The sequence below is a fragment of the Podarcis erhardii genome, assembly GCF_964252035.2.
Source record: "Podarcis erhardii genome assembly, chromosome: 2".
Classification (NCBI taxonomy): Eukaryota; Metazoa; Chordata; class Lepidosauria; order Squamata; family Lacertidae; genus Podarcis; species Podarcis erhardii.
Window position 1 is genome coordinate 60,032,548 of NC_138498.1, and position 72,089 is coordinate 60,104,636.

The following is a 72,089-nucleotide window of genomic DNA, read 5'->3' on the forward strand; positions in this document are numbered from 1 at the left end:
CAGAGTCTGGCTTAAGATCAGATTTGTATAGCTAACACATCTATGTGACATCCACACACACATCTATTATCAGCGGAGACGAATGGTGAAAAAGTTGGGGAGATGCTATGAATAAGACACCATGTGCCAACAACAGCACTATCAGAAATGGCATTTGATGGCACTGCTTGGTTTAAGAAGTATTCGCATGATCCTCTGTGCCTTGCTCCTTGATTTATGAGTTCATATCTTGAAAGATGAAGATTAAGAGAGGTTTTGTTTTGGGTTTTTTTACAATAAATGATTGTAAAAGTTGTTCAATCTCCCAAATCGGCTTAAAAGCAAGTTGTTGTTGTTTTTAAATAGGGCTGGTAGTTCTCCACTGGGTAACAAGATCAGCTGACTGCCCTCAATGTGTGAAGTTAGCTCATAAGATTCAGGCTATTCCTGCAGCCCAGAAAATGCCACTGGCCTATGGAGCCTAGTCTGACTGGCTGGTCAAAGATTCAGGGCACAGAGGTAAAGCTCTGAAGGTTGGCTTACGGAAGCCCCAGTTCAAGACCTCCTTTGGAGTCTTACAGATCTAACACAGAAGATTTGTGTCACTTTCTGCCTCCTTGAAGCTTGAATAGTACAGAAGGTGGTTTTCCATAAATTTGAAAGTGAGTTCTGTCACACTCCACCTGTCTTATTCTCTGGCATGCAACAAAGCCCAATCAACAGAATAATTTGCTTTATGTATTATGAATAATCAATGACATGCTGAAAAAGGATGTGAAGAAGATGGGTCTCATGGAAAAAGTGTCCAGCTGCACAAATTCTATCTCAGTCTCATGACATTATTATTTTTTTGAAAAATTTAAGCACACGCAGTGCTACTTACACCCTATCATACCCAGAGCCATACAAAAACCCCACAACATAAATACCATACATTTTTTTCTATTTTCCCCTTTTGTCTTTCTAATATTTTTTTATTGATTACAAGAAAACAAAATAGAACAACTACATAATGGAATCCAGTTAGAGACATAAAATACCCAGGACGGAGTCAGACTAGATCACAGCAAATGACTTAATAGAATCACAGAATTGTAGAGTTGAAAAGAACCATGAGGGTCATCTAGTCCAACCCTCTGCATTGCATCTTCCGCCCAATGTGGGGCTCAAACCCACAACCCTGAGATTAAGAGTCTCATGCTCTTCCAACTGAGCCATCCCATTACCAGTTTTGTGTGTTCAGTATGCACCAAATAAAGGGGGGGGGGAATAAAGTCCAGAATCCGTCAGACCAATCTTTCACCACTTCACTTCTCATCACCTGTCTGTGTCATCTAAGAGACAGTGATGTATCCCAGACATTACTGAACCACGATTCCTTAGGTAGCATTAAACATGACTTCCATAATTGACCAATGATAATCTGAGTCACCACCAGTAAAAACAAGAGCTGATCTTCATGCTTAACTGTCTGTTTAAGGTCACTTTCCAGAGATAACAATGCCAAGGTGATTGGTTTATGGCAGATTAGTAGTTTAATTAAGCAAAAGGTCTTTACCAAGTGGCGTTCCAAACTCTAATGAGTTTTTCATTTTAAAACTTTTGGTTCCCGGTATGTGCTGTGGTTTGGCAAAAGATGTGTAAACTTCAAACAACTTTGCAGTTTTCCTTCAAAATGTTGGTTTTGCACATCCCAGGTAAGCATGCATAGGATTGCAGGATGATGGGGTCAAAACCCCAAGCCCATTCTTTTGTTGATTGTCAGTGTTGAGACCATTTAGCCAACCATTTGCCCCCAACAAACATTTTGCTCCTGTACTTTAAAATACGTTTAGATGTAACTCTGCTCTTTCTCAAATATGCTTTGTCATGTTCCTAAAACAAGGACAAGGGTGAAAAGGGTGCAAGATTAATTTTCTATTTTATTTATATTTGGGGGAAGGTTTGACTTCTCTGATGGAAGCTCATAATAGTATAATCTGGGTGATTTATGCTGCAGTGCTGGAGAGTAAGCCCCACTGAATTTAGTGGGGCTTACTTTTAAGTAGATGTGTACAGGATTGTGTTGTTATTCACTTGTTCCCCTGGTAAGGTTCAAAGACCTCTTTTTGCAATAGCAATCAGGGGTTCTGATAATTAAAATGTCACCTTCAGGGATTGGTGACAAATGCCAATAGACTCATCTATTTTACCCTAAAGTTATGAAGAGGTAGCTTTTTGGAGGATGCATTCTGGCTGTAAAATCTATTACCTGTCATCCTCACATTCGTGCCCTTTTCAAGCTGAAAATATTATCTGGAGTTACAGCTGACTTTACAGAGTTACGCTAGCCAGGTATTTTTACTGGCAAAACACAGAGGGGGAAAAGACATCAATGAATGCAGTCAACTAGGACAGAAAACAGAAAAAAGTATTAGAGTTCTATTTTCTCTTCCTGTGCTTTGTTTCTTGAAGATAGCCTTCAATAACAGACATATGGCCACAATCATGATGAGATGCAGTTTCCCCAAATGGCTGATTTCTGATCTTATAAGAAAAATATTCCAGAATAAAAAAAATATATTAGGAGGCAAACTTCAAAAGGTGATAAACAAAATTATACGCAGGTGCACTTAGATGTCTTCCACATTCCATTTCAAGGAAGTTATAAGTTGCTTCTAAACTTTACTATTTTGCAGGAGAGATTCAATTGCATGCTGGAAAATTAGGTTTGCACAACTGAAGTGAATTAAAGTGCTTTAACAAAAACAAAACTTTTTGCAGTTAGGAAAGTGACAAGGAAATGTGCTTAAATGTGGGATTGCGGTAAACTGATAGAGAGAACTATAAGCTCATTGCAAACAGATCAGAATGAATGTGCAGTAAAGAGCAGATATCGTATAACCAAATCAGGATGAATTCTCAATAGGCAGATTATTTGGGGGAGACCCTGGCTAGGGTTGCCATGTGTTCTCTTTTCCCCGGACACGTCCTCTTTTCCAGGGATAAACTTTGGGACAAATTGCATTTATTTGCTTTGATTGGCCGTCATAGCGTCCGCATTTTTGCTCTTCAAAATATGGCAACCCTATGGCCTATGCATCACCATAAGCAGTAACCTCTTCTGACTAAGATGCTTCTTCCTCGAGATAAGCACCAGTCAGGGAGTGACTGGTGACAAGCCGACACGGAGCAATGGTTCCAAACTACAAGAAAAAAGATTCCACCTAAACATTAGGAAGAACTTCCTGACAGTAAGAGCTGTTCAACAGTGGAATTTGCTGCAAAGGAGTGTGGTGGAGTCTCCTTCTTTGGAGGTCTTTAAGCAGAGGCTTGACAACCATATGTCAGGAGTGCTCTGATGGTGTTTCCTGCTTGGCAGGGGGTTGGACTCGATGGCCCTTGTGGTCTCTTCCAACTCTATGATTCTATGATTCTATGATTCTATGGTTTGATCTCTGCACAGCTGACATTCTTTACAATCTTAAAAAGGAAAAGTTAAAGGGACCCCTGACCATTAGGTCCAGTTGTGACCGACTCTGGGGTTGCGGCACTCATCTCACTTTATTGGCCGAGGGAGCCGGCATACAGCTTCCGGGTCATGTGGCCAGCATGACTAAGCCGCTTCTGGCGAACCAGAGCAGCACATGGAAACACCGTTTATCTTCCTGCTGGAGAGGTACCTATTTATCTACTTGCACTTTTGACGTGCTTTCGAACTGCTAGGTTGGCAGGAGCAGGGACCGAGCAACGGGAGCTCACCCCATGCAGGGATTCGAACCACTGACCTTCTGATTGGCAAGTCCTAGGCTCTGTGGTTTAACCCACAGCGCCTTTATGTGTCCAATAAGCCGACTGGTCTCTGGATTGAGAGCAAAGGGAAAACAACACTACCCTAGAATTGTAGAATCGTAGAGTTGGAAGGGACCCTGAAGGGCATCTAGCCCAATCCCCTGCAATGCAGGAATCTCAACTGAAGCATCCAATACAGATGGCCATCCAACCTCTGCTTACAAACCTCCAAGGAAGGAGAGGCCACCACCTCATGTGGAAGTCTATTTCACAGCTGAATGGCTCTTACTGCCAGAAAATTCTTCCTGATGTTCAGTCAGAGTCTACTTTCTTGTAACTTGTATATCCTTCCTTCCAGTAGCACCTTAAAGACCAACTAAGTTAGTTCTAGGTATGAGCTTTCGTGTGCATGCACACTTCTTCAGATACACTGTATCTTCAGTGTATCTGAAGAAGTGTGCATGCACACGAAAGCTCATACCTAGAACTAACTTAGTTGGTCTTTAAGGTGCTACTGGAAGGAATTTTTTTATTTATTTTGTCTTGACTATGGCAGACCAACACAGCTACCTATCTGTAACTTGTATATCCTTCATTCTTCATTTCTCATTTCTTCCATTGCTTATGCACGACCTTCTTATATCTCAGCTCTTGCATAAGCTCCGTATTCAGTGTAAAACAGCACGCTAGCAATCTGCGCTGCTGGTGAAGATGCTGCAAAATGTGACATTCTTTTGCATCTGAAAACACTCTTTGCAAGCCCATGCTGCAGCAGAAGGATTTGAGATGACTGGCCGAGTCTTTAAAAAGAAGGAAAGAAGGAAAATCACTTCAAGGGGTTGGCTGTCACAGGAGTGTCTGCTCCTCAGAAACCTGTAACAGATAGCCAAAAAGTTCACTGCCTCCATCCTCCCGCCAAAAACGGATCACCTTTTATGTCCCGCTGTACTGATAAAAATCTGTTGCCTGAATTCAGTGAGGTAATTGTATGCATACAGTGGTGTTGTGACATTGAGATTAGGCCCTGGATGCTTTTATGCCTTAGGAAAACCACCTCATGAGCTGTGGTGGGTCTGTTCCCACCCCCACCCCCAGCCCTTGACTGCAGCATCTGGATGGAAGTGTGAAGTCAATCCTATGTGGGGTTTTACTGGTGATATAAGGAAATATTTTGCAACAGTTCAGCTCCCAGCACCTGCATGGGAGCTGCTAATATGCCATAGAGCATTTTGTCCATTTTGTAATTTCATTAACCCTTTCCTCAGCCACGTTACGCAAGCCTCAAGTGAGCAGAGTATCTCTGGTGGCCCTGGACTAAAGACCTTGCACAGCAGCAACAATCACCACGAGGGGCCGTGTGCTAAGCTGAGGCAGGCAGGAGTTCCAGGAAAGCTGTGGTTTCTAGGAATCTAGATCCAGACAGTGGTCACTGTAGCACTGTGGCCTGGCAAGTCTGAGTAGTGATGGCAAAAAAGCAGTGTGTGTGCCTGGATGAGTGAGGTAGGCTGGTGGGGCAAAGCTCTCATATTGCTTCGAAATAACCCCACCAGTTCTTTGGCTGAAAGCTTCTAGTCAGTTTTATGGAGTGACAAGAAGTTCTAGTCAATTTCTCTCTGTCTACTTTCTGCTTCCATTCACAATCTTATAAACATCTTTTGCGGCCCCCTCACACTTTTATTGGCTAATAGGATTTCAGCACCTCCCTCATGTTTAGTCCAATCGTTACAAATGTTTTTTAAAACATGTGTCACTACTGAATTGTCATCTGCCCCATGGTGTGGAGACAACAGCTTTATCTGCAGAAATAGACAGGTGGAGTTTTCATGGCATGGAGAGAAGCTGGAACACCTGCTAAGGCTTGCAGATCAGATTGACAGCACTAAATTGTGAATCAAGGGAACAATTATGAGAATGGTTTTTTTTTTGTCAAATCCATTTTGACAGCTGATGAAAGGAAGTTACATTTTTCTGTCTTATATTCCTTTAAATCTCTGCAAGAATATCATAAAGCATACAAAGAACAGTCATATGTAGTTCTTTTAGCTTTGGTAGTGATTAGATCCAAAATCAACAGTATTAAATCTCAAATGCACACAGTGTATTTATAGTGATTCTATTTACATGTTCTTTTGTGGCTTTGAATCCAGACTCGCCTCTGGTTTTTACATCTGTCTCTGTCTGTATCAATATTTCTCAAAATGGGAGTGGAGCAGGGGGATACATTTATAACACACACTTGCAGGATCTAGTCCAACACAATTGTCCAGGCACAAATATAAGGGTTATTTTAAAAGAAAAGGATGAGTTCCAATTGAAAGGCACTGTGTACATGTAGTACAATTGCTTCAGGCAACTGTCTGCCTGGTGAATTTCAAGAGAGGATGGAACTGATTGTGCAGAGTTCAGTGGAAACCTCTTTTCTGCTTAGAAAGGGTAACTTTCCCCTGCCATTTAGTTTTGGTTTCAAGGCTCTGTGTTCATTATACTGGTCTCAGGAGTGGTGCTTTTAGCTGTCATTTTGAAACTGTGCCTGCCACTTTGAAACCCTATCACACGGCCAAATGACATTGCTTGCCTAAGCCGATGAGCCCTTTAAAACATCAGACAAAATGTATAACTTTTGTGCATGGATTCTGTGCCACCTCCCAGTTTATCTATCGCAGAAGAATGAACATAACATCGGAAAGAAAGTGGGGGGACATAATAAGCTCTAGGTCCACAGCTGAAATCTTAGCTCAGCCTTGAACTCATAGAATGGCCGCTATCCTCAGCTCCTCACCACTTCCCTAGTCGTAGCTGAAAGATAATAATGCTGGTCAACCTCATAAGACAGATTTAGGATAACTGAAATAATTGAAATGCTTTAATCACTTAGAAAAAGCACTAAATAAATCCTATATATGTATGCTTTTGATGTGGACCAATGACTATAAAAATGGACAATGGGGCCTCATCATAGCAGATTATAGAAATTCATCACATTGTTCTGGGAATGAAAAAAAGGAAAAGGAAGGCTTAATAATTGGTATGTTTGAGTGATTGAAAGCAAGAGAGCAAGAGAAAGAAATTCAGTGGTAGAATACAAGCACCTTTACCATCAAAAAACTGAGATGTCTCTTTGAGAATCTCTCTAGAATCTAGTCACTAGAATCCCAAAACTTAGATTTCCTGAGATTTTTCTTTTCATTTCTACTTGGCACGCCACTGTTAGTATGTGGGAGACAGTCTGACGTAGACCAAGGCAGGGAAAACGCCAATGAGATGTAATGTCTGCTTCAGTCTGAGTGTGAAAAGATTTCTCAAGCCATGCAGATGTGTAGACTTTACTGGAGTGTTCACTTTCTTTATACCTAATTACGTTTCCGTCCTGCTCTCCCAGTCTCCTTCCAGCCAGCTCAGGGAGCCCTTAAGCCAGCACAGGTGCATACAGGACTTCCTGCACTAGTGTTACACTCTCTTACTGGGTTTAGTGGCAGCATTACACACATTCTGGTACAGATGCTGAGAAGACTTGACCCCAGGACCAGCGGTTTTTCTCCAGCTCATGTCAGATTTCCTGGAGGTGGGGTTGATCCCTCTTACATGCAGTTCCCCATTGACACAAGATCCTTTTCCTACCAGAAAAAAACCAAAATACTTCCGCGGAGGAAATTGCAGGAATCCCATGTGTGGTTCATCGCAAGTGATGGATGTGTGTGTCTGCTTTGCTGAGTGTGCACACTTGGTGGGAAGCCACAGTTGGCAATGGTTTCCCACCACGCATACATGCTGCGGCAAAAGTGATCTGGCGCATATGTCGAAGTACACTAAAGGTCTGTACTACTTTCCATATGGCAGAGATTTCCCCAGAAGAAATTCTGATTTGCATGAAAGTATTATTTTCATTTATTAATCGTCTCAAAGCAATTTCACAAACACAATAGAAACATACATGAAACAAAATTTCAAATCCAATCCAGATACCAAATGGGATCTGAAATGACCGTCAGGATAATTTATACCAATATAAACAGTTGTGGTTACTCAATCCACGCTAACGCATCCTTCTGCAGCCCATTAGGAGATGTCACAAGACTATGCAACGGAATATGATTCTTCCTCTCTCTGCAGAAGCATTGGTATTGGAAGACTCTGTACCCAAAGCCAATTTTCAATCATCCAACCACCATTTTGAAGTCACTGCAATATACAAATTTACCCTCAATCTCTCTAAAACAGGCTTCCTCAACCTTGGCCCTCCAGATGTTTTGAGACTACAATTCCCATCATCCCTGACCACTGGTCCTGCTAGCTAGGGATCATGGGAGTTGTAGGCCAAAAACATCTGGAGGGCCGAGGCTGAGGAAGCCTGCTCTAAAATAAACAGTGCATTTCATTGTTTTTCTAAGGTCTGGTATCTGTTTATTTCTTTCTGCTAAATGTTGTTTGAGACTGTGAAACCCTAGCCTGTTTGCAGCACAAAAATGAAGTTTTCTCTCAATCTGGATTCATGCTCAATGTGCTGCTTTCAGTCCAGATTGATTCTAGATCCTGCCATGAACAAGCCTGGATGTGGTCACTTGAAACCATTCAAAAGCTCTCCCCTTGATTAGGTTATCTGTGCCTTTTCCTCACTGCACATGCCCCAGATGAATGAAGAAGGAACTGGTGATAGCAATCTTGCCAGAGGGCTGCCTTGGTTTCTGAACATCTCAGAAGTTGAATGTTTCAGTTTTCAAATGCCGAAAACCCAGAAGTAAATACTCCAATTTTCAAATGCACTTCGAAAATCGAATGCCTACATCTGAATATTTGTTAGTTTTCTCAATTACATTTGCAGACCACCTTTTGCACCTTGGTTTTCGAACGTTTCGGAAGTCGAACAGTCTTCCAGAACAGATTACATTTGAAAACCAAGGTGCCACTGTATATGCCCACCACAACACCATTGGACAGCCCTTATTGTTTGGACCACACCATAGGGTAATGGAATTAATCTGCAACAAGCTTTATTTTTGGAATGAAACCTATGTCTCAAGAATCACTTTTCAGCAGCAACAAATATGCAATAGATCTAGATTTGCATGGACTACATAGAAAAAACACCATACTGAGTCTTCACTGATTCTAAAATGGAATATCGTATCTACACAGCCTGAAATGCATTTGTTTCTAAAGCTTCCTTTCAACACCCATATAGGGAAATATTTGCATTTCAAATCCATTTCTTCTAGGAATTCAGGTCTTCTCACTGTATTTTGTTTGGTGTTGTGCATGCAGATATTGTCTTGATCAAACCTGTGTTTCTGTAAACAAGATGTAATGTGAACTACAGTTGAGTAAGCAGAGAGCATTTAGAAAATGAATTTTCACATAGTATGCTCAGTTGTGGGTGTAGGGATTTTACACCAGTGAGCTAGTCACAAATACCAGACAGATCCTTGCCCATAATGCAGAGTACACAGTTTACTTTACAAATCAGTGACTTTTCTGAGATTTGTGCAACTTGCACAATATTTAATTCTAAAGTGGTTCCTGCAGATCTGCAGTTTAGTAATATTTGCCTCTGAAATTACATGAATTGCCTGCATCTATTGTATGTGTGTATCTCTGACACCCAAGGGGTGTGTTTAGCCTAATAACTATAATTTAAATTCTTATTCATTGAGTTAAAGATCATCACAAAGCCATGATCAAGTTTCAAAAGTAAAGCAAATTGCAAATTATGTGATTGTGTAATTGTAACCTGGAAGCAATTCTTCCTTCCTAGTGGCACAGTCAAGGGATCCATGCATTGCAAAGAGTGGTTTCAGATGTGTGATTATTGTGGAATTGGTGCTTCGCATGCATCCAAGGGCTTCACAGTGTCCACACAATGCCATTGACATTTGATCCAGATTTACCCTTTCCATGGAAAATCTGATGAGTTCGCTTATAAAATGTTGCCATTTGTGAAGAACCCATTTGCAGTATTAAGCCCTCATTTGGAAGCACCCAGAATCAGTCGGTCTGTATACAATCTTTCCTTAGATTTGGGGCAATGTGGTGCAATCCTATGCTTGTTTACTGTAAAGTAATTCCCATTGAGCTCAATGGGTCTTACAAGTAAATGTGTATAACGCTGCAGCCTTGGTTACTTTCCTCTTGGAAATTTAAACAAAGCAAAACAAATGGAAATGGTGTCATCTAGCAAAACATATAAAGCCTGGAGTGTGATTCCAAGCCCATTCTGTTTTAAACACAGCATGCAATTATTTTGGGTTGCTAGGAGAATATTGTTGAGCCCTGAGGCTAAAGGCAGTCTTGGTAAAAGCAGGTGCAACTTTGCTGAAATTTTCTAGGAATTGTTCTTTCGTTTTTGTTCATAAATACCAGGTTGTAATTTCAGCAGCAAAGCTCTTGATCATTGATAGGGGGATTCAATAATTCATGCGACTGTTTCCGCTGTTAGATAGTTAGGCATTTGATTTATGAGTTTTAATATCACTTACAATGGAAATATTATTTTCCTTGAATTATGCACTGACTGGTTTCAATCTGTGTTTGCTGGACACTGCGCGGCAAGTTCTGGAATATGCATAGAATTTCATTCCAGTTCACAACTCCCCCCCCCACCCAATGTGTTTCAAATATTGATACATAATTGCAAATAAAGCCAACTGGAGTGATATTGTTCAGCTTGAAATGAGACCAATGTGTCGTTGCAAGACGGAACAAACAAGAACACCCAAAACATTCTAAGAAATCATTGTGTGCATTTGAGGAGGCTTGTTTGAATTAGATTGGGATAGAGAATACAGAATACCATTAGGATTTTAAAATATATATGATAGAAAGTGAACAATCTAGAGAACTACAAACAGAATCACATGCAGTTTTGGTCTATTGCCCCATAAATTTCTTTTTTCTTCCAAAAGACTTGCAAAAGCCTGGAGTTTATCCATTTGAGCACAGTCGCCCTGAAAAGAAACTCTAAGCATGTGTTTTAAAACTTTCTCAATGAAATATTTTTTAAAAAAACTTTTATTCAGTCATGCCTATCATCAATCATCATCATCATCTGCCCTCACCAGAATGTCCTGTGGGATATCTAAGTATATTATTGTAATTAAATAAGCAATTTAAAACATTCGCTCTGTAGTTTTACAATCAAACAATAATATTATTTAAGACTACACAAGAACTTTAAATCATGAGCAACCAGATAGTCTATATGAAAACCATTATGTTCATCAGGAAAATGTGTATTTAATTTTAATGAATAACAAACAAACAAAATTCTGCTGCTAAATAAATAATGGCCAAATTGGGATGGTCGTGGAAAGTGTTTGGTCTCTGAACCAGTTTGGGTTCAGAACTAGTAAAAACACACACACACACACACACACACACACACACACACACTGCAAGACCATAGGTTGGTGGAAAGAGTCTGATATTGCCAGTAGAGTTCAGTGCTCACCAATGCATATTTATGGGTCTAAGAGAATTTAAAAATAAAAAGCCTACCAAGCAGAGCCAGTCTTTGCATAAACAATCTGCCCTAGGACCAGGGGAATAAAAGACAGACTAAAGCACATCTGACAAGGTGTTAGCAACACTGCATAATGCACTGCTCACATACACTAGGGGAGATGGCAAAAGAACCAGCATACCTTATATAATTGTGTACAGTGGTACCTTGTGTTAAGTACTTACCCGATAATTCGTTCTGGAGGTCCTGAAACTGTTCTTAACCTGAAGCACCACTTTAGCTAATGGGGCCTCCTGCTGCTGCCGCGCCACCGCTGCACGATTTCTGTTCTCATCCTGAAGCAAAGTTCTTAACCCGAGGTACTATTTCTGGGTTAGCAGAGTCTGTAACCTGAAGCGTATGTAACCTGAAGCGTATGTAACCCGAGATACTACTGTATATATTCAGATGTTATTGAAATGTAAGCTTCTTTCATGTGAATCAGTTGTCGGGCAACAACACCTGTCATCCCCAGCCATGTGGACAGAACTGGTGAAAGTTGGAGTCCAACAACGCAACTGATGTGCCAGAGGTTCACAATGCCCGATTTAGATTCTCTTGATAGTCAGATAGAAGTCTACCTACATGCAAGGTTACCTGCCAGAGCAATGGTTTTTAATGGCTGCTGAATGTGTATCAGTTGCCATGCACTTCCCTAAGAAAGCCAGGTTTTATGTAAGTCGCCCTTTGCAAAACTCTCCCTAGCCGACAGGTTCTGTGACGTTAATGCTCAGACCAACCTGAAGCAGAGGTCAGGCTAAAGGGGCCTAAAGCAGTTGAACTGACAGGGAGCAAGTGGAATTGGACAGTCAGAGCAACATTTCTTCATTCGCAGTGAAAGTTTGTGCTGTGTTTTTGCTGTTACTAATCCCTCAAGTTAAATTCTGACCACCATGCTAAAAAGGTCTGTTTTTTTAGGGACAGGAAAGATCTGCTGATTCCTTCCTTCCTTCCTTCCTTCCTTCCTTCCTTCCTTCCTTCCTTCCTTCTCCAGAAACAGACCAGTGGTCAGTGTGCTTCTCTTCTGGATTTGAAGCATTTTGTGTGAACCGTGACTGGCAATGAGACACATGGAGTATGTGAAGACCCGCATGTGCCCATTTACCAGGAAAAAAAATTAAGCAGCAAATTATTATTTTAAAAAAGGAACAATCAATAATACACAGCAAAATTTTTGGAGTAGCTATTCTTATTTGCGGGTTGAGAAGGAATTCTACTGAAAATTAAAGTCAGCTGAAAAGAAAATTACTAGCAGTTGCTAAGATGTTGGGAGAAAACATTTGCATAGATGGGGTTTGAAAGTGTTTCAGGAACAGTTAACAAGCTTTATCTTACCAGCATTGAGGCACCCAGCTAACAATGGCTCAATATCATTTATAGGTTGTGTTGCCACTTTGATTTCTGGCATGGCTGATGTGCCTTTGACAGTTGTGTGACAGGCAGCACTTTCAATGGGGCAGGCTTTACTCAGCATGTGAAAACTCTACATTCTGTGCACCCACTCACCTCAAATAGGGAATCTGTGGACCTCTGGATACTGCTGGACTACATTTCCCACCATCCCAGAACATTGTGCAGTCTGCTTAGGGCTGATGGGAGGTGGAATTCAACCAACACATGGAGGGGTTCAATGACTACAGTGGTACCTTGGGTTACAGATGCTTCATTACAGACTCCATTAACCCAGAAATAGTACCTTGGGTTAAGAACTTTGCTTCAGGATGAGAACAGAAATCGCGCAGTGGCAGTGGGAGGCCCCATCAGCTAAAATGGTACCTCAGGTTAAGAACAGTTTCAGGTTAAGAACAGACCTCCAGAATGAATTAAGTTCTTAATCTCAGGTACTACTGTGTTCCCAACAGAATGTCCTAGAATTCACTCCTATAAGATTTAAACTCTTCAAGTTTTCCTTAAAGCCTGCAGAAGAGGAAAACTCCATGTATATTGTGAAAGGTAAAATGATCCAGCTTTCTAGCTAGCACTTCCTGACCTGATTTGAGAAAATAAATCTATGGAACCACTAAACACCTCAAATGAAGGCAGACTTAGCAAAGGCCATGCTGTCTGTCAAGTTAATTTTTAATAAGGAGCGAAACCAGTGCTGACATTTGGAGAAAGTGAGAGTATCCTCTCTCAATCCACTCTTTGAGATAATTGTAAGATTTTCTCAGGTTGCCCTATACTTCTGAAAAGAGAGATATGATAACTGACTGTTCACACATAGAGTGGGGCCTTTTCACTAGTGTCACCAAAACAGAGAAGCAAATGGCCACATTATTGCATTCTGCTTCATACCTCATTGAACCTGCCTTTAAAAGAGCATTTCAAAGAAAGTTGACAGAATTGCTGATCTTTATTTCTGTTTAGTTTGATGTACTTTTTAGTCTGCTGATTTTTAGAATTTTTTTCTCTAAAAATGGTTTTGATGTTGTTGTAGGCAGAGGTTTGTGGCTTTTTCTTTTTGGTATCAGGTTTTTAAAAGACAATTTTAATTCTTAGTATTTCATTTTAAAGTGGGAGCCATTTCAAATAAAAAGAGTTTATGGACACTGAAATGTACAGAGAGCATGGACAGGGACAAATTATTTCCTTCGTCTCTCTCTCTCTCTCTCTCTCTCTCTCTCTCTCTCTCTCAGAATATTGGAACTTGAAGTCATTCACTGAAAGACCAATTGGAAGTAGAGTCAAGAAAAGAAGAAGCATTTATTCACAAGAGGCTTACAGTAATTAACTCATGGAATTCATTGCTGCAAGATGTGGTGGTGATGCCTGCTACCTTAGAAAACTTGAAAAAGCAACCAAATAAACAGACTAGAAAGCAGAATGTTTTTTTTTCCTTGCAGACCAGTGTGATCCTCTATTTAAATGAATCCAGGAACTCCCTCATTTCCTTTTACTTACGATGAGAGATGTGGACTGACTCAGGAAAGCTGTCCTTTCCTTTCCTCTGATTTCTTCCAGCCTCCAACTGACTGAGCGCAGTATAACCTCATTCATTTATCCAAATGGACAGTGGGACAGCCAAAACACAAACCTTTAAAAACATTAACAGCACAATGCTACGCATGTTTACACAGAAACAAGTCTCATTGTGCTTACCAGGACTTCCCCCCTAGTAAAAGTAATTCAGAATGTGTCTACAATTTATTTAATTGTTTAAAGCATTTTTTTATCCCGTGACTCAGCCAAAAAAATATCCCTAGGGTTGTTTACAAATGAGTTAAAAAACCAACAACCAAAAGACACCCCCTGCCTTGAGGCTTACAATTTGGTAAATCTAGTTGAATCAAGAAGACACATATATTGCCAGAGGAGCAGCAATTTCATAAAGAATTTGGAAGTAAGACACATGGCTGTTTTGTCATGGAAGTCAAACATGGTTTTGAGGGGGGAGGAGATAAGAGGAACCCACCACTATAAATAAAATTCAGATTTCACGCCATTAATTGTCCCAAATAGAAAGAAACAAAGGGAAGCCAGTGGGAAATAAACAGTTCCATTAGATCAAAGAGAGTTCTGCTGAAACTTCATCGAGGCAAAAGGATTTCTTCCCCCACCTTCCCTATAGCGAAGCACGAGATCATGAGAAGCCTAGTTGGCATGAAATATTGGCATCATGTTCCTGTAATTAACTACAGCTCAGTCTTCCAAACATAACAAACAGAACCCCAGGAACGGTAAGAGAGATATTATATTTGGAGCAAAGTTTGGCCCTGGTGATATTTCTTTCCTATTGGAGTCACGCCAAGGTTAATCTGCCATAATTGTTCCTATCTCCAGATTCCTTTTTAATAAATAAAGCAGGCAGCCCTGGAGTTGTTGATACAACTCTTGCATTAACAACCGCAGAGCACGACTCTATCAGATCTCATTCTTTCTGGATTAAGCAGTGGGTTACCAAATTACTCCATCACTGTAATTGTATTTTGCAGGAAGCTCGCAAAAAACTCCGTGATCATTTCCCCTTCGAGAACACTTATTACTCATAGCATTTGGAGGATTGAATGGATATAAGCTTACCCGCAGGAACCACCAACAATATAAATCTAGGACAAGGCTGCACAGACAGCAGGTTTTCAAGTTTTGATTTTTACTAGAACCCCAAAGTTCAAAAAGCAGAGTCGGGGCACAATGGTAATGGGCCCGAGGGAAGAGGCAGAAGTAAAATGTTGGGTCTAGGGGTAGAGCCAATTACATTCTATACCCCAGATCAGACATACACTGGCATGTCCTGCATCTTCAAATCCTACTGAGTTATTATTGCTCAGAAAGGCCAATAGTTGTAGCTTGATTATCCAGCCCAGTCATCATTAATTCTAATATGAATGGTAATAATATGCACCTTGATTTTTATTTTTTTGCAGGCATTTTACTGCTGAAAACATGGCATCTCTGAAAAACAGGTGAGCACTGAGTTTACACAATAGTAGGGACACGGGGGGTGCTGTGGTCTAAACCACTGAGCCTCTTGGGCTTGCCTATCAGAAGGTTGGAGGTTCGAATCTCTGCGACAGGGTGAGCTCCCGTTGCTCTGTCCCACCTTCTGCCAACCTAGCAGTTCAAAAGCACACCAGTGCAAATAGATAAATAGGTACTGCTGCGACGGGAAGGTAAATGGCATTTCTGTGTGCTGTGGCTTCTATCACGGTGTTCCATTGCACCAGAAGCAGTTTAGTCATACTGGCCCACATGACCTGGAAAGCTGTCTGTGGACAAATGCTGGCTCCCTCGGCCTGAAGCGTGATGAGCGCTGCAATCCTATAGTCGACTTTGACTGGACTTAACCATCCAGGGGTCCTTTACCTTTACCTTTCTTAACAATAGTAGATTTTGAATAGTATGAGGAGTTAAGTTTCCAGCACATTTTAATTCATTGTGAAAGATCTCCATGCTTACACAATATAAGGCCTAAGAAGACCTTTAGTGTTGCAATGGATTATTAAGGCTGGGACCCCCTTTTCAGGCATATTGCATTGTCCCTCCCACAGATATTCTGTACCAATGCTAGAATCAAACTCTCCCATCATCTGCACCCAGCATAGCTTAAGGCAGGCACCCCCCAAAATCAGCCCTCCAGATGTTTTGGGACTACAGTTCCCATCATCCCTGACCACTGGTCCTGTTAGCTAGGGATGATGGGAGTTGTAGTCGCAAAACATCTGCAGAGCTGAGCTTGGAGGTGTCTGGCTTAAGGTATTCAGGGGTGGTGGCAATTGTAGTCCTGCAACATCTGGCGGGTCACAGGTTCCCCATCCCTGCTGACAAATCTGTCCCTTCCAGAGCTAGCCGCATTTGACAGTTCCTATAATTAAGAACAGACTCGGGACTGAATGTTCAGACTCAAGCGAGTGTGTTGCGCTGACAGGCAAGGAATGGAAAACCCTTTCACTCTTTTGAGCGTCCTAAAGCTCGATACACAGATTCTGTGACTATTTTAATGTCTAAATATTTATAGCAGGGGGTCAAAGGTTCTTTGTTAAATGTCAAAGTTGGTTAGAGTAAGCATTCCTTGACACAATCTATCAGAGCTCTGCACATGTTTTTAATGAATGATGCCTCTACTACCCCTACAGGGGTTTTGGCCTGGAGTCAATGGTCTGAAAATGCTCCTAGAAAAAAAGAAAGAAAAAGAAAGAGAAGAACGAGCACTCTTTCAGTTTCTGCCTTTTCCAAAGAATTTGAGGATTGGATTTCATTTCTTTTTTTCCTGAGGGTGGGGTGGGGGGGGACAGCTGATGCAAAAAATAAACTGATGGAAACTGTTTAATGTTGTTTATACTCCCAGTAGAAAAAGGAATGGATGCACAGCTGAGAGCACTTCACTTCCTGCAGCTCTTTTGCAAAAGGGGTATAATTTTCCTATGCAGTTGCAGACTTCCTTAGAAAAGATTTTTTTTTTTTTAAAAAAAAGCATAGCTCTCAGAACTCACTGGGGCTGCGGCGGGTGGGGAATGAGTCTCCCTGGATATTCTGTAGTGGATCTTAAAAGTCAGCATCCTTGGGGTGGGAGGTGGACTTTCAAAGGTAGAAGAGGATTCCAGTGTGAAGCAATTGGAAAATGTCGGAATTCATCAGCACTCTGGAATTTGACATACTTTCCCAGAAGCCCTCATCAGAGCAATGCTATTCCAAGGTGTGTATGGGGAAATAAAAATGGCCACCACCAGCTGGAAAGAGCCCTGGCAGACAGTGGCAAACTTGCGTCACCACTGCTCCCCCATGTTTTTGTCAGACCCAAGCTTTCATCCACGGAGTGCGACAAAATTTGAGTCCACATGCCTCTACAGATAACATTTATCTATACAATATAGTACTAAATTCTATCAATTTACACAGGATATATATCAGGCAGGTGGCCCTGCTATTTCCTGGCTCCCCTCCCTTTTAAAATTGAGATTATTTTGGTACCTTCCAACCTTCTGGTATAGAGACTGATTTCAGCGTGAGGAGTGTGTGTGTGACATTTGTACTTTTAAGACCTTTCAGATATATGTCATCCACACTCCGTGACCAGTTAATTTCTTTCATTTTGTCATTTGGTCCAAGAATTTCATCTCTTGCCATCTCTGGAGATTTAGTTCTTCAGATGCTATCCCTGGAAAAAGCAGTTCTGGGGTGGGTATCTCTCCAGCATCCTTGGTAGGATAAAAAGGTCATTCAAATTCTCCACCCTTTTCTCCTTTCATAATTGTTATACCTCCTTTGTTTAAAAACCCAAACGTTTCTCTGGATCTTTGGCTGTTTTTGATATATTTACATCACAGCCATCATTCTTTATTGTTGGTTTTAAAAGTACGAGTAATGCACTTCTCAAGCTCTTTTCATTTGATATTTCCAGCTAGCCTTATCAACTTACCGTACCTTTGCAATGATTGAGTTAGGGCTCATTTTTGTTCTCATTTGGGAGACTTCCACATTTTAAAAAGAAGCCTTCTTGACTTTTATTAACTTCTTTAGCAACGCTGTATTAAACCTTTGAGCTGCTCAGTAATTTTCCTTTTCCAATATGTTTTTGCAAACCATCTGTTATAATGGTTTGTCATCATCATTTTTATGGGTTATGACCATTTCAGCTTCCTTTTAACATAACCTGACTCCCCCCCCCCCAAATAAGTTAAGTTCACTCTTTTGAAATTAAATGTGATTACAGCAGACTTTCTGAGCAGTCTTCAACTTAGAGATATCCAACCGATGTTAAAGACTACAACTCCCACAATCCCTGGGCTTTGACCATGCTGCTTGGGGCTGATGGAAGTTAGAGTCCAAAACATCTGGAGGACACACAGTTGGTTACCCCTACAATAGGGTGTCTGCATGTTTAATCCAAAGGAAGGTTTAGGTTGCAGCCCTGTAACAATTTCCTGGGAAAATAATTGCATTGAGCTCAGTGGGGCTAACCTTTGGATAGAAGTGCATAAGGATTGTTTTATTAATCTTGAGTGCTCATTCATTGTTTAGTTTTTGCGATCGCTCACGACTGACAAAAAATTGAGCTGCTTTGGCGAGTTTATTATTCTTGCAAAGTATAGGATCATTTATCAAGGTAGTCAGGGAGCCTTGTTGGTAATGATTCACGGCAGTAAGATATTAAAGAACTAAGGAGATTCATAGGATTTTCTCATGGATTAATAGGGTTTTCTGATCTTTTGTTTCAAAATTACACATGAAGCAGACAAGCTGAGGGGCCAAGACAGGCTGATATATTGCACCATATGTGACAAGAATCATGTGCTTCATTTTCCTGTGACTACAATCCTATTACTACAGCCCTAACTTCTTTGTTCAAATAAATTCCTTTAAACCTCAGAGCGAATGTTCAGGGCTCTTCTTGGTTTTAAAAATTGAAGTTGGTCTGTGACATTTTGTAGGACAAGGAGTTGATTCAGGAACAATTTCTCCAGCAGGTTGAATTTGCTAGAAACTGATACAATTAGAAAATCCATACTTCTCCTTTGCAAAGCCACATATACTGGGTATAACGTAATTTATGTCCATATCCCATGACTTTGTAATAAACTAATTGTGCAGACAAGCTAGAAAGTTGTACTTTAATTTTCTGAGCAGTAAGCTGCTGGAATTAGTTTAATAGGAACCAGGCATTCAGCCTCTGAGAACAGATCCATTCGAGGCAAGGACTTGTGGAGGGCAGTTGGGATGGAAAACCACAAGGACTCTAGTATATTCTATGTCCTTTGTTGGCAATTAATTAAGAGGAGATGTCCTGTTTTCACAGGGGGCAAGTGGTTCCCATTATTAAGTTTAATTTTGGTAACTAAAAGTGCTATTTATTTAGAATAATATTTCTTTAAAAAGGAGAAAGATTTCTACAAGCTGAAGAGAAACCAGAGTACAGAAGAATATTTCTAAGCTGACAGCTCATTAAAAGTATAAGTTTCATGGTTGTGTCCCAAAAAAGCTATGTTATCATCACAAAATTATACAGTCATAAAATGTAGAACAGATGAGCAACACTGAATCACACCAATTCTCCGAAAATGTTCCGACATGCTTTCTCATGTCCATATAGGAAACAGCATAGACCCCACATGGACACCATTACATTGTGATGAACACACACATTTTTGCTCTACCTACACAAGATCAGAAGCCCCAACCAATCACGTTTAAAAATATGCTCTGACTTCTATGGGACTTAGCATAATTAAACATCCACATAGCAATCATGCACTATAGCTGGTTGTAACCTGCTAAGTTCCACTGAGAGAGGACCGATTGAAATTAAGGAACTTAAGTCAGTCATGCTTATTAACAGTAAAGAGTCTACTCGGAATACGACTAGCATTGGATCCTACCCAATAATTAAAAAAACTTTAAACCTAGTGTCTTTGAAAAAAGAAGCAGCTCTTGGGGTTTTCTTTAACTGTTATTTCTATTTTTTTTTTTAAAAAAATATTTATTACTTTTAAAGCTTACAAAAAAGAAAGAAAAGAAAAAAGACAGGAGAAAGAAAACAAAAAAGAGAAAAAACAATACAGTACAATATATAAACAATAAAAAACACAACCTTAACACATTAAACTAAACACAATAAACTAAACTAAACAAAACAAAAACAATTTAAAAGCATACATCATACCTTTTCCATCTTTCATTCCCTTGTTTCATCGACCTCCTCTCACCTCCCTTTTTGTATTCCACTTCTATTAATTGTTTTAGCAATTCCTTTTCATCTTTCTCTATTTTCTGTCATATAAATGTCTTAACATATTTTTAATCTTATTTCCATTAAAACTAATATACATATTTAAGCTTAACTCCTTATAACATTTCTACTAAGGCCATAAAATTTCATTCCAACATTTTTCTATCACTCATTAATTTTACAGTATTTCTATATACAGACTTTAAATTTTCCAATTCTCTTCCACCATCTCCTCTCCCCGGTCTCGGACTCTGCCAGTCACTTCCGTCAACTCCATACAGTCCATCAACCTGGAGATCTTATGTCCGAGGCTCTTAACTCTTTTCCAAGTCCCTTCTGCAGGTCTTCTTCATATTCTTTGATGCTATAGAGCAGATCTCGGGAAAACTCCGACCCAACAATATTTTTATTCCTCCTCGACAGGTCAGCCAGATTTCCATAGTTAAAGCTAAGATCCATAAAGTATTTGAGGACATGTTTCAAGATTCCTCCAAATCCAAAGGCCCCCAGAACTCCAGTCTCCTCCTGACCCAAGTCCATGTCCCAAAATTCAGTTAATCCCTGCATGGAGGGATCTTTCCAGCTTTCCTTCTCCAGTCCAGGCCAGGCTCCGATCCTCAAAATCTGACTTTTTCTAGAATCAATCATAAAAGGCCTCAACTTATAGTCCTCAATTTGCCTCTGTAAGGCTGAGGCTCCCACTTGTATTACTTTAGGTTTGACAACAACAACTTTCTCCTTCTCCTTCTCCACAATTTGTTCTGCTGAAATAGATTCCTGTACCAAATCCTGAATAATTTCTGTATTGGTGCTCACTTTTTGTCCCAAATTAATCACTTTTTGTCCCAAGTTATCAATTTTAGTAGTCATAACATTGGTCTTCTTGTGAAGCTGTTCCAACAAATAGCTTATCTTACATAATGCAGTCACTAAGGCTTCACCTGTCGACATTCTTAAATGGTCCAAGGTCAATCCCTGATTCTCACAGTTCTTATCCTGCAGCTGGAGATTCCCCCGCTCCACTCTTGTAACAGTTTCCAAAGCTCCCTCTAGAGGGAAACAGTCTCCACTTGTATCAATCCTTTCAAGCACAGTTCAAAAAGTAAAGTTAGTTTCATTTTTCAGTTACTTTTCCTCCTTTTTAAACACAGAAGAGGACAATGGAAACAATATATTTCTCTTATTTAACTAACTGTCAACATGTTTTATTCACAGTCAATGAACTCTCCCAAAACGTCAATCTACTGGCAGCCCGTTTCCAGGTTCCTGTAGGCTTACACGATCCAAAACTTCCCCCCTCTTCTCCTGCTTCCAAGGGGGGTTTAATGATTTTAATCGATGGAAGTTTAATCCTTTACATAAGGCTTTCCAAGACCTTAGCTTGCAGCTTCTTTGCTTCAATCTATTTACAAAAAGGGAAGGCGGACTTCCTGTTTGAAACCTTCCCGTTTCGGTACCAAATTAAGACTTTTGTAAATCCAATTTTCCGTTCTACTCACGGGTAGTTGTTTAAAGTCAAATTGTCCACAGGAAAAAGTCAGCGCTCTCCAGCAACAGCAATGCGGCTTCACTCCGTGAAAAAAGCAGTCAATTCGAAGCACCGCGCCACTCACCTCACATCGCTCCGGATCCCCGAAACCGGGTCTCGCCGCGAGTAGGGGAGGCGCAAAAGGTGCCAGCCGAATCTCACGTTCACAGGCTTCTCCCGCCTGTGATTTTAGTGGGTCTCTGCCTTCGCCGTGGCGGTCAGACCCTGATTTCCACGGAGCAAATTCCTCCCAATCGGAGGAACTCCGTCATTGTCGGAGGCGCCAACCCGAAAGTCCTTTAACTGTTATTTCTAGAAGATCTTCAAGTACAGACTTTAGGAAACCCTTCACAATTCTCTGAATCTTGAAATGCAGTCAAGTAGGGGATTCCGAAATGCATCTACTAAGGTGGAATGTGCAGTGGAATAATGTAATTTTCAAGAGGATTTGTGGTTTGGTTTGATTTGGTTTTTAAAATCACAACCTGATATGCATGTGTGGAGAACTGAACTCAAGATTTGAAAAAATGAGAAACTGAGAGAAACCAAATACAGACATATATGCCCATCACTACCATCACCTGGCGAACCTGTAGTTTTCTCCCTTTGGGTTCATGAGTCAAGAGAAACAAACTGTCCTTTCCAGTCTTCACACCTTCAGGATGGAAGCTTAGAGTGGAAGAGCAGTTTAGAAACAGACCTCAGCTTCAGCATTAGCTGTTTTGACTCTTCAAGGTATTAGCCATAACACAATTGACACATAAATAAAGGTATTTAAATAAAAGCTAGTTAACCACAATAATGAAGAACTTGTCCCTTTGGGCCAGTCTCTCTCTCTCTTTTTCTCTCTCATATACTATTTTCCCATGTATAACATGGCCCCATGTATAAGACGACCCCTCTTGGGGAGGATTGCCGACAATTACTCACCCGCCTCAATGAAGCCACCAATTGTCTGCCCGCTTGCCGCCAGCAGCTGCCAATCGCCCACCCACTTGCTGCAGCAGCCGCCAATCACCAGCAGGCCTTGCTGCAGCCACCAATCACCTGCCCAATCGCCAATTACAATCTGCTGCTCATGGTTGCCACCAATCGCATGTCCCCCCCCTGCAGTATCCGTGTATTAGACGACCCCCGATTTTTAACAATTCTTTATAATAAAAAACCTTGTCTTATACACAGAAAAATACAGTAACCTCCCTCATAGGTTGATGTGAAAGAAAATGGAGATGCGGGGAAATCATGTGTACTACCTTGAGCTACTTGGAAGAAAAGTGGGATATAAATGAATCAATTTTGTGTGTGTGTGTGTGTGTGTGTGTGAGAGAGAGAGAGAGAGAGAGAGAGAGAGAGAGAGAGAAATATTATGTATCCTAGACTTGGGCTTTATTAGCAAATATTAGAAATGTTAGCCACACTTTAAATCGCAACTACAAAATGGCTTCCTATCAAAATATTGGTCATTTGTTATCACAAGGGATATATGTCCACTGGCCTAATATAGTACAGGAAAAGCTGGTGTAGTTAGTGTTGACAGAAAATAAAATGGTACAGGACTTTAAAACTGATTTTTGTTATGGAAGAACACGATGGCTATTTATTGGGGACTTTGACACTTCCCTGTTCTTCTCTAAAGCCCTGAGTCAGTCAGCCTCTGCGCCTCAGGATATCTCAGCCCTGGGAAAACAAAGCTTCAAAGGTCTGTCTGTTTCCAAAGTCCCACTGTTGAAAGGAAACCCAGGATACTGAAGATGTAATATGCGCACAAAGCTTTAACTTCTTTCTTTTCCCCTGGAAAGTTTAAAATAATAACCATTTTTAAAAGGCAGGGGAACATCATGGTTTGTTTCAAAATAATGCATTGAGTCTATCTGGCATTTGACATATAAAGCGTTCATGAATTATGCTAGTTTCTTTTTGAACTTTGTGGCCTAAGACAAGAAGCAAGGCTGGAAAATGTTTGACATCACTTGATCTTCTTTTATTTCATGCTCCGTCTGACAAAAGGAAGTTTCCACAAGAAGGGGGAAAGCTGTTTTTTGGCCCCTGTTTAATGAAAAGCAAGATGAGGCATTAAGTGGGGCAAGATCAGTTATCAGATTAAGAGTGTGAGGTGTTAGTGTTCTTCTATCACCTTACAGTCAAAGAACTGATCGTGCCCAACCCATTTGTGCCTCATCTTGCTTTTGTTTCATCATACCTGGACCAGTAAACAGAAGCCTTTCCAATTTCACATTATTCAAGTGATTTAAAAGGAAACTGACATCTTGCCAGGAGAAGCTTGTTAGGTCCAAGGAAGGGGAGGGGTCAATAGGAATAGATACTGTTTAATTTTTGTTAACGCATTTTGTTCTCAGTGTATGTATTTTGTTCTGAAACTGCCTTAGAAGCATGGCTGAAGGGCATGTGCATGTCTCTATAGCAGGCACCCCCAAACTCACCCTCCAGATGTTTTGGGACTACAATTCCCATCATCCCTGACCACTGGTCCTGTTAGCTAGGGATGATGGGAGTTGTAGTCCCAAAACATCTGGAGGGCTGAGTTTGGGGCATGCCTGCTCTATAGGAACAAAACAGTACCTTTCCTGGCCTTCCAGGAAATGTACTGGTTTTTTATAGACCTTGAGACTTGTTACTGCAGGATTTTCCTTAATACAATGTATTTTTGGTATGTTATTTTCACAAATTGATTTATTGCTATGCAGAATCTCCCCTTGTGTATTACCCCCCCCCCTAAAAATTGTTTGCTCAAAAAACTGCACCACAGTATTTGAATAAGAGCAAAATTGGAAAGATAGCTGTATTTCAGTCCACAAATTGCCAATTTGGTAGATTCAGTTTTAAATAATAATAATTTTTTATTTGTATCCCATCTCTGTCCAAGAGTATTTCCAATTGTTGGACCACAACACCTGTCTGGAAAGTTGCATTTTATTATTTCACTTCCTTCTCTAGTCAAATTCTCAGTCTTTGATAAATCATTTTTTTTATACAAGGTCAGGAGTGCTGTGCCCAGTTCTGAGCACCACAATTTTAGAAGGATGTGGACAAGCAGGAATGTGAGAATAGGAGGGTGACCATGATGATCAAGGGTCCGCAAACCAAGCCTTATGGGGAATGACTGAGGGAGCTGGGTACATTTAGCTTGGTAAAGAGGAGACTGAGAGGAGATATGACAGCCATCAAATTTTGACTGCAATGAGCCAGGTGGGAAGGAGCTTCTCATCCTTATTTTGGACATCTCCAGAATTCTCCCTATCATCAAAGAGCAAGATGTCTTGAACAAAACTGCTGAAAAACCGTTTAATTTGAATATTGAGAACGGACTAATCTAAATATGGGCTGGGAAAGATCTTGGGAAATAGTAGAGAGGCAAACAGATGGAACAGTTAACAGATTTTGCCTGATATCTTTCAGCTTTATAAGGAGCCTATGCCCCAATCATTTCAAGCCTAGCTAGGGCACCATGTTTTTGGGTTGGGTTGTCTGTTTTTCTAATTTGAGAAGGGCTGGGGGTGGGGAGACACCAAATCGTTTGAAGTCAGGTTGCTTTGAAACCTCAGCTGTTCATTTCGTTTTTATTTTTCCTAATTGGGGTTGGGAAAGTTCAGAGTACAGCTGCAGGGCTGACTCGCTCTAGGATGAAGTAAAAACGGGAATCTGAGTACAAAGCTTGGACTTCAAGCCTGAAAACACTAATCCATTAGAGAATCAAACTCTTAATGCATCCAAGAGGTCCTTTCTCCTTTGCTCATGGTAGTGTAATCATTGCACAATTGCTCAAGTGGAAATGGCTTGTAAAACCATTCCCATTTCAATAAAGTTACCGTAATTAGTCTTTGGAGTGCTGGGATGAATAACTCAAAATTCCAGACTGTTGCAAGCCTGACCTTTGGAATGATTGCAACATCTTCGCCACCATCATCAGGCCCATATTTTCTTCGCCAACAAGCAAAGCAACTTTATGCTGCCATATTTTGGCTCTGTGGTTAAAAAGGTCAGGAAAACAAGCAGGGTGAGCCCAAGGCATTTTGCTGTCTGACGCAAAGGGCAAGATGGCGCCTGTCCCAGCATCCCACATACAGCAGCCGAATGGACTGACAGTTGAGTCTTGCTTGTACATTGGTGATGGGACAACATCCTCCACCACACCCAAGGGCAATTGGCTAGCTTAATAGGCACAGCCTCATGGCACACAGTGCTCTGTCTGCCAGCATCTTGCTGTTGCTTGAGGCCCCCAAGCACCTACTGCCTGAGGCAGTCACATTATATGGAGAGAGGGAGAGAGAGAGGGAGAGAGAGTGTGTGTGTAGGGCAGCCCAGGGGACCATGTGTCACTGGACCTGAAAACATGGCACTGGCTGCCAATCAGCTACCAGGTTCAATGCAATGTATGTATTAGCATTAAGCATGTGAAACCCTAAAGATCTAAGTCTCTCAGTATCAAGTGTCTCTAATCACAGAGGCCCAATAAGTGGTGCCACCACTGGTGAAGCCTGCTTAGTGTTGACCCATGACAGAACCTTCTTGTTGGTGGCTCCCTGTTTGTGGAAAGACCTCCCTGTTTGTCTCCCTCATTATTAAAATTCAGGAGGAATCATTTTTGTTCACCCAGGCATTGGATGGCCAAAGGAGACTGTTTTGAAAACCTTGCAATTTATTAGCTGTGTATGTACCTGAATTTTCTTAAATGTTTTTTGATGCTCTTAATTTTTTAAATATGATTTCCTGTGTTTTATTTTAAATTGTATTGTATTTATGACTTTGCTGTTTGCTGACCTGGGCTCCAATAGAAGTAAGGCTGGGTAGAAATTTAATAATCCTTAATAACAATGCTTTGGCCCTGTTCAATTCCTTCTCTGTGGACATTAGACAGGCAGTGAGTATACAAGGATCCGAACACCTACTGAAGACTTTTCTTTTTTTAGAGAAGATGTCTCATAGGATTGATCTTATTCAAAATATTCAAAATATAAAGCAATTCTCAGAAGTAAGCTTCAGTGAGTTAATTGGGCCTTCGTTCCAGGTGTGTGTGTGTGTGTGAGTGTGAGTGTGTACACACACTATAAAAGGGTAATTTCCCTTTCCCAAACAAAGGCTTTATGCTTTTAACAGCTTCAAAAAATTCAAAAAGTGACAGCATTCCCTAATATAACTTAAGACAAAGCCAACAAGGTTTTTTTTAAAAAATGTAAGTTATTAATGTCTTGCAGAGCGTGAGGATCTTACAGATGTTAAAATACATCTGTTTACAACATTTTTCTAATAAGTCCTCTGAGTTTTCCCCTGGTAGTCTTTGAAAGACTTAACGTCCCCTGGCAAAATACCGTGCTTGTTTTTATTAAAATAATTAGTCATGGTGCCTGAAAAAATTGATGCAAAGCTCGAGCTAAAGTTACTCTTACTTGCTGCCAATCCTTTCCCTCCCATCACCTTCTGCAATATTTTAACTTTCATATTTAGAAGTTAGGGCTTCACCCCGCACCATGCTGATGAAGCCTAAATTATTACAGTACATTCCTACACTAAAGCAAAGACCTCTTAACTTCAGTGGTACTTAGTTCAATAGGTCTTACTCCCAGGCAACTGTAGATTGCAGCTTTAATGATTTATTTAATTACAGTTACAATTACAATTATTATTTTATACCTCTCCTATCTGACTGGGTTTCTCCAGCCACTCTGGACAGCTTACAGCACATATAAAAACATAATAAAATATCAAACATTAAAAATTTCCTGATACAGAGCTGCCTTCAGATGTCTTCTAAAAGTTGTGCAGTTCTTTATCTCTTTGACATCTGAAGGGAGTGTGTTCCACAGGGAGGGCACCACTACCGAGAAGACCCTAATAATTTATATATATGAAATATTATAATGAAAAATACTATCAACAAGAATTAAGCTGTATTATTATTTAATGTTGGTCAAACTGTGAAGTCCTGAGGTGATTTACTGTCATGAGAGTTGACCAAACATTTGGTATATTCGTCTGTAATATGAGACTTGGGGGTGAGTCCTTGTTATACAGCAATAACACTGGGCAACAATTTTTTACTTTTTGAATGTTGTCTAGATTTCTACAACTGATTTAGGGTATTTTTGCACTGCTGAATCAGGAAATGGCATCCGTTTCTCCCCATCAGGTCAGGTTTACTGTAAACTGAATGGTGGGCATTGATAAAGGTAAGTACATGTAAACTGCATGTTGCTTCACCATTTTTCAAACTTCAGGGCTTGAACTTCCGTTTCCTGGAACTCCAGGAATGCTCAGCGGCAGGGAGGTCTCTCTTCAGAGTCCAACAGTAGTCAGCCAGCCCAGGTTTCTGAAAGCAGTCAGCATGTTGTTGACAAGTTCTGCGTAGTTTCTGGCCTTATTGTTGCCAAGGAAGTTCTTCACTACCAGAACAAATGCCTTCCACGCTTCCAGTTCCACTTCGTTCATTGAGTTTCCGAACTCTGGATCTCTGATGAGCTAACGGATCTGAGGACCGTCAAAGATGCCAGCTTTCAACTTCTCCATGGTCAACCCTGGAAAAGCCTGGCACAAGGAAGTGAAGCAGTCACCATCCTTTTCCAGAGCCTTGGTGAACTGCTTGATTAAGCCGAGCTTGATGTGCAGCATTGGGAAGAGTATTCTGTCTCTGTCCACCAGAGGGTCGTTGATGACGTTCCTTTCTTTGTAAGGCACCAATTCCTCCCGCACAGGCCAGTCCTTCTTCGTGTAATGCTGAGCACGGTCCCTACTATCCCACATGCACAGAAAACATGGGTACTTGGTGAAGCCAGACTGTTGTCCCAACAAAAAGTTCACCATCTTCAGGTCAACACAAATAAACCACTTATGCTGATCATAACCAATTTTCTCCAGCACATACTTCACCGCTTCATAGTTCTCCTTCAGTGTATTCGAGTGAGCCAGGGGTATAGAGGCAAACTGGTTGCCGTTGTGTAGCAGAACACATTTCAGTGATCGCTTGCTGCTGTCAATGAAGAGTCTCCAATCTTTGGGTTCATACTGTGGCACTCCAAACTTGAGCAGAAGCTGCGCAATATCTGCACAGTACACCAAGTCCTTCTCTTCCGAGAAAAAACGGAGGTACTCTTGATGCCTGTTGCAGAAGAAGTTGATGCGAGCACTGTCAGAGAGGAGGTTTTTTTCCTTCAATCTGGATGCCAACAGTTCGGCAGAGTCCTTTGACAAGCTGAGGTCGCGAACTAGATCATTCAACTCCTTTTGGGAAAATGGATGTGGAGCATCATCTTCAAGAACCACTTCTTCTTCTTCATGTCCTTCAACACTGGAGGCATCTTCGTCACTAATGTCAGGAAGTTCTCCGAAGATAGGCACTGGAATTTCATCACAATGAGCTACAAGACGATGTGCTGATTGAAGATCAGGATACTTCGTGGGGCAGCTGCCCCATTAACTTAGTTTTGATCCCCCAATTTTATGCTTTGCTGCACCAATTTATGGAAGATTTCGAGGTTTCATGACTTCAAACTGATCCCTTTTCGACATAATCACCCAGAACTATTGGACCTGAATACTTCTTGTCATTAAAATAATCATTTCCAATCAAAACAATTATTCGACATGGCATTTTACCCAAGCGTACATGTGAACAAAAACATAAAAAAGACATGTGGCCATAGCTCAAAAACTTGACCTGATTGAGCAAAACCAATGTGATTTTTGGATTCAGCTCATCAGATTCGTCCTAAATCAACTGAAAAAACGCAGACAACTAATTTGTTGTTGACCAGTGTAATCTTCAATAGTACTTAGTTCTGTAGAACTTAACATAACATTAAGAGAGTCTGTTAAAAACAACAACAACAAAGCTTATAATCCTTGCAATCTCTTTCCACAAATGTCTCAAGTAAAACTGAACAAAGGTCACAAAGTCCTAGAATGCAAATACAAAGATTATGTATAGCTTGGTAGATTGACAAACAGACAGGATACAATCTGATTGCAGGGCACAAACTCACAGGAGATAGATTTTTTCCACCCAGGCCAAGAATTGTGATGAAGGAGGAGCAAAGAATGCTACGCTAAGGCCACAGCTTCATTGTATGTGTACAGACATCCAAACAGCTGGGCAACCCCAAGACACAGACCGACATGAGACGTAGAGCATAGATGTAACCTAACCCTTATGCTGGTTAATCACCAGGACAGAGGAAGACATCAGGAAGATTTCAGCATATGTTGAACACTGCTTACCATCTACAGCTCCCTGGGGAAGCCTCCTTTCTGGAGCATCCCTAGTGCCCCTTCCTTGTCTAGTAGTCCCTGGCCACTCCAAAGTGCCCCTGATGCCAAGTAGTTTGCACACTATTGACGCCTTAAAATCTTCCAGCCACATATTGTTTTCAAGTTGCACAGTTTGTTCCCCTTCCCCCATTGAAAGATGCTTCAGGGACTCAAGAAAAGTCAGAGGAGTGGTGTAAGCAGGATATGGTTTTATTCCAACAGCTTTAGTGTGTTTCAAGCAAGTCCAGACTGAGGCCCACCGGAATCTTTCATGGCTGTGTGTGTGTGTGTGTGTGTGTGTGTCACAGCGAGAGGGAGAGAGGGAGAGAAAGAGAACACTTGAGTCCTAAGTAAAACATGGGTCTGACTGCTCCAGATTCTAGTATGCTACAACTGCTAGGAAAATATGGAGCACAATGTTAAAAATACGGACACTTGTTCATTTGCAAAAAATTATTCTCTCACCAAGGATAATGCTAATTGAGCTCCCACCCGCAACTCACATTGGTAAAGCAAGTTTTTTTTTAGTATGTTGCATTCAATTATTCTGTTTACAAGGCAATTCTTTACATGTTTACACAGAAGTAAGCCACGATGAGTTCAATGGGACTTACTCCCAGAAAGGGTTATAGGATTGCAGCCTGAATCTCAGAATCAACTTGGACTGTTCTTGTTATGCAACAGCTGTAACTCAACAACATTTATTCAGCAACATTTACTATCTGAATGCATCCTAATGCAGTGCAGAGGAGTGAATCGGTGCACACTGTGTATGCTTGTGCAGGAATATATGACAGAGTTAAGAGATATCTCTTTCTGGGGGCTAAATATCTGAGACATGGGAAGCAGATTAAGAATGGCAACTCTGGCCTCATTTCACCATACTTTAAAAACCTCCCAGAGGCTACTACTGCGGTCCACTGTATATGTGGCTGTCTTTGGGTGCTCTGGAAACTGCAGTAAGCACAAAATGCAGCTGCCAGATTGCTAACTGGGCCTGGGTGCCGTGATCATATTTCACCTGTGCTATGCCAACTGCACCGATACCCAGTCCATTTCTGAACCCAGTTCAAAGTGCTGCTTTTGACTTCAAACGTTATTTGCAGCTTAGGACCATGGTGCTTAAAAGGTCAATCATCGTCATAAAGATCTCCTTGAACACAGAGATATCTGATGAAAAAAGCCTTTTGCAGGTCCCCCCACCCCTGCCGCTGAGGTGAGGTAAGGCTGGTGGCCACCAGAGACAGGGCATTCTCAGTGGTGGTGCCCAACTTGTGGCATGCTGTCCCCAGAGACAGTTGCCGGACACTTGCTTCACCATTTCTTTCTGTGCCAAGGAAAGACCTTCATATTTCCCTGAGCAGTTTTAATCCTGCTCAGTGTTGTGTGCTTTTTTATTTAATCTGTAGCTTTTACGTTATTATATAAAGGTAAAGGTAAAGGTACCCATGACCATTAGGTCCAGTCGCAGATGACTCTGGGGTTGCGCACTCATATCACTCTATAGGCTGAGGAAGCCGGCGTTCATCCGCAGACAGCTTCCAGGTCATGTGGCCAGCATGACTAAGCCGCTTCTGGTGAACCAGAGCAGCACACGGAAACGCCATTTACCTTCCCACTGGAGCGGTACCTATTTATCTACTTGCACTTTTTTGACGTGCTTTTGAACTGCTAGGTTGGCAGGAGCAGGGATCGAGCAACAGGAGCTCACCCTGCCATGGGGATTCGAACCACTGACATTCTGATCGACAAGCCCTAGGCTCTGTGGTTTAGACCACAGTGCCACCCGTGTGCCCTACATTATTATATATTTGTACTTAAATTTTGTTTTATTCTCATTCACACACACACCCTCAGTGGATGAAACTGGAGAGCAGTAAAAAGAGCCTTATAGCAGCGATAACTTTCCCCACCAAATTCTCCCACCCCTCATCTAAAGGCAAAACAAAGACATTTATTTAAGCAGGGAAAGGGCTTCAGGGAATGGAGGCTATCCTGATATAACTGGAACATCTGCGTATTGATGTGCTTTTGAGCGTTTTACTGAGAGAGGAGAGAAACACCACAGCTGGTATGGTGTCTCTTTCCCCAGAATCTGGGAATGAATTCCTTTCTCTCTGACATGCCCAGATTTGTAGGATCCAAGCTGAATTCCACTCTTGCATTTGTGGTCATGTTCAGGTCTTCCCAATACAGAAATGACTGGGCTTCTAATTCAGGGGGAAGCCTTGCGATACTGCAGCTTTCTTGTTTGACCTCAGAATTCCAACGCTGCGATTTGAAAGCCTTCCGGCGTTTGGAGGTGGGTTGTGTATGTGAGTGTGTAACACGCTGGAAAAATGGTGACCTAAGGCGAGCCCCAGTGGCAAGGAGGGAAATTTATGTTACTTAAACTGTAAATTCAAGCCACGATGATTAAGACCACATTCTTGTTGGCTCAAATGCTCTCTGCTTTAAGCTGTAATAAACTTTAAGTGCTGCTATTATTCTAAGGCTTGATTAATCCCAGATTGCCTGGTACAAGCAAGAGTTTGATATAAAAGAAAAGTCCAGAACTGTGCGCAAAAGCTCTTCCAACCATTTGTGTATGTTTGTGTGTGTGTGAACCTTCAGGAAATGGCAATCCTTGACACTGTTGCAGTAGGAAAGAAACATTGCCTTCAAAACAGGCTGCAAAAACATCTACTGATCATAGCAGGCTGGGCCTTACTTACATGTTTAACTTTAGAGAGTTTAAAATGTAGCAGCGGAGCAGTTGTTGGGTGGTATGAAAATTAAGGGCTGTATTCAACTAACCAGTCCAGGTAGCAGAAGCGCAGGCGAGGACTTCCATCAGTGCCATGGGGCTTCCTCACTCTCCTCCCCTGTCTGCCCCCCACCCCCCACCCAAATTAGCTTGGTGGGGTTGGGGAGAACCCCCAGAGCAGCAAGCAGGGGAGGAGAAGGGAGAATGTTCTTTAAGGAAGCAGAAATACTTGTGCTGGCAGAGCAATCTCCTCAACGTGTTGAATTCTTCTCTAGGTTTGTAGCACCTGTGGATGTGCCTCAGCTATGTGAGAAAAATATTCTACGTTTTACTGGTATCCCTCACTCTATGTGTGCCTGACTCTGTATGAATGAAAGCTATGTACTGAGTGTATGGGCATGCCAGCAAAACAGTAAATACTAAGGTATGGTCTCCATTTTATGAAGTGGTCAGGAACTTGAAATTTTCTTCAGTTACTAAGTGGTTTCTCAGCATAATACAGATAGAATTTGCATGTAATGGACATTTCTGTTTAGAGACTGATACATATATTAGGGGTGTGCATAGATTCTGTGTACACTGAGTAATGAAGCGAAAACTGAGGGGATTTCAGGCAGATTCTTATTTCCCCAAATCAGTTTGTGCCATTCAGGGCCGGTCCAACCATTACGCTGAGCAAGACAACTGCCTCAGGCAGCATATGCTGGAGGCAGCTGTGGCAGGGAGAATCTAGCAAGCAGTAGCCCACTCCTCCTCTGATCCTACGGCAAGAAAACTTCCAAGGCTGGCTCTGCTTCTGAATACTAGGTTGGGAGTGCCATTTTCTTGTTTGCTTCGGGTGGAAAAATGTCTTGGGCTGGCCCCATTAACAAGGCATGTGGAGGCAGATAAAGGAGCTTCCTGCCTTCTGAGTAGCAACTTTGCCTTGCCCACCCCCCAGAAAAGTAAAACATACAGTATCTCCCTCCTTTTCTGAGGAAGGAAACCAAGCAGACTAAGGGCAGCCCTTTAACCACAGTGAATTATTTTCCAAATGCACAGTGATTTTGGGGAGGGATGTTGAAACAAATAAACAGGGCTGTACTGTGCATGGGTCATCATTCTCCACATTTTGGCTTTGGGAGCAAGGAGTGAGCAGCAGGGTTAGACTGCTCTGGTGGCCTGCTTTCCCCCAATCATTCTTTTCCCTAACAATTATGAATAATAGCTAGCTCTCTCTTTTCCTTTTCTTCATCAAAGGTACTTCCAGGAAGGATGGAGGGCATGTGGAAAAAACCTACTGCGCTATCCTAGCTGTTGTAGGATATGCTCTGCCTTGAGCTGTGTGTCTCATGTTGTGATTAATACAGGTAAAGAATCCAAATAATTCACAGATGCACATGCTCCTACTTGAGTCTTTATTTTACACTGAGGTGACTCTGTTTTGAAGTCATGTCTGATATATTATCCTGATAACTTTTTTTTTTTGTTCATGTTAACTTGATTTATGAAGTGTGTTTTAAAAAAACAACCCCTCACCATTTTATTAGAGAGCTTGTACAACTTGAAGCATGTTCACAAATAACAGTTTTGCATTCCTCTAGTCAAGCTATTTATCTTGCATGAAATGATGGAGCATTTCCCCCCTGCCTTTCAAAAATATTTTGGCAGTTCTTGACAATTAAAGGTAGCGTATGCAAAGACAAATATGCTTCTAAATAAAACTGAGCCCAGTGGCTGACTTGCGAATTTTAATATTTTGGAATAGTTTATCTTGTGTCAAAATCTGAAAGCTCTCTGTTGAAGCAGGAACACGCACAGTACTTCTGAATATTGTTTATTTGTTTGCTTATAACATTAATATCACCCTTTTTCCTATGGAGTTCAAGAAGGCATACATAGTTCTCCCCCTACCCATTTTATCATCACAACAGCCTGTGAAGTAGGTTAAGCTAAGAAATAGTGACTGCCCCAAGTGACTTACCCAGTGAGCTTAATGGCTGAGTGGAGATTTGAACCCTAGTCTCCCAGGTCTCATTTGAACACTCCCCAGAGTGACTGAGGAAACCCAGCCAGATGGGCAGGGTATAAATAAAACAGCAGCAGCAGCAGCAGCAGCAGCAGCAGCAACAACAACAACAACAACTACTACTACTGCTACTGCTACTGCTACTGCTACTGCTCCAACACCACATTGGCTTTTGCTTTTCTTTGCTATAATTTTTGAAGGGGAGAGTAAACTGAGATTTCATAGGCTGACAACCTCTGCTGATGATTGTGGCAGCTGTGCCCAAGCTAACTTTTGCAGGAACTCAACCACAGTTCTGTCTTACAATGTCTAGAAAGGAAGTCCAACATCTACATTTATTGAATGGTGTTTTGGGGCAGCATATACATGATGCTAATAACAAACAAACAAACAAATTTCAAGTTCTAAATTCAGGGTTAAGGTAAAAAGATAAAGGACCCCTGGACGGTTAAGTCCAGTCAAAGGTGACTATGGAGTTGCGGTTCTCAACTCGCTTTTCAGGCTGAGGAAGACAGCTTTCCGGGTCATGTGGCCAGCATGACTAAAACATTTCTGGTGCTACAGAACACTGTGACGGAAACCAGAGCGTACAGAAATGCCATTTACCTTCCCGCCACAGTGGTACCTATTTATCTACCCACACTGGTGTGCTTTCGAACTGCTAGGTTGGCAGGAGCTGGGACAGAGCAACGGGAGCTTACTCCATCACAGGGATTCGAACCGTCGACCTTCCGATTAGCAAACCCAAGAGGCTCAGTGGTAAGGCATTCAGGGTAAGACATTTCCTGCAGATGAGGGGCCATTGCTACTCTAAATTGATGATCCTCAACACCAGTTTTTTATTTCAAAATCTTAAGGTAAATAAACTATATGTTGCAACAATTTGACCCCTCAACCTGGCTGCTGCCCCCGCCCCCAGCTGCAATATGGCAACAACACTGTTGATAGGGTGCCAGCTCCACAACCCCTCAGTACCTCCTGATCCTTGCTGAATATCCTGGGCTTCTGCCTATCCAATGGGACATCCTCTCCTTTCCTCTTCCCATGTGCTCCTGTTCCCCCAAATCTGTTCTGTGCTTCTCCCACAGAAGATCTAGGAGGTGCGCAGGGAAAGGAAGTCCTATTGCACAGGCAGAACTCCTTGCATTAATGGGGTGACTTCATTGAACACAGTCCCATGAGATACTTAATTTTAAAACAGAATAAACAAAATGGGCTTGGTCAGCAAAATCAATGCATGGACATTTGGACACTTCATTTGACATAAAGGCTACAGAAATATCAATGACTCCAAATGGGAAACGTATAAGAATTCTTGAAGTGTTTCATTAATAGAAAAATACAAGACGACAACATTGCTTTAAAACACACAGTGGTAGAACTGGGGAAGGGAAGGGATGGGGACCATGTTCTATTCTTTATTTTTCTTGCTTTCATTGTAAGTTTTAATGCTTTTGGGTCTAGCATGATGACACTTTTAAAATGATTTTTTACATATGGTTTAAAATGATTTTTCACATGCGGTTGTGCTAGCAGCGGAGCCAATCTGGCACTCCAACCTCCCCATTGCCTCGATCCTCTCACTCCCAGTAAGCAACATTGACTCACCTATTAGCATAGCCCAGGCTTCCTCAACCTCAGCCCTCCAGATGTTTTTGGCCTACAACTCCCATGATACCTAGCTAGCAGGACCAGTGGTCAGGGATGATGGGAATTGTAGTCTCAAAACATCTGGAGGGCCAAGTTTGAGGAAGCCTGGCATAGCCTCATCCAGTAATCAGCTTCTGCCTATTGCTGTAATGCAAATTACAGTAATTATATGCAGGAAAATCTCTGCTTTAAAATACTTTTAAAATTTAAGTTACAGGAGAACTTAAAGGATAAGAAAACAGCTCTGGTACTGGGGCAACAGGGAAAGCAAAAGCCAACAAGAGATAAATTAGAGAAAATTCATACTTTAGGATTCTAGTTGTAAATGAATATGGAAGAGGTAAGGGGTTTTATATGCATAACCAGAATTTGCTTCGAAGCTTAAACATTATATTTCTTTTTAAAATTCCAACACAAAACTTCTGATTTCCTGATGGCTCTATCGTTCTAAGATTTCATGTCTAATGGTGTGGTGGATTTTGTTCCCCACCCAACTAATTGGGCAGAACAAGTAATGTAAGAACAGGTGCTCCTCAGCTGTGCTTTCCTATAAATTATGTTGGGATTTTTGCTCTGTATGCAGACATATCAAGTTCAAAAAGGAAACAATGCCTGTCTCTTGCTAATGAGGGGATTAATATCTCCTCGTATGTACGCCAAACTGTTGCTGAAACATTGATGACTTTTAGGAGACAAAAGTTTAGTGTGTCTTCACCAAATAATTCATCACGTGAAGGCCTCTTCCCTCACCCATCTGGCTTAAATTCAAGCAGCCTGGTTAGATGTCCATGGATAATTGATGCTCAGTAAAACTCTATTGTGTTTCCAAGCTCACTGTGTCTTTTAGACATTTACAAACTAATAAACCCTGGCAATGGCACAGAACAGGCAAAAAACAACAACAAACTATTGAAGAAGCCTCTATATTTACTTAATCAAATTTTATTGTTCTTAGGAATCCCCTTCCACAAATGTCTCACCGTGATGTACAAAATACAATGAAATAGCTAAAAACAGTTTAAAGCCATGGATAACAATAACAAAAGATGGATTTTAAAACAATACAAAGGGGACGACTTTGACAGAGGCCTATTTCTCCAGTTGAGACATCTTGTTGGAACAAAAATGTCTTCCGTGGTTTCCAGAAATTGCAGATAATGGGCTCTTGTTGCATCTTTGCTCTTTAGCAGGTAGAAATTCTGCAAAATACCAAAGTTTTAACTTCCTACTAGACTTCCCATGCCTAAAAGAGTATACTGTAACAGACTGAGACCATGGAAGGTGCTACATATTGGCCATTAGAGGAGTCCTTCTGTTGCTTTTCTGAGGATTTCCCAGATACTGCAGGGGCGCAAACTCTCTCTTTCGTTTCCCCCTTTCTTCCTTGTTTTCTCATTCTATCTGTAAATAAAATCCGCTTACCAAGGGACAACCTTGTTCAAATCCTTGTCCAAATTTTGCTCTTGGCAAAAGACCTCCCCCCACCTAAGCATGTAACTATGCTTTTTGGGCTTCGGATCACCCAGAACTGTTCACTGTACATTTGAGGTCTCTGTCCACATAGGAACCTTTTAACAGAAAAAGTGCATTCAATCACCTTGCAAGGTCATTAGACTAAGTAATGATTCTGGAAGGAGAAACAGAAGGATGCCAACTTTAGACATGAAGATTAGTTTTAGGAACATAAATGGGAATAAGCCTTAAGTAACTGCTCCTTGGATTTTAAAGTTGCTCACTGCAGAAGAAACAATAGAAAGGAAAGAGGACCTAATAAAGGACTGCCAGGTTTTAAAAGGTCATTTGCAGCTAGAAGGAAATCCTCCAATTAGTAATTTGTATGAGCCCATACAATCCAGGAAAATTCCAAACAAAGGTAAATGAAGAACTTGAGAAAGTCTTTAAGGGATGTGAAAAAGAGGAAGAGGGAGAGGTAATCTTGATTTTTGCTGAGCAAAAAGGCAAGCAATCCCCTCCTCAAAACTTCTGAAGAGTACCACTTACAAGATTCATTAGTGCCCCAATTAATAAGTTTTGAAGATCAAATAAATCAAACCCATGGGAGTCTGTAGCCCAGCAGGGATTTCATACAGGCAGTGACTGTCTAAACCAGTGCCTGCATTTGAGAGGAGCTGCTACACACCCTGCCATTTCCACAACTACAGATACCTCCCTGCACCTCAGAGAAAGGCATTTGGTCAAAGCCAGTGGGACTATTTTTCACCTTTATAAGTACAATATTTTCCTCCACTATAATGTCAAAAGAGAAGCTTACACTGGGATCTACACAAGCTGCAAATGCATAGACAGTCTCCTTTGGTAAGAGTGAAGTAGGAGGTCCACAAAAACTTACTTTTTAGTGCTACCTGAACAACATCCGAAGTCACCCTAATGCCTTATATCTAGGGGCAAGTCCTGTTCGTTGGGCTGCATGAGAGCTTATGAGCAAAGGCTTCAAAGATTCACATCTTGCAACTTTGGATAATTAGTATGCAATCATTTCCTTCCAAGCAATGCTAGGCTTACCACTAAATGCTGTCTGCTGGTGGCTGCCTAAGATATTAGTGCATGGGTAGACAAACTAAGGCCCGGGAGCCAGATCTGGCCCAATCGCCTTCTCATTCCGGCCCACGGACGGTCCAGGAATCAGCATGTTTTTACATGAGTAGAATGCGTCCTTTTATTTAAAATGCATCTCTGGATTATTTGTGGGGCATAGGAATTCATTCATCCCCTCCCCAATATAGTCCGGCCCCCACAAGGTCTGAGGGACAGTGGACTGGCCCCCTGCTAAAAAAAGTTTGCTGACCCCTGCATTAGTGCTTTCTAGAGCGGGCATGGCTAACCGGTTGCATTCACCATGCTGCCTGACTACAATACCCATCTTTCTCCATTCACTGTGGAGAAAAGGCGAATAACCGGTTTATAACATAGTGCATGGCATAGAGAACGTGGATAGAGAAAAGTCTTTCTCCCTCTCTCTCACAGAACTTGTGAACATCCAGGTAAAATAAAGTTTTTGCGTGGACAGGCGAAGTCCCCAGATCCCGAGTGGTCCCCCCGTCATGTGGAATAACGACTCTAGACAACATGCTATGGGATTAAATTGGCCACAACTTTATTAAATTTCAAATGTGGGTAGACCTTGGCTCAGGCATTGGGCGTTCTCCCTCCCTAGTCCCCAGCCGGGGACCTAGGGAGCATCAGGGTTATCCAGTGTGTGTGTGGGGGATGGGCCAGCTCTGGAGAACATATGTTCAAGCAGAGATAGCCGCCCCCGTTACGCCGCCGCAGGGGAGAGCAATGACGACCTTTCGGCGTACGGCCAAAGCCTCCCTTCAAAAACCCCTTTAACGAGGAACCCTGGTATCGCCGCCGCAAAGAGGAAGATGGACTAAAGGATTCCGCCCAAGGCCTGATACCGCCAAAGTTGTGACATTTTGCTACGGGAAAGGCGAAACCTGCCAATGCAGGGAAATTCCTTTCCGGCCCTTTAACAGCGACCTTATCGTAGCAGCGCCCGCATACCTGTGGAGACAGGTTAACCTGCAAAACCTATGAAGAAAAGTTAACCTGCAAAAGAAGACATTAACTGAGGGTGGGTAGGGTGGGAGAAGCTCTGGAGCCAAGTGAGGATTAACAATTAAGATCCACCCTCTATTGTGTGGGCAGGTAATCCCTCCCCTTACCTGGCCTGGTTTCCCTGGCAACACTTCCCCCAGGTGGGATTGGACAACTCGCTGGGGTAGGCGGGGACCTCCAGGTATCCCACCTGAGGGAAGGCAAAGCCTATGCTGATGGGGCCACTCCAGATCCAGGGCTGCACGCGTCCACGCAAAAGGCGCCCCCCGTTTTAAGTGGGGAGCGGTCATTCTTCACACAGCAGCACATAGTGAAACTCTGGAATTAACTCCCACTAGATGTAGCGATGGCCACCAACTTGGAGGGCTTTAAAAAGGGATCGGACAAATTCTTTAGACACTGGCCATGATCACTAAGTTCTACTGGACATTAGGTGGGTTGGGCCCTGTGTCTCTACAGGCACAAGGCGTTATGAAATATTGTCACATATTCTGTTTGGAACAGCAATAGATCATGAAGTAAAGGTCAACCACTATTTACTAAGTGCTTCATATTTACAAAACATGTTTTCCATTCCGTGGACCAGTACAACATTTCACAATGGGTTGACCACAAGAATGCCAAAGGGATGACTTCCTGCTACCCGCTCCGTACGCCACCAGAGTTCTAAAATGGAGAGTTCATTCGAAAACTCTTCACAGCATAACCGTTGCCTGAAAATGGCATCTGTCTAAACAGATTCATTGATATCTAAGTAATATGTATCCAGCAGGACAGCAGAGAAGGCTTTGGGTATCACTTCTATTGGATAATATTGCAGAATAGACACTGGTCCAGATTCTTACCTTTCCAATTAGTATCCAGTTTAATGTGTTCTGCTTAAGTTGGCCTTGATTCTTCTATTGCTTTCAGGACAATCTTTTCCTCTGTGTGGCTGATTGTCAGCCTAGACCATAGGCTGATAAAAAGTGGACTGTGCAGCTTTCTGGGGAGAGAAAGAAACAGTGGGTGCCGCCCCATTAGCATCATAAGCAAGGAAAGGGGATCAATCAAATGCCCTTTCACCCTTCGGAATCAGCTTGCCCATCACACATGATACCACAAGAACCCTTCTCCATACCACCCCACTTAATATTTTAAATGCCAAAACCATTTGGGCAGCATCAAACTGGGATATGCCCCTACATGGAAAGTCATAAGGACATTAAATGAGCCTGCTGGATCAGGCCAGTGGCCCATCTAGTCTATCATTCTGTTCTCACACTGGCCAACCAGATGACTGTGAGAACCAACAAGCAGGATTCCAGAACAAGAGCACTCTCTTCTCAGTTTCCAGCCACAGGTATTCAGAAGCATCCCACCTCCAACCATGGAGGAACAGCATAGCCATTACAGCTAGTAGCCATCAATAGCTCTCTCATCCATGAATTTATCTAATCCCCTTTTAAAGCCATCTAGGTTGGTGGTCATCGCTGCCTCATGTGGGAGTTTTATAGTTTAACTATGTACTGTGTGAAGAAGTGCTAAGTTTTATCTGTCCCATCTTGGTCTTCTTCATTGTTCCAGGCTTTGAAATATCACTGCTGTTGTGGAAGGAAGAGGCCCTCGGACATCTGCAGTCACAGAAAATTAGTCCAACTATTCAACATTTTGATATAACTTCCTTCTCTAATGTCGCTTTTGATTCTGAAAACCAAAAAGATGGGGTGGGGAGCGAGCAACTTGCATGCCCCAGAATGTTCCTTAGCAACATTTTAAAGAAGAATGTCCTTTATTATGAAATATTGAAATAATCCTGCAAGTTGATATCTTGGTAATAACATAGCAATTACAGTGGATTGGCCATGTTAATTAAAGTTGTCATTCAAACCAATGAGCACTTTGCTATCAAAATGAGCTGGGATTGAGTCTGACAGTTTGAACCGGAGGTTAAAGGCACTTGTGAGGTAATATTTTAATTAAAGGAAAAAAGATTTGGATTAGCACTGGAGGTAGAAAATACATGAAAGGTTCTGTAAAGCTGTATGAATATGTTTCATATGATGCAAGAAACCTAAATATTGGTGGGGATATATATATATATATATATATATATATATATATATGCAGGTTTTGGTGTCCTCGGGTGTCTTCCCGTGTAAAAGTTGGGGTGTCTAGGCGACGTTTCGACGAGGTCTCACTCGTCATTTTACACGGGAAGACACCCGAGGACACCAAAACCTGCATTCCTGTACCCGTGAAAATCTACGAAAGCAAATATATATATATATATATATATATAATGTTGTTGTTGTTTGTTGTTGTTTAGTCGTTTAGTCGTGTCCGACTCTTCGTGACCCCATGGACCAGACCACGCCAGGCACTTCTGTCCTCCACTGATGTTGAGCTTCAGACCATATTTTGCGCTCTCCTCTTTCACCCTCAATAAAAGGTTCTTTAATTCCTCCTCACTTTCTGCCATCAAGGTTGTGTCATCTGCGTATCTGAGGTTGTTGATACTTCTTCCGGCAATCTTAATTCCGGCTTCGGATTCATCCAGCCCAGCCTTTCGCATGATGAATTCTGCATATAAGTTAAATAAGCAGGGAGACAATAATACAGCCCTGTCGTACTCCTTTCCCAATTTTGAATCAATCAGTTGTTCCATAACCATTTCTAACTGTAGCTTCTTGTCCCACATAGAGATTTCTCAGGAGACAGATGAGGTGATCAGGCACTCCCATTTCTTTAAGAACTTGCCATAGTTTGTTGTGGTCGACACAGTCAAAGGCTTTTGCATAGTCAATGAAGCAGAAGTAGATGTGTTTCTGGAACTCTAGCTTTCTCCATAATCCAGCGCATGTTTGCAATTTGGTCTCTGGTTCCTCTGTCTCTTCTAAATCCAGCTTGCACTTCTGGGAGTTCTCGGTTCACATACTGCTTGAGCCTTCCTTGTAGAATTTTAAGCATAACCTTGCTAGTGTGTGAAATGAGTGCAATTGTGCTGTAGTTGGAGCATTCTTTGGCACTGCCCTTCTTTGGGATTGGGATGTAGACTGATCTTCTCCAATCCTCTGGCCACTGCTGAGTTTTCCAAATTTGCTGGCATATTGAGTGTAGCACCTTAACAGCATCATCTTTTAAAATTTTAAATAGTTCAACTGGAATACCATCACTTCCACTGGCCTTGTTATTTGCAGTGCTTTCTAAGGCCCATTTGACTTCACTCTCCAGGATGTCTGGCTCAAGGTCAGCAACCACATTACCTGGGGTGTACGAGACATCCATATCTTTCTGGTATAATTCCTCTGTGTATTCTTGCCACCTCTTCTTGATGTCTTCTGCTTCTGTTAGGTCCTTACCACTTTTGTGCTTTATTATGGTAATCTTTGTACAAAATGTTCCTTTCATATTTCCGATTTTCTTGAACAGATCTCTGGTTCTTCCCATTCTGTTGTTTTCCTCTATTTCTTTGCACTGCTCGTTTAAGAAGGCCTTCTTGTCTCTCCTTGCTATTCTTTGGAAATCTGCATTCAATTTCCTGTATCTTTCACTATCTCCCTCACATTTTGCTTGCCCTCTCTCCCCCGCTATTTGTAAGGCCTCGTTGGACAGCCACTTTGCTTTCTTGCATTTCTTTTTCATTGGGATGGTTTTAGCTGCTGCCTCCTGTATAATGTTGCGAGCCTCCATCCATAGTTCTTCAGGCACTCTGTCCAGCAAATCTAAATCCTTAAACCTGTTCCTCACTTCCACTGTGTATGCATAAGGGATTTGGTTTAGATTGTATCTTACCGGCCCAGTGGTTTCCCCTACTTTCTTCAGTTTAAGCTTGAATTTTGCTATAAGAAGCTGATGATCTGAGCCACAGTCAGCTCCAGGTCTTGTTTTTGCTGACTGTATAGAGCTTCTCCATCTTTGGCTGCAGAGAATATAATCAATCTGATTTCGATGTTGCCCATCTGGTGATGTCCATGTGTAGAGTCGTCTCTTGTGTTGTTGGAAAAGCGTGTTTGTGATGACCAGCTTGTTCTCTTGACAGAACTCTATTAGCCTTTGCCCTGCTTCGTTTTGATCTCCAAGGCCAAACTTGCCAGTTGTTCCTTTTATCTCTTGATTCCCTACTTTAGCATTCCAATCCCCTATAATGAGAAGAACATCCTTCTTTGGTGTCACTTCTATAAGGTCTTGTAAGTCTTCATAGAATTGGTCAATTTCAGTTTCTTCAGCACTGAATTACTGTAATGTTAAAAGGTCTGCCTTGGATTCATATTGAGATCATTCTATCATTTTTGAGATTGCATCCCAGTACAGCTTTCGCCACTCTTTTGTTGACTATGAGGGCCACTCCATTTATTTTACGGGTTTCTTGCCCACAGTAGTAGATATGATGGTCATCCGAACTGAATTCATCCATTCCCGTCCATTTTAGTTCACTGATGCCCAGGATGTCAATATTTATTCTTGCCATCTCATTTTTGACCACATCCAACTTACCCAGGTTCATGGTTCTTACTTTCCAGGCTCCTATGCAATATTTTTCTTTACAGCATTGGACTTTCCTTTCGCTTCCATGCATATCCGCAACTGAGCGTCCTTTCGGCTTTGGCCCAGCCGCTTCATCAGCTCTGGATCTACTTGTACTTGTCCTCCGCTCTTCCCCAGTAGCATGTTGGACACCTTCTGATCTAAGGGGCTCATCTTCCAGCGTCATAACTTTTATATGCCTGTTGACTTTGTCCATGGAGTTTTCTTGGCAGGGATACTGGAGTGGCTTGCCGGTTCCTCCTCCAGGTGGATCACGTTTGGTCAAAACTCTCCACTATGACCTGTTCCTCTTGGGTGCCCTGCTCAGCATAGTTCATAGCTTCTCTGAGTTATTCAAGCCCCTTCGCCACGGCAAGGCAGTGATCCATGAAGGGGATATATATATATATATATATATATATATATATATATATATATGCTTTCGTAGATTTTCACGGGTACAGGAATGCAGGTTTTGGTGTCCTCGGGTGTCTTCCCGTGTAAAAGTTGGGGTGTCTAGGCGACGTTTCGACGAGGTCTCACTCGTCATCTTCAGGCTGGTGCTTTCGGCTTCTTGTTACTGGAACAGAGCAGGATCTCAGTGTTTGAGTTCCTATAAATACTGTAGAGGGGGTGTGGTGTATAGCCTCCAATGTTCTGGGCAGAGAGGAAGTTCCCAGGCTAGTGTGCCTTTTCTTCTTTTGTTCCTTAATTACTTGAGAGATATCTTGAGTGATTTCTTGAGTGATATCCTGAGTACCACTTAGGTGGGTCATTAGGTGTGGATTAGTTGTTAAAGTCTTTGTGTCTTGACCTCTTGAACTTTGTGAAGAGTTTTCCTGAGAAGATGGCTGTACTGTACTTAGTTGTGCTCTGGCTTGGCTTCGTGTATAGGGGCGAGCTGTGGTTTTGTGGCTTGTGTCAGCCAGATCTGTGTAGGGATTGCAGGGGGGTGCAGCATCCGGAGGTGCCACCATGGATTGGCTACTGGATGGTGTCTGTAATTCATCTGTGGAGAGGGTCTGGGTTTGGGTCTGGTGTGGTTGATTGGTGTTGGCGTTCTGTGTGCCTCTGGATCTGGTGTCAGTTTTTGTGGGGAAACACCAAAAGGAAACACCCCCCAAAAACCAAGACACAGAAGAAAACAATGGCATGGCCCTCCTTCCTTATATCAAGGGCACTACAGATAAAATTAGCAAAATCCTCCATAAACACAATATCAAAACAGCCTTTTGCACCAACCAAAAAATAGCCAATATCCTCAGAAACCCCAAGGATAAAATCCAGTTGGAAAACCAAGGGATCTATGAAATACCCTGCAAAGTCTGCCCAGCCACGTACATTGGACAAACAAACAGACGAATAAATGCACGTATCGCAGAACACAAGAATGCCGTCAAAAAAGAAGAATAAACTTCCTCTCTTTTCCAACACATGAAAGAAACAGGACACGAAATTAATTTTGCAGATTCCAAATTGCTCTTTAACACGGAACATCACCACAAGAGAATAATCATGGAAGCCATCGAGATAGAGAAACACCCTCACAACATGAACAAGCGTGACGACACATCCCGCTTGCCAGACATCTGGAAATTAGCCCTCCCCACAAAAACTGACACCAGATCCAGAGGCACACAGAACGCCAACACCAATCAACCACACCAGACCCAAACCCAGACCCTCTCCACAGATGAATTACAGACACCATCCAGTAGCCAATCCATGGTGGCACCTCCGGATGCTGCACCCCCCTGCAATCCCTACACAGATCTGGCTGACACAAGCCACAAAACCACAGCTCGCCCCTATACACGAAGCCAAGCCAGAGCACAACTAAGTACAGTACAGCCATCTTCTCAGGAAAACTCTTCACAAAGTTCAAGAGGTCAAGACACAAAGACTTTAACAACTAATCCACACCTAATGACCCACCTAAGTGGTACTCAGGATATCACTCAAGAAATCACTCAAGATATCTCTCAAGTAATTAAGGAACAAAAGAAGAAAAGGCACACTAGCCTGGGAACTTCCTCTCTGCCCAGAACATTGGAGGCTATACACCACACCCCCTCTACAGTATTTATAGGAACTCAAACACTGAGATCCTGCTCTGTTCCAGTAACAAGAAGCCGAAAGCACCAGCCTGAAGATGACGAGTGAGACCTCGTCGAAACGTCGCCTAGACACCCCAACTTTTACACGGGAAGACACCCGAGGACACCAAAACCTGCATATATATATATATATATATATACACATATATATATATACATATGAACAAAATCTAAGCTTTTGGGAGAAGGCAGTGTATTTTATAAGTTCAAAATAGTTGCCAACCTACTTTCCCCCTGACCTAAATTTTTAGCAACTTCTAATACTGACATTCTAGTTTGAGAATTATGACATTGTATCTTTTAGGCAGCTTTGAAAATTCTACAGCTAATCACTTCTATACTGGATCTATGGTAATTTTAATAAGTAAGTTTTAAAGGAAACCATGTTTTGAATTTACAGAAGGCAATGACTAGCAGCCAAGAAAAGCTATGGGTTGATCACAATATGTGTATAAAGACACTTTGTAAGTGATCTAAAGTCTCCTCCAACTCCAAGAGTCTGGACATTTTATTAATAAACACAAAACTAACTTTAAATAAAAAATAAAGAGCTTATTTAAGGTGTGACATAGGGGTTGGGTCATAGGGAAGAGTGGGTCCTTTGGGGGCAGAGCTACCCAATTTTGCTTGCCCTGGCCATATGAACTAGCCAATTCATTATTGCCATGAAACACATTTTCATTTGTTCATGATCCCCCCCCCCCCATTTTGGCAAAGCATGAAGGATTCAGCATCATTCAAAATTGTACAAATCCCCCAAGCTTCTGGTTAAGAGTAATCATGCACTTGTGTGGAAATAGTGTGTGTGGTCTTTTCTTTTCATGGAAATTTTCCCCAGAACACTTTGCAGAGGAAACCAAATAAAACTTAGTGCTATGAAAACAACATTTCCAAAATTCTTCTCACTGGTTTGTTTTCATTTTCACCTTTTTTTTTTTTTTTGAGAAACAGAAAATGTTCCATATGAAATGAGACTCAATAAGGAAATAAACAAATAAGTAGCAATCAGCACATTTCCACACTGAACGCTAAAGTTCAGTCTATGTCGCAACTGCAATTGCAACAGCAATCACACAAAAATGTGCAAGCTATGGCCTAATCTGTATTTAGGTTTTCTCAAACAGTTCCTGAGTATATAATCACTTAGATGCACAGCTCAGTGAATTCTAGTTGCACTCAGAGAAGCCTAACTGAAAATTTGACTCACAAGTTTAGCAACAAGATAGAACCACAACAGATTCCTTCAGCCTGGGTTTTCTTACATATGTGAAGAGGCTTAGGATGTGTAGTATATTAGTCTGTTAGTTGCAGTTGTACACTTCATGTCTGCCACAGTCCTGGCCTGATCAATTTTTTGCGGATGTATCTGTTTGCCAAGGCCAAGAGAGCTCTTTTAATGAGAAACCAGGAAACACCAACATACTTTGTTTGATAGGGGCATCCAGGGAAGGGCCATGTTATATTGGATTGTCATGCAATTGCAATTCTCCAGTGTAGCTTCAATCAAAACCGTAAGCAGGTTCTTAACTCGCTGAAAGACAGTTTGTTGCAGAGAAAGTACGTACAATGGAGAGGAGCTAATGGAGAAGAGACTGATGCATTGTATCTTTCTGGATATGGACTGGACGCTCAGAAAGTAATGTGGTTACAACTGCACAACGGTGTCTCCTTTTCAGCTGTCAAATGTTGGAGGCCTTTCTGTTTGGACACTTTAGCTACAAACTGCAATAAGTTGCGGGGGAAATCAGTTATCTTGTACTTTCTTAAATACAAAGGGTTGTATCCGGTTAGCTAGCTAAACGTATATTCTGCCTTTCCTTACCAAAGTGTTAACCAGGGCAGTTAACAATATAACATCAAATAAAACAGTATCCCGTATACAAGGTTTAGTCCTGTCAGACCTGGGGCTTAGTAAGGAACAGGTTGTAATGGGGTCTATGTCTGCCAAAGGTCAGGCTGGCAAAAAATATTTTGCTACCTGTTGTGAAGGACAAGATAGCATCTTCTAGCCATTCCACAGTTTGGCAGGAGTGGATGTAGATGTATGAGCATGTGGCAGAGGTGAAGGACCTGAACACCCAGCATTTTCTAAGCAAGCACCACTAGCAGAACTATTCAGCAGCACAGTGCAGACATTAACAAGGTCATATATTACTTCAAGATCCTCACCTCCACTCACAGTGCAAGAGAGGAAGGCCCTGGTAAAATCATTCCCTGTGATTAGAAGCTATACCTGTCAGTCAGAAAAGACTTCTGCCGCACTCTCTTTCCACCTTGGCATTTTCCTTTTATGGCAAGCTTGGTGAGAACAGTTCCACTTTTTGCACACGGCCTGCAGTGTTTTTTCAATGTTCAAATTTTTGAAGCAGCCTGAATCATTTCAGAGTTTCTCCTTTTTGTACAAGGTGCTTGCTTCAGTTTGAACAAGCCCTGAATATTCCTTTGGGTCAGCATTTGGGGTTTGCCCAAATCTGATGCATATCTGTATTTGTAATATTCCTAGAACTAAAACAGGAAAAAAACTATCAGGCACTTTATTCATTTCAACTGCTCTTTTTTATTATTATATAGCAGCTAAATAGAATAAAAATCTGGAAGCTCTTACTGATGCAGTTGAGATGGGAATAATATAGTATGACCAGAACTGAAAAAAACAAGAAAGGCTTTCTTTGTTATTTGCCATTTTAATTGGGATATTTCAGATTTCAGAGCCTCTTTTCTGAAATCTAGTCTGTTTCTTATTTTCCAGAAATTGGAAGCTTTATTTTAATTTATTGTCCTGGTTATTGACATGCTTTACACATCCCAAATGTCACTAATTGCTTTGCCTGCATCTGTAGCTTCTTTAAGACTTAAGCCAAAAGAATGCATCTCCCAACAGACCCTGGGAGTCTCTGTCTTAGAGCCTGCCAAGTGTTTATTTCATCTCATTAAGATGTATTTCAACAATTTATTTGTTAAAATTTAGAAGCTTGAACAATTTATTTGTTAAAGCCTAGAAGCTTTAACAGCAAAGCTTCTAAGCAATGTGCAATAAAATTACAAAAGAGATATTGTAAACAACATTGGTTAAAATTAATCATAAAACAGAAGTACTTAAAATGCCTGCTGAAATAAGAGCCTTGCTTGAGCACTAGAAACCAGATAGGGAGTGGACCTGCGAGGTCACAGCCAGGAGGGAGTTCCTCAGGATAGGACCCAAAATACTGAATGCACAGCTCCTGATGGAATCAAGCTGTGTGCTTGAGCCACAAGGGGAACACTAACAGAGACTCCCTCAAAGAATCTTTTTTTTTTTTTTTTTTAAATAATTTTTATTGATTTTACAACATAAACAAAAAACAAATAAACATAACACGACTTCCCCAAACCTCCCCTTCCCTGCATCCATATTTTAAAAATTTTTAGCAATTCTTCATCCCATTTTTATATTTAATTCTCTTTAAAAAAATTCTATTTTATAAATTTCAATTTATAGCTGTAATTCTTTGTATCCAATCCCTTGACATCTTAACATTCCGAAATTTTACAACAATTTTTAAGATAGATTTTAAATTTTTTCCAGTCCTCCTCCACTGTCTCTTTCCTCTGGTCACGAATTCTGCCGGTCATCTCTGCCAGTCCCATAAATTCAGTCACCTTGGTCTGCCATTCTTCCAGAGTAGGTAATTCTTTAGTCTTCCAATACTTCGCCAAAAGGATTCTTGCTGCTGTTGTTGCATACATAAAAAAGGTCCTATCTTTCTTTGGTACCAATTGGCCGACCATGCCCAGGAGAAAAGCCTCCGGTTTCTTTACAAATGTCCACTTAAGGATTTTCTTAATTTCATTATAGATCATTTCCCAGTAGGCCTTAATCTTTGGGCAGGTCCACCAAAGGTGATAAAAAGTTCCTTCACATTCATTGCACTTCCAACAATTGTTATTGGGCAAATGATATATCTTTGCAAGCTTGACTGGAGTCATGTACCACCTATAGATCATTTTCATTATGTTCTCTTTCAGGGCACTGCATGCCGTAAATTTAATACCTGTGGTCCATAACTGCTCCCAGTCAGCAAACATAATATCATGACCAATATCCTGTGCCCACTTAATCATAGCTGATTTAACCGTTTCATCCTGTGTATTCCATTTTAGCAGCAGATTATACATTCTAGACAAATTCTTGGTATTGGGTTCTAGCAATTCTGTTTCTAACTTTGACCTCTCCTTCTGAAATCCTAGTTTTCTGTCCTGCTTAAAAGTTTCATTGATCTGGAAATAATGTAACCAATCTCGAACTTTAGGTTTCAATTTCTCAAAACTCTGTAGTTTCAACTTTTCACCATCATATTCTATAATTTCACAATATTTTGGCCACTCTGTATCCATGTTCAGTCTTTTTACCGCCTTGGCTTCCATTGGTGACAACCACCTGGGGGTTTTACTTTCAAGCAAATCTTTATATCGATTCCATACATTATACAATGCTTTCCTAACAATATGGTTTTTAAAATTTCTATGTACCTTTACCTTGTCATACCATAAATATGCATGCCAACCAAAACTATTATCATAACCTTCCAGGTCCAGAATGTCTGTATTCTCAAGAAGTAGCCATGGTTTCAGCCAGCAAAAAGCCGCTGCTTCATAATAAAGTTTTAAGTCCGGCAGGGCAAAGCCCCCTCTATCCTTTGCATCAGTCAAAATCTTAAATTTTATTCTGGGTTTTTTGCCCTGCCAGACAAATTTAGATATATCTTTCTGCCACTTCTTGAAACAGTCCATCTTATCTAAAATTTGCAATGTCTGGAACAGAAACAACAATCTCGGCAATACATTCATCTTGATAACAGCAATTCGGCCTAACAAGGAAAGTCTCAATCTTGACCATATATCGAAATCTTTCTTCACTTCGGCCCAGCATTTCTCATAATTGTCTTTAAATAGGTTCACATTCTTAGATGTTAAATTCACCCCCAGATATTTTACCTTTTTAGTAATTTCCAAACCAGTTTCTCTTTGAAAACTATCTTTTTCCCCCACCGTAAGATTTTTTTCCAACACCTTTGTCTTATGTTTATTTAATTTAAAACCTGCTACCTGACCAAATATTTCAATAAGTTCCAAAACTCTTTTTGTACTGGTTTCTGGCTGTTGTAATGTCAAGACTAGATCATCTGCGAATGCTCTTAACTTATAATGTTTAGTTCCGACCTGTATACCTTTAACCAGCTGGTCTCTTCTAATCATATTTAGGAAAACCTCCAGTACCGATATAAACAATAGAGGGGAAATTGGGCATCCCTGTCGTGTCCCTTTCTCTATTGGAATTTCGTCCATAACCATACCATTTACAATTAGTTTGGCCTTTTGCTCAGAGTAAATTGCACTTATACCATTTTCAAAGTTTTTGCCTACCCCCATCCCTTGGAGATTCCTCTTCATAAAGCTCCAACAAATGTTGTCAAAGGCTTTCTCTGCATCCACAAAAATCAAAACAGCTTTTCTATTTATGTCAGTTTCCAGAAGTTCTAAAATGTCTATAATATTCCTCACATTGTCTGACAATTGCCTGCCTGGTAGAAAGCCAGTTTGGTCCCTGTGAATCTCCTCTAACAAAACTTTTTTGAATCTTTTTGCTAAAATGTCTGCAAAAATTTTATAATCCACATTCAAGAGTGATATAGGGCGGTAATTCTTAACTTGATGTTTCTCAGTTTCTGTCTTCGGTATAAGTGAGATGAATGCTTCCTTCCACGATTCGGGAGCCTTTTTCCCTTCCAAAATTTGATTGCAAACTTCTTTCAATGGTTGTATTAACCAATCCTTCAGTGCTTTATAGTATCTCGCAGTTAGTCCATCTGGTCCTGGTGATTTTCCCAGCTGCATATCCTGAATGGCGCTCTCTATTTCTTGATCTGTAATTTTCTCATTCAAACTCCTTCTATTATTTTCAGAGATTTTTGGTAAGCCGTATTTTCCAATAAATTCTTCTATCTCCTGTTCGTTTTTTGGCCCTTGTTTGTATAATTTCTTGAAGAAACTTTGAAAACAATTACTTATCTCATTTGGTTTATTAATAGACTTCCCATCTACTTCGAGTGATGTCACTGTATTCAATTTTTGCCTCTTTTTCAATTGCCAAGACAGTAGCTTCCCACATTTATCTGCGGACTCAAAAGTCTTTTGTCTCATTTGTTTAATTTTCCATTCTATTTCCTGATTCATCAATTCCATATATTGTGTTTGATAGAATTTTATTTCTCTTAATATCTCTTGAGATTTAGGCTTAGATCTCAATTTCTTCTCCCCTTCTTTTATTAGATTCCAAATTTTCTCTTTCTTCTCATTCTGTTTTTTCCTCTTTATTGAATTCTGTTGTATTAGGAAGCCACGCATCACGGCTTTACTTGCATCCCAAATAACTCTTTTTTCAGTGTCTGATCTCAGGTTAATCTCGAAGTAGTCTTTAAGTGTCTTTTGGGCCTTTTTACAAATTTCTTCATCTCCAAAAAGAGTGTCATTCATTCTCCATCTAAAGGTTCCAGCTGTTGTCAGTTTCATTTCCATCTTGACAGCATTGTGGTCAGAACAGGTCTTTGGGCAGATTTCTATTTTTTTAACTTTTGATGCCAGATTACTAGAAGTCCATATTTGATCAATTCTAGTCCATGTCATTTTTGCTTCAGAGAAGAAGGTCCCCTCCCTTTCCAGAGGGTTCCTAGTTCTCCAAATGTCAATCAGGTCCATAGTGTCAGTCAGTTCGAAGAATGTCTTTGGTAGTCTTCCATCATTAGATATTGTTTGTCTTTGGGCCTTGTCCATGTTTGTGGAGACGACTCCATTCATATCACCCATCATTATAATTTTAAAATCCAAAAAGTCCATTAAAGTCTCATGCAACTTCTTGAAGAATTCAGCCTTCCCCTCATTTGGTGCATAAACTCCAACAATCAAAATCTTTTCTCCATGAATTTGAATTTCCACTGCCAGGTATCTTCCTTGGTCATCCTTAAAGATCAGTTTTGGTTCAAATTTTTCCTTGACATAGATCACAACTCCTCTTTTCTTAACTCTATCTGATGAAATAAATTCTTGTCCTAATCTCTTATTTGTTAAAAGTTTTCTATGTATCCTGGCAATGTGAGTTTCTTGTAGACAGATTACATCTAGATGTTCCTTCTTTAATAGATGGAATACTTGACCCCTTTTTCGAGGGTGGTTCAAACCATTACAATTCCAGCTGAAGAGTTGCAGAGACATTTTTGTTACTGGGTAGCTCTTCCACCGACTGCACCAAGTTGTTGTTCCTCCTCGGTCGGTGCTCGGTTCAGTCCAAATGATAGATTTGAAATGTCCGGTACTTCCCCCTCACTAACAGTTCCTTTCTGAAGATCCTCTTGATTTCTTTCCAAAAAGAGTTCTTTATCCTGGTTTGTTTTTATTTTAATTTTCTTCCCTTTAAAGTTAAAGGACAGCCCTTGTGGAAATTCCCACCTGAATGGGATATTATTCTGTTTAAGTAGATCAACTAATTCTTTAAATTGAGATCTAACCTCCAAAAAGTATTTAGGAATATCCTTGAAAATCTGGATCTGAGAATTTTTAATGACCAAGGCCTTCTGGAAATGTAGGTTCAGTATTTTGTCTCTTTGTTCCTTTGATCCCAAGGTAATTAAACAGTCTCTTGGCTTCTTCCCTTGCTTCCTGCCAATCCGAAAGGCTGAGGTTATCACAAATTCATCTTCTTCTCCATCTTTCTCATCATTCCAAAAATCTTGAAATTTATCTGTGAGGAATTCCCCAAGCTTGTCCTCTTCCTCTTCTGGAACCAGTCTTAATTTCAGGTTCTTGCTTTTCCTTTCCAGTTCTAGTAGGGCTAATGCTGTATCATGTTCATGTACTTTTTTTGCAATAGGCGCAAACTTTCCTTTGGTTTCTTCGGCAGTAGACCTAGCACTCTCAGCTATTCTCCTTGTTTCCGTAGACTCTTGAACCAAACGGTTTATAGAATCTGTATTAGATGAGATTGTTGTTGTGTTCAGGTCTAGTCTTGTTGTCAGCTCCGTCAGTTTCTTAGAGTTCTCTGTAGACTGTTTAGTAAGTTCTGCAGATTGCTTGGTGAGTACTTCTAATGACTGATTTATTTTGAGCAGAGCCTGTGTCATTGACTCCATTGATGATGCTGTTATTTTTTCTTGTGCAGCTGCTGCTCCTGATAAAGAGCCTCTTTTTTGAGCTTGTTTTTGAGCCTGCTTTGTTTTACTTCTTGTTGAAATTTCTTCTGGCGGGTTGCTCATAACTCAAGGTCATTCACACAGGAAAGTTGCAAGTGGAAAATCCCGCTGGATACACCGTAATACAACTAAAGCCCTCTAGAGGAGGAAATTGTAACCATCCAAAGGCACCCACGACAAAAAAACAGAAAGTCCAAAGGCAAAAGTCCCACTAAGAGTCTTTAATTTGTAGCACTTTACTGTTAAAATTGTAATCCACCAAAGTCCCGTTAATATGTTTCAAATAAGTCTTATTTTGTAACCACTGTCTTTTGACAGCTCACTTGACAGTTCCTTTTTCAGGCGATCGCTGCTCCGGCAGCCTGACCAGAAGTGTCAGCAGCAGAGGTTTTTTATTCCTTATCCCTTTCTTTTGCAGGTTAAATTAATTCTGTTTCCTCCCCCCCTTCTCCTGCACTACAGGGGGGAGATCCTTTCGATGTCTGGTTTAATAAGAGTTAAAAGGAAAGTCCGTTTAAACACAGCTCAGTCTTTCATTGCTCCGTTAATCATGCAGATCCGGGAGGCTGACTTCCTTAATTTTTGCCTTCCCGTTTTCAGCCAAATCTTCTAGATTTTTAAGTCCCGTTTTAATTTTGCGTTCTTACTCACGGGTATTGTTGTTGCCAATCTTTAGTTTCAGAAAGGAATCGGCGCTCTCCGTTAATGGCGACGCGGCTTCACTCCGTAAGCTGGGTAGCGATCCTCAGCACCGCGCTCACCCCGATGCCGCTCCGGAGCCTTTAAAAAGGCTCTTTCACGATGCCGGGGGGGCGCAAAGGTGCCCACCGAATCTCCTTGCTCACAGGCTTCAGCGCCTGTGATTTTAGGGGTCCCCCGCTTGCCGTAGCGGGTAAGACCCGAACTTACGGAGCAGTCCTGCCTCGGAGCTCGAGGCTAGGACCGCCATCAAACGCTGGCGCCGACCGGAAGTCTCCTCCCTCAAAGAATCTTGTCTTCCCTCAAGACCGCTACTTATATTGGATGTAGACTATATATTTCTTTGTGTTCACACAAAACATCAATGCTTTAATTAAGTTATTTAGCAAATATATTTATGTCATCACCACCACAGGGTCTTGCAAAGGAGTTTGTTACCATGCAGCAGAAAGGCTCTTTAAGGCTGTGAACCTTGAACAGGTAGGTTGCCGCTCCTATGAGAATTTTGGTGCACCTGAGATCTGTTCCATACAGAAGGGCTGGAAGATTGTAAGTGTAGCTGCTAGGAAAGAGAGTGCTCCTTTCTTGTAAAACTTGGAAACAAAACACTTTAAAAATGCTTCTGTTATGCTTCCCAAGAATCTGTTTCTTTGGGTCTCACCTCGGGCTAATTTGGCTGCCTTAGAGACGTATTTCTCCATATGGTCATGACCACCAATATTTGGCCATTCTGGATAAAATTAGAGGATCCCCATTATAATTTGTTGTGCAACAGGACTGTAGCATTCATGATTAGAATATAGGAGATCTCACGGTGATGCTTGCAAATCAGTATCAGGCTTTTGGGTTGAAGATTTTGAAGCAACAATGGCAAGATCAGCTAGCACCAGCAGTTGGGTTCATTTGTCACCCAGTTTTGCACTGTGGCCGGTTTCAGTATGAAGGTGAAAGATGCAAGTTGACCTTAGAGCCTGAAGGTCAGATAAAATGTCCAGAGTGTGTCTTCATGTCCAGTGCATTGAACTCAATTGTGGTTACCACTGAGTATACATCAGTGTTTAACCAACCTTGGGTCTCCAGGTGTTTTTCAGACTACAATTCCCATCATCCCTGACTACTGGTCTTGCTAGCTAGGGATGATGGGAGTTGTAGTCCAAAACTAGCTGGAGACCCAAGGTTGGGAAACACTGGACTACATGTATAGGATTGTGCTGTCCAGTATTGCTGGTGAGCCAAAAGCAGACCAGTAGGTAGCAGGTGGCATGGTGGGGCTGCATCCCTCACCCCACCATACCTCTAGCTGGGTCACTACTGTATACCAGGACAGAGAGGGATGAGGTGGGAGTGAGGTGCGTGTATCACCAGATTGGCTCCACAGATGCATATGTATCACACTGACTCAGGTGGAAGGAGGTCGCCTGAGCAGTGCACTCCTACCACCCTGTCCTTTACCAATGTAGATAGTAAATAAATAGAATAAAAGGGCTTGTTTTCATGTGTGTTTACTCCTCACTATACCAAATATTCCATATTATCCAGATACAAATATCCAGGACTTCTTTTATTTTTAGTTAAGTGAGAAGATGAATAGGAAGAGCACTGGGTTTTGTATATATACTGTAAAGAAGAAAAATCAAAACATGAACGATGAAGCCAAGTTTCAGTGCATAATAGCAATCCAAGGGCTGTCCCACAAGGCATTCACTGACAACAACAGAACTCTGTTTACCACAAATCTCCATGCCCTTTCTCTTGTTTAGTTACTGCTAGACCCTCTGTTCTTCAGCCAGGTTTTACATCCTTTGTATCAAATGGCTTATGCTGAAAAGCAAAACACAGAGAAGTTCATTGGGATTTGAGATCAAAGTGTAGAATACAAGCATTTGGGTGGTCAGTTTTAACCTAAAGTCTTCTTGTATCAGGCACAGCATTGTTACAATACAAGCACTTTGCTGTGAGGGGGGAAAGAGATGGATATATCAAAACGGTAAATATAAAATGGGTAGGAGGCATGAAATGAAAAAGGGGATTGGGAAGATAGAAGAGAATAAACCAGGAAGCCTAGAGTTTTATGCAGTGACGGGAGCCATCAGAAGACTATTCAGACATTAGCAGTAGGCTTGGCACCGATGGCTCCAAAATGTGTAATTTTATTTTGGTTTAAAGGTTTTGAACTCTGGCTTTAGATTTATATTTGATGATACTGATGTGAAGAAACCCCATGGACCTCACACCAAGGAACAGCCCCCCTCAAGTCTTTCATATTGCTTTATAGCAACAATTTCAGGGAAGTCAAATCACAGGCTGAGAGCACAGGGAAGAATGCTGAAATAACAGTTTTGTAGCAGGGTGGTGCGTTGCTGAGTGTGAAAACATTTCATTTACTTATTGTTTATTAATTTTGTATCCCTTCCTTCCCCCAAAAGCAAAACATTAAAGCAGCACAATTTAAAACCAAATAAAAACATTTTAAAATCATCTGGAGCATTTAAAAATGTTTAGAACTTCTAAAAATATTTAAAAGCACGCACATACCCTTCCAGTTAATGATTTCACCTTTGCCGTAGCCAGTATATTTTAGCCTGGGTATATGGAAATGTTTTTGAATTTCTCCTGAAGCATAATAATAATAATAATAATAATAATAATAATAATAATAATGTATTACTTATAACCCATCCATCTGGCTAGGTTTCCCCAGCCATTCTGGGCAGCTCCCAACAGAATATAAAAAACACGATAAAACATCAAACATTAAAAACTTCCCTAAACTAGGCTGCCTTCAGATGTCTTCTAAAAATCAGATAGTTGTTTATTTCCTTGATGGGAGGGTGTTCCACAGGGTGGGTGCCACTACCGAGAAGGCCCTCTGCCTGGTTCCCTGTAACCTCACTTCTCGCAGTGAGGGAACCGCCAGAAGGCCCTCGGAGCTGGACCTCAGTGTCCAGGCTGAACAATGGGGGTGGAGATGCTCCTTCAGATATACTGGGCTGAAGGAGAGCGGTACACCACACCAAGGAGGGCATTCCACCACCAGGGAACCACCACCAAGAAGGTCCTGTCATGAGTCAGTGTCAATTGGGCAGTAGTCATAGGAAGTACCACCAATCTGGTGTTAAGAAGAAGCAGATTAGCCCATTCAAATGTATTCTAATTTTGAGTTTGGATTTGATATCCCGCCTTTCACTCCCCTTCAGGAGTCTCAAAGTGGCTAACAATCTCCTTTCCCTTCCTCCCCCACAACAAACACTCTGTGAGGTGAGTGGGGCTGAGAGACTTCAAAGAAGTGTGACTGGCCCAAGGTCACCCAGCAGCTGCATGTGGAGGAGCAGAGACGCGAACCCGGTTCCCCAGATTACGAGACTACCGCTCTTAACCACTACACCACACTGGCTATTTAATTTATTTAAATATTTCTAAACCACTCTTTCACATAAAACGTTGCAAGGCATATGCAACCTAAAGAACCCAATAAAAAGGATAAGAATGTCAGACACAACAGTAAAAGCTGGTTGGCAAAGAATTTCAAGTTCAAAAGGCCTGCCTGAATAATACAGTTTTCAGACGGTGTCTAAAAGTGAGTGGGGATGATTCCTACTGGGCCTCATGGAGGTGTATTGAGAGCTCTGCGGCACCCGCAGCTCTGATTTTCAACATACAGGAATGGCTAAAGTGGCAGTGCTGCCACTGCTGCCCTCAGAATTTGCCACTTGAGACGGCTGCCTCACTTTGCCTAATGGCAGTACTGGCCCAGGCGGCCTTCCATGATAGAAAGGCTGCCCCTGGTTGCCATGCTAATGTTGCTTTTGGCACTAGAATTTGAGTCCTCTCTGCAGCCTGTTATCCTTCTTTGGAGAGACTCGTGTATGAAACCGACACACCACAACAACTCAATCAATGTTCGATACTAGAAGCTATAATGTAGACAAAGTGATTGAAAGAGGAACAGCCCTCGAGCTTCACGAATTCCCATTACTTTTAAATCTGATTTATGGTGCAGGCCAACATTCTAGCCATATGAGTCTACCTTCGACTATCATTCTGTTGAGTGATATGTATTAGAAAAGTGCCATCAACCCTACACCTATTCAATATGTACTGAAGAGCATGTTGTGACAAATATTAATACCAGCATTCAGGAAAGAATGCAAATTTAATTGATGCACTTTTTTCCTATGTGAGATGTGTATGAGAGAGAGAGGGGGGATGAAAGAGAAAGCATAAGAATCCCTCACTGAAGCTGTTACTGGTTTATTTCCCCCTATGCTTTGGCTATGAAGATATAGTAGAAGATTGCCTAATTGAAAAATATTGTACCATGAAAATACAGAAGTCTGCAAACATTAGAGATTGTTTGTATTATAAAGATTTTAAGGGTGCTTTTTTAATGTCTCATGAAAATAAAAAGAATGTCAATATCTATCTTCATTCTCTTCACGAGGAATGTGCTGTAGCTTGCAATGTGTGCCTCTTAAGTAAATGTTAGTCAAAAATATCTCTGAGATGATTAAGACCAGTGACGTTTGAAGTGGTTTATTTTGGAAAACCAAATGTTACACTGTTTGAAAACAGGTTGTTCCTATGTGACAGAAAGCCCTAAACGATAGGAAGACTTTGGTTGGTTAAAAATAAAATAAAAAATAGATTTATTTCCCCCCCAAATCCAACACAACAGGAGTTTCACCCAGTTTTAGCCCTTTTATGAAACTGCCACTTAAAAATTAACAGGCTGAGGCACACTACATTTTCTGTCTACCATTTGCATATGTCCACCACCCACTGACTCCCTTAGGTCCTCCCCCATTGCTCTGACACAGAAAAGCCCACCCTATGCACCCATTCGCAGGCTGCCCTTCATACAGCTCCTTTGAGACATCAGTAGTGAGAATGGACTTAAGCTACAGACCCAGCCCCCTCAGCAGCCCAATCTAAACCCTCTTTGAGTGCCTTACCCTGACTGGAATAAATTGGGAGAATGCCTCTTGCTTGCCTGGCTAGTGTGTGGAGAGATGCATGTAGGTGAGTGTGTAGACCAGGCATAGGCAAACTCCAGCGCTCCAGATGTTTGGGACTACAATTCCCATCATCCCTAGCTATAGGACCAGTAGTCAGGGATGATGGGATGATGATGGGAACTGTAGTCCCAAACATCTGGAGGGCTGGAGTTTGCTTATGCCTGGTGTAGACATATATGGTGGCTTTTTGTGGCTGGAATGTAGCCTACTATATAATAAGAGTCACATCCCTCACTCCATCCACAAGGGAGGTTAGCCATGAGCAAATGCAGCCCTTGAGCTGAAAAATGTTCCATATATCTATATTTCTATATCTATCTATCTACTGTATTTTTCCATGTATAAGACTAGGTGCTTGTCTTATACACAGGTAGTGCTGAGGAGTGTTTTCTTAATCTGGGGTCCCCCAAAATAGGGGGCGTCTTATACACAAAAAAATATGGTATATATCTCCTTAGCTAATGTATAAGGCATAAATTGAGCTTACGGAATAGAAATTAAAGCATCCAAGAAGCTTATGTCAGTGGACTTTAGTTGAGCATGATCACATTCAAGTGCTTGTCATATTGAAGCATACTTATTTTAAATTGCAGTTACCATAGTTACCTTTTAATTCTGGTCCATATGTTTCTTGAGGGGTGACCCCCTTTTTCTTAATGGAAATTGACAGTCATGAATACAGATGCCATTTGTAAGTCTAAAAAAAGCAAATCCTCCTCTCTTCTTTTCTTCTCTAAATGTCATCAGATGTGCAGTTAATTCCTTTGAAGTCTTATTTCCTGTAGTCCACTTGCCAAACAGAAGAGGTGAGCTACAAGAAAATAGTCTTCTCTCTCTCTCTCTCTCTCTCTCTCTCTCTCTCTCTCTCTCTTTGAGTTCAGTGTTGGGAAAAATGCTATTTTCTTTTACATCCTGTCGTTCTTCCTTGAATGCAACATACCTGTAGTGGACACCTGTGTAAATATTTATAAATATTTTTCCTTTTGGAGACTGCTTGCAAAGCTATGAAATCCGATAGCTGTGATTTCTATGGAAGCAAGTCCTGATACAGTTCTGCTGAGCAGCAAAGCACAATTGATTTTATGAGGCCAGAGTTGGATTTTGTGGTTAGTACATAGCCTTGAACAATGGAGACAACTTTCAAATATATTGTTGGCATTATGGGAAGCTTCTTCTCCTTCCTCTTCTTTACTCTCCAGTAGATTAAGCAACTGTTGGCTTCTAAGTGCAACCTTGCCCTTAACCAACCAGAAAATTCAGGTCTAGCTTCCACCATAAGATAGTAGGACTGGTCATTCTGTTTTGCTAAAGGTGTCAAGTTAAGTTGAAGTGGGCTGCTATTTCATAACTCTGGAGCTTTGTGATCTACTTTATGGTGGCCTTGTGGGTTTCCTGTCCACATCAGATGACTCTCCTCCTGAGCAAGATCTGGCCGAAGATGAGCAAGCACCCTCCAGAAACACAGGAGCAGTCCAGAACAGCTGAGGAGGACCTGGGACCTTCAGTGGAGACTGGCAAGGAGCTCTCCCTGCAAAAAGGGGGCTTGACCTCTGAAGCAAGACAGAACAACCCCCAATCCCCTGTGAACCACAGTGCCCCAAGAGGCAGGTTGAGACCCTCACAGTCAGGAGGAAAATCCCAAGGGTCATCTAGTCCAATCCCCTGCAATGCAGGAATCTTGATTAGATTATACCCGACAGGTGGCTATCCAACCCCTGCTTAAAAACCTCCAAGGGAGGAGAGTCCATCACCTCTCGTTGGAGGAATTCCTCAGGGGTCAAGTGCTACTCAGTAGGACCTTTCTAGCTGCACTCTGCAGAAAACATTGATTTTAGCATATTTGTTAGCCCAGGTAAACAAGCATTCCCTGAGGGATGAATGTTAAGCTGACTTACTGATTTGTTGGTGTAATATTGCTGCAAGTAACGTCTTTTATTGATGATTTTATTATGATCACTTGGCTGTGGTTTTTTAATCCTTGGGGTATAGAAATATTTGTAAATAAATAAATATCACTCATCCAATCTACGCTGGTTGCCATTTCATTTCTGGGCTCAATTTAAAGTGCTTGTGGTTACCTTTAGAGCTTTCAGTTTGGGGTCAAGTTATTTTGACAACTGCTTTCAGACAGGGCCATTCTAGTGGCCACCCCGTAGGCAGGGACATATAGCTCCCATTCAGTTGTTTTTGAAACATCCCTTGAAGGCTTTTCTGCTTGAAGTCACTTTTAACTAATATCCTAGTATACTGTATTCAAAGCGCTGCTATTTTAATCTCTCTTTTGTCAACTGCTTAAATCTAATATATGTAATATTTTATACCATTTGTGTTCTTTTAAGTGCTGCTGAGGTAACATTTTTTGATGTTTTAGGACTGGATCCAACATTTCAGAAGCAGAAGTCTGCCTGGGCAGAGGGTCTTTCACTTCCTCCCAGCTTTGTCCCCATAAACCTTTCCATATTATCCAGGGGACCTGCCAAACATTGTAGGTTGTGTCATCCAGAGCCACAGTAGGGAAACTGACCACACCTGGGCAGAGATCTTTCATGATACTGAATTCAGCCCTTTCCATTTTACTCCAGATAGTGCTTCATAGGTTATGATTACATTCATGACAAAATTTGTGATGTGAGCCATCTTGGGATGGGGCTTGCTTTTGAAAAGTGGCATACAAACGTGGAAATAAATGAATGGATAAATTAAATAGAATTAAACAAATAAGAAATGCATGCTGTATCATTTCAGAGTTGTCTGAAGAATTGCAGTGCTCTCTCTTTCTGGGAACATTTTCATGTTTATAATTCAGCATAAGCTTTTTTAAAAAAAATAAGCTTTTTTTAAAAAATACAATCTTTCAATTATGTTCCCCAGGCAGTTTAAAGAAAGAATAACATTTCACAAGCATCAAGTTTCACACAATTTGAAAGTCTGTGAAATATTTACAACCAGACAAGAATAGGTGTTTTCCAAGCCTAAATCCTGCAAACAGTTTATAAATCTCTTTCAATTTTGCATGTCATTTTCAGAAGGTAATATGTTTTTACACAGTTACTTTTTTTCTTTTTCATCCCCTCTACCCCTATCTCCAGCTATGTGCAGTCAGAAATATATACATGATAAGACTTGAGGATTGACACTCCTTGACAGCTCACATATTCCCCTCCTGTCATTGTGATTCTATTTTCTATAGACTGCTAAGCCTCCTGAAAATGATTACCTTCCACTAGATTTTCTTCCATTGGGTTTAATGCAACATGTAATTCTGTAACAGGTAGAAATAAAACAGGATCTCAAGGTTGGCAACACAAGAAGATATATGATGTACCATATTCTTATCTGCCTCTCTTTCACTCCATCCTTCTGCCTCTAATTACAATGAAAGGAATACTGGCCATAGAAAGTTCAGACTCAGTGGCTGGATATAATGATGAAATCAGGAGGCAAAAGTTTCATATGGTTTTTTTTAAGCTGAGAACTGCAGAGAAGTGTGAAATCTGATAGATAATTATGTTTCAACCCAAGTATTAATCTGGTAGATATGAATTGGATCAGCTCACTTTAAAATGTGAACCAAATAAAATTCTCTTTCATGCGTAAGTATTACCATTTAAAAAATGCCTCTCTTCTCAAAACCACAAATCAGTCAAATGAGCAAGTCAGCTACTCAAAGCCCTTGGCTTTGGCCTTGTTTATGTATTCAAGAGGTGAAATGAACATGTTATATTAAATCTGAAGGATGTATCATATAAACCGCTTGTTGCAATGCCTTTTAAGTTAAAATAGAAAGTTGTGAGGTGCCATTCAGTGACAGAAGTCCCTAGCCACTCTTGTAAAGCAAAGGGTCAAGTGGTAGCAGCTCTAGCATGACATCTCCTTAGCCTGGACTCAGAGTTGTTGTGCACATTACACAGAAGGCGGTGGTTCAATTAAATTAAATTCATATCTCGCTTCCCACTTCCAGAAGGAGTTCCAAACCGGTACCAGATATAATATACCAGAAAAAATATATTAAAATGACGTGAATACTGCCTCCAATAACCTCTCCTTTCCCCAGCTTTTCCCAGTGTTTCCCAGTTCTGGCTACACCCCTCGTCGGGGTTCTCTCCCTGCTCCCTGCCATTTCATGACATCAGTTTAGTTTTAGTTTTTTGCATTTCTCCCCACCACCACCACCACCAAAAAGGGTGTGTGAGAGTGTGTGTGTGTGTGTGTGTGTGTGTGTGAGAGAGAGAGAGAGAGAGAGAGAGAGAGAGAGAGAGAGAGAAGGTTGGAGATTGTTGCAGCAAATTGCCACTCTTCAGCTTCTCCTGTTCTTCATTATGTTTTCCTTTTAAAATAAACCAAGCAGAACTCTGGGGGAAAGGATGCAAAATATGGACTTCAGGCTGATTTTATTGGGGTTGTGCTGTCCTCTCAGCTTAGACTCCCAAGGGCACTCACTGATAGGGAGAAGGGCAGAAGTCATGGTGTCAGTACCTTGGAGAGCTCACAGTGACCATTGTTCAATAGGAGACTCTCAGTGGGAGCTGTTGCCTCAACAGCGTGCCAAACCTTCTGAAACCTTCTGAAGGCTGGCTGGCCTGAACCTCTTATTAGCCCCACTCCCTGCCACCACCTGCCTCCCAGTTCTCTCTCTCTAAAAAGTTCTGTAACCTCTGGTTTCTACACCATCTGGAGGGGTGTTCTTGAGCTGGAGGAATCTGGTAAGGCCACATCATCTGGCCTGAATGGGAGCAGGGCTTCCTGGCAATTCTTCCTCCCCCTCCCAAGTTCATCTCTGAGCCAGGTGGAAGATTGTGGCCAGAGAATACCGAGTTCAGGTCAGCTGTTGCTTCTGTTTGCTCCTTCACCTTTGCTCTCTGGGTGGTATGGAGGGAGGCTTGGGTCCAGTTGGGTCATCCAGAGGGAGCTAAGAGAGCAAACAGAGACAGTGCTTTGCCTTGTTCTTGGAGCCCAATCTTCACCATTACATCTCTTAGAACAGGAGTGGTAAACTAGTTTCAGCCAGCCACAGTCTGGATCATTATATCCCCTAACCCATGCCAGCCAAGTGTGGCAGGGTGTGGGGTTGCTCCACCTGTCAATCATTTGATGTCACAATGACGTCTTGTGAACCATATTCACCCCCATATGGTTTGAAACCATGCACCCCAACATGGTACTTGCAACGGCAAGTAGGTCTGTCTTGGCCAAAATGGCCTCACAGATCAAATGGGGGAGACTGGCAGGCCTTGGGCTGCTCTGGTTCCTCACCTCTGATTTAGAAGGGGAAATCAAGTGAAAGGATGTGGTGGCTTTTTCTTCCATGACCAACCTTTGGTGTTGCACTGAAAGCAAGCTACATTGACTTTCTCTCCTGCCTTTTCTTTATGCTCTTCTACCAGCTCTACCAGTTGGTGGAAACCACAGAAGGAGAGAGTGCTCTTGTGCTTGGGCCCTGCTTGAGGTTTTTGCACAGTGAGAACAGAATACTGGACTGGATGGGCCATTGGCCTGATCCAGCAGGCCTTTCTTATATTATTAAGTTGTCTTGTTTGCATACCCTCACCCTCCCTCTTCCCCTTCTCCTCCTGGATGTGGTAGAACTGCAAGGCAGAGGTACTTCCAGGAGGTTCAGGAGACTTGCTAGACGGCAGGCAATGGAAGAAAGGAGTGGCTCCTCTTAACTGGTTGTCTCTCCAAACCAATAACACATGAAAATCAGCTGCTTCTCTTTTAAACTAAAGTGGCAGTGTTAAGCACACCATTTTAAAACACATGCTTCACGAAACATGCATTTTTGCCCTAAGCTGTTCCAATTAAAACTTAATGCAGTTCCATAGTTACTTCCAGATTTCTTGAAGTATGCTAAATGAATGCAAGACAGAATTGTGGCCAGTTTTAAAAATAACTTTGCAAACCCCATCACACAACAAAGACTCCCTCATTGCACTCACATGCTATACCTTCTTATTTCATATTAGGTTCTTCTGAGCGTGTCACAGGCATTCAAACACTAGAGGCTCATTTCAAATCTGTTTATTTTGTAGTCTGCTACTGAAGAGATTCATAACAACCAGGGTCACATTCCCAGAGTGCTTAGTACAGTATTCACTGTTAGGTTTTGCTTGTTTGGTTACATGTAGTGGAAGTTTTTTGAGAATGAATGCTCTGCTCTTAAAACAAATGTATTGGAATGTAGCAAATGTATGTTCAAAGAACTACCACTACAACACGGTTAAATGCATGTCTGTTTGACACATTATTATTTTGTGGCAACAACCGTCTTAGCTCTCATTATGGAAATTCCACACATATCCATGCTTGCAAGAAAAAAACTGAAATGGCTGCAAACCACCCCAAAAGCCTATAATAGGTTTAGCATTCCATTCTTTGTCCTAATGCTGTTGTATTTAAATCAATATAACCATTGATAAAGACTAGACTCTAGTAGTGAAAACATTTCTGGAATTCACTGTAGCATGAAACACCACAGCAGCACTTGTAAGCAACATTTCAAAAGAGAATCCATCTAATGTTTAGAACTCAGAGGATTAATGAAATGCTTATGATGACCAATGTTAACTTTGCAATAACAATTCACACACAGTTCAACTGTTGAATGATTTGTGTTTAAGCATGCCTGAAATATATAATAGTATCTATGACTATCTTGATTTATAGATTGAAGGAGGGGTTGTCCAAAATACACACACATCACTGTTAGACTTTGGAATTTTATTTACTGGGTCAGTCTGCAGTTCTCCATAAAAAGCCAGCTGGGTTGTCCACTATGGTATTCTTGATTCTCAACGATGTGTACAAAGCCCTATCACCATTCATCTTGTATAGTTCATTGAATGACTGATTACTTCTTAGATTAATTCACCCCTCCCAAGTAATAATGAGAACCAGGTGTAAACTGAAGAAAGGTTTCTGCACTCTCTTGAAATATTTGAAGTAGTTAGCATGTACTGCCTGTACCTTAAGTCCCTGTAACAAAAAATATACGCCTTGTACAAGACACCTGAATCGTAGTCTGTATGTGATGTTCCCACTTATATGAAAGAGTTGAAGTTCTAAAATCTAATTGCCTAATGATGAGCTGGGACTACATGGCTTTCATAACAGGGACACTGAAATTTTCTGTATATGCATAGGCTACTAGCAGCAGCACATACAGAATATATACAATACTGAGGCTTGCATGTCAAGTATACCTATTTTACTAGCATCACTTTGCATGAAAACCGGTGTGTGGATTGCACAGAGAACCTGGTTTCTTGAGCTTCTGTCAGTGTGTTTAAGATGTGATGGTGGCGAAACCATGATCTCAACACTTCTTTGATGTGCTAAAGGCGCCATCTTCATTACTTCCTGCCAGAAGTCATGAAATATTAGTGGTGCTAATATTTTTTAATGGAAGCTCAGTGTTTCATTACTTTAATTCATTGCACTGTCTGCTTTTCATTTCTGCCAGGGGAGCTTTGAAAGATTCTAATGGTTTTGCATTGTCTTTCACCAATTCATTATAAATGTGTTTGCAAGGGAGAATGGAATCATTACTCATTAGAGAATTATTTAACTGTAGCATTAAGACCAAAGAGTCTCTTATTGTCCCATAGGGCTCTTCCAGCATTCTTTTGGATGACCCATGCCTCACCTCTTTCCCACAAATACTCACCTGAAGGCTAATAGATCTCTGCATCCTCTTTCTCAAGATTGATGCTTCCTGAAATCAGCAGGTCTTCACAAGTATCATCTGAACCCAATTAGCCCATCTGAACCCAATTAGCCAATGCAATAAATGGACATGCTGTAATTTCTATCGGTTGTGAATAAACTGGTCCAAGGCCATTTGATCCTCAAGTGAAGTCTTTCACCCACTCTCATAATATGCCAGCCCAGGGTCACCCAATAAAGCAGAATCGTGTGAGATTCAAGACAGTCCAACAGGAAACATTTCTTCATCCAGAGCACTGTTCAGCTACAAAATCCACTACCATAATATGCAGTGATGGTCACCAATTTGGAAGGCTTTAAAAGAGGATTAGACAAATGCATGGAGTTTAAGGCTATCAATGGCTACTAGGCTATGGTGGCTATGTACTACTTCCAGTGTTGGAGTCAGTATTGCTCTGAATATTAGCTGCTGGGATTCACAATCTGGGATAGTGCTGCTACATTCAGGTCTGGCTTATTGCAGATATTAATATTGCACAGTTCAAAGTGACTGGGTGCATTAAAAACTGGCTATGTTTGAAATGAAGCATTGTCTAGATCCATTAGATGGTTCAAAACTTTACTGGAAGAACTTTCTTCATAACATAGCAAAATGATACATCCAAACAGTTCCATGAGACATATACGAGTCCAAGGCATAGGCTCAGCACTTTACAAAAAATTAAATACTCCTAACATGCCTATAAGCAGAGGTCTCTCTCCCTTTGCAGCCTCCATTTGCCCAGAGCTGTTTTCCTGGAGAGCTTCATTTATAGCCTCACTCTCGCAGAGTCTGAGAACAAAAAGACTCCAGCCCTTCCAAGATGGCAAATTTTGCAATTCAATACCTCTCATGTGATCTAAGGCTAAACCATCACATCTTAGCTAGCAGAAAACAACAATAGTTAATTATCAACTGAGTTAGAGTTCAGAGTCCTATTCTTGGCTTCAGTATAGCTCTGTGGAAAATCCCCATGTTAAATCTTTCATTGATACACATAGCCATTCCCATATCAATGTGAATTAAACCAATTATACTTAACACGGCTTGCAGCCTTCCCTTGGGCATTTGGTTAGCCACTAGGAGAATAAGTTGCTGGATGAGATGGGCCTTTGATCTGACCCGAATGGGCTCTTCTTGTGCTCTTAAATTAATGTATTTCTCATCTCTGTTCATTTAAGTACACTCATTTAATACAATTGTGTTGGTTTTTCTGCAGATATTACAAACATATTCTCTTACTATTTCTCACATTGTTTATGGTAAAACTATAACAGTCTTTCTGCTTCTTATTTGGTATTTTCCACTTTCCATTTCAACCTTATTACTCATCTGCTTTCCAGTGGTTTCTCTCTTTTCACTTTCACTTTAAACTACTTGTACTTACTTTAAAAGGTCACCATGATCTTGCTTCTCCAGATCTAATAAATATCATAATTTCTACCCATAGGGTAGATGCACAGGTGGGGAGCACTGTTGTGGATAACAAGCTGTGGCTTGTGTTAGTCCATCCCTACTGATCTTGAAGTCCTTGAAGACTTGCATGAATTCTTACACACAATGCTTGCACTGTCTTGCTCTAGAAACATCCTGGATGTTGCTCTGCTTCTCTGGCACTAACCATAACAATTTGAATTTCAGTTGATTCTAGTACCTATGCCATATTTTATTGTTTTGTTTTCTTTATTGCATTTATATCCCACTTCTTCTCTCTTTTTTTTTAATAATATCTTTATTGAGCAATTTTTTAAAAGTTACATACAAAAATATGACAAAAATAATAAAGACTGTAAAAGAAAAAGGCAAACACAGATGAAAAAAGAAGTAAAAAATAAAAAAGACAAAAGACAAAAAACATAAAAGAAAGAAAGAAAAAAAACCTTGTTTGTAAGTTTGTAAGTTTTTTTTCTTTATATCCCACTTCTTCTCAAAGGAGGTCAAGATAGTGAGCTCCACATTTAGTCCCCACAACATCCCTGTGAGGTAGGTTAGCCTGAGAAGCAGTGTTTGGCCCAAGGCCAGCTTCATGGCAGACTAGGGATTTGAACTCTGGTCTCCTGGATTCTAGTCCAATACTCAACCACTACACCACACTGGCTTTCATATATAACATATACCTCAGCATTCACCTCTATCATGAAAACACACACTTAATGAATGGGGTTTACTGATTCATAAAAAAACTGAGATGTAAATTGCCCCTTGTCCTACTGGAATTGATATGTGTGTGCAAATGTGTAGTAAAAGACAGTATTAGTCATTTTATCTGGCCTGTTCCACACACACACAAAATGTTTCAGTTACAGTGCCTATTTTAGGGTGGAACAAGTGTACCTTGCAGAAGACACAAGAACAAATACTTCCCTCATTTCTCTGTGTTGAGAGGATCCTGACTTATGGGTTCCATGTAGAAGAAAATTAATGATCTCCTTTCAAAGAAAGATTCGTATAAGAACCAATAAAATGAAACAGATGTTATGACTTGACCTGGGTTGTGTGTATCAGATACAAACCTACATTCATATTTTAAAATCAGATGATAATAATAGAAGCCTTTGTTTTGAAGAAGGGGTCTAAACCAGAGGTGCTGTCACAGCTGGTCAGTGGGAGAGATTACACCCATTATTCTGTCCTGAAAAAGAGCAGAATTAATGGCAACCATGTTTTAAAGGGAACAAGAGGGTACTTGAAATATTTCAGTAGGTTCTCCGTTCTTACGTGACAGATTTTCCCCCTTCCTGCCAAGTATGCATTTTTATAAATAACTGATGATTTGCTTGTTTTAACTATAAAAGGATGGATTCCCCCCTCCCTGCTTTTTATCAATTTGTAGTTTAAAGATCTAAATAGGGGATTGGGAATCTGTGTCCCTCCAGATGTTGTTCAGATACAACTCCTGTCCTCCCTAACCATTGGTCATAATGGCTTGATTTCTAACAGCAATCAAGCAGTTGTGTCCTTGCGCAGAAATAATCTGTTTCCATCCAGGTTTTGATCTTCAGTAGTTTGTTCAGTACCTGGTGGTTCTCTTTGAAGTTCATCATATACTTTTTGTACATTTAAAGAGGGTTATGTTGTTTTAGCCCAAAGTAACACCCTGTTCTATTCAAGAAGGAGTTGGAATTATTTAGCCAGCTGTGAACACAGATGGAATAGTTTGGAATGTATTTCCAAACAGAAATCTGGAAGTTATACTAAGAAAAACAACAAAAACCTAAGATTGTGCTATTGACCAGGCTAATATTAAAGTATTAATGTGTTTTCCAATGGACTGATGCACATGAAAACTTTTCCAAAAAAAGTGGGCCTTCCAGTAACACATGGAACCTAAACCTCTGAAGGGATCCACCATACGTTTCTTTTGTCTTGCCTACAAATGTTATGCAATGCCTCTCCCCATCTTACCCCAAAGCACCCGGTATGTTAAGTTTTGCGTAACAATCTCAATGGATAAAACCGCTTTTGGTGGAGCAGTAAACTGAATGGACTGAACATTAAGAAGTAATAATAATCAAGTGTTTGAAAATGTGCTTGTATTTATATTTACAGGTGCATGAAAGATCCCAGTCCATCATCACAAGAACCCTGTAAGGTAGAAAAGGCAGGGAGATAAGTGACTTACTGAAGGCAATCTAAAAAGCTTCATATTTCAC

General features: G+C 41.1%; 1 long non-coding RNA gene across 1 annotated transcript; it reads left to right on the forward strand.

Moving 5' to 3' along the window:
• The first annotated feature begins 14,372 nt into the window (after nucleotides 1–14,372).
• LOC309335414 lies at nucleotides 14,373–41,870 on the forward strand. Its single transcript, XR_014153487.1, has 3 exons — nucleotides 14,373–14,919; nucleotides 15,607–15,645; nucleotides 41,742–41,870. It is a non-coding gene; the product is annotated as an uncharacterized lncRNA (long non-coding RNA).
• Nucleotides 41,871–72,089: the final 30,219 nt, after the last annotated feature.